Raw genomic sequence first — 63048 nt, forward strand, 5'->3', positions numbered from 1 at the left:
TGGCTGCACATGATTTGTAGTGGCGGTTGAGATGAGTGGTACCAATTCCTTTTTGCCATGCCAATCTTTGTTGGCAGTATTTACATACTGCTTTAGATTCTGCAAGGCCATCAACGACTTTTCCCGTTGAAATCAACTTAAAGTGATCCTAACATTTTGCTTTTTTTTGGCCTTCGCTTTCCCCTCGCATTTGGGATATTTAATTGCTGATCTTCATCTTCATGTTCCGCTTTGGGAACGTTAATATCATCCAAATCAATTGGAGTGTGGCTTCTCTGACCGTGAATGTGAACATCTTCAGGTATCGGTATGTCATTTAGATCGGCAAATTCATTTGGAAATTGACTTTGCAGCGTACTAGGCGATTCTCCATGATGTGGCAATGGCTCACATCCTGTATCAAACAAGCTCTCAACAAATGAACGTTGATCCATTCTATGATTGTTTATGATGAAATCTTGACTAGATGAATATAAATGTAGTGAGATTGTGAGAATTGAGAATTGGATGAATTGAAATTGTAACTAATAAACTGGAAAAATTGAATTGATATTGTATATTTTGCAGTACAAGAGAGTAAAAACTCAATAATTGATATAATAAAAGAGAGTTGTAATCTTGGAAGAGCAATTGATATGAAAAAAAATTTTGGGGGACGGGGGTATTTATAGTAAAAAAATGGGGGGAGGGGAGTTCAGTGACCAAACGGTCACTGAAAAGTGACCAAAACGGTCACAGGGGGGGGGGGGAGTTCAGTGACCAAACGGTCACTGATTGAGATCGTTTTGGTCACAGGCTCACGAGCCACGAGCCGGGCTCGTGGCTCGTCTACACGGCGAGGCCCGCTCGGCTCGGGCTCGAGCTCGTGATTTCACTAGCTCGAGCCGCTCACGAGCCTCTTTTCCACAAGCCGAGCCGGCTCAGCTCAATTGACATCCCTAGAGGAGACGATATGCGCCAAATTATTATAGGAGTAGTCGGCGTGAGCGAGAATTTAGGGAGAAGCCACGAGAAAATAAAAAGGAGATTGAGAGTAAAAATGAGGATGAAGAAGTGGTTAAATTGGAAGTTGAAAATGAAGTAGGGTCTTCGGAGGTGAAGGAAGTGAGCTTGGATGAAAATAAGCATGGAGTTGAGGAAGCATTGGAGAAAACTAATATTTCCCTCCCTACTTTTGATATTTCTCTTTTGTAGGTCAACGAAGACTTAATTCCAAAATTTAATTTTGTTGGAATACCACCTGACCCATGAATTGGATATCAAATTGTGGAAGAAATCAATCAACAACCGCACCTTGGTTTGGAAATCGCCATAATACCGGAAGTTGAATTTATTATTCCTAAAGAGGTAAAGAAGTTGTCGTGGAATAAATTTTTACATGTTGGATTGAACGGGAAGGAGCTGAAATACAAAAGTGATATGATGGGGAAAATGCATCCATTCGGAGTGTTATTGTTGCTACTGCCTAGGCGAAGGAGGACATCGAGGGTGCAAGGTGATCTATCAAGTGAAGTTCTTATTGGAGCATCTCAAACGGGGCAAAGTAAGCAATCATGGCGCGGTCGTTTTGATCATTGTGAGGGTGATTGGATTTTTTTATGCAAAAGGCGGATAAGGATTCAAAAGCGGTCCAAGTTTCATCCTAGAGGCGATGGACCATTTCATGTGCTTACCATGATCGAAAATAAAGGCTATAATTTGGACGTTGAAGACTTAGATTCGAGGTCGAATCCTTTTGAAGAGAGAGGGGATGATGTGATCCGGGCTATGCCAAGAGCTACCAAATATTTGATGTTTGTTGGCAAAAATTTAAGGACCCATTTGAGATTAATTGAAGTCGTCAAAGCCGACTGTTTATATGTTAAAGCCATGGAATTCAAGTTTAGTTCGAGCCGAGTCCGGGACTTCAACAAAATTAATAAAGCCAACCAATATGATAATTGAGCTATGGGTTTCATAAGGTTGACGTTCACAAGTCAATTGAATAGAATTATGTGTTGGCAATGAAGAACTAAGCAAGCTGGAGGAAATTTAAGGAAGCAAGCTGGAGCAATGCAGAATTTAATTATCCACACTTTTATGCATGCAAAATGATGGCTGAATTTATAAAATATATAAACATATGAGCGGCTGAAGTTAGATGATTAAGAGGCTGGAAATTGGAATAAATTCGCATGGACAAATTCTGAAGCCAAGGTTTCCAATTTCCGCACGTTACCTAAATTTGATTGAAATTCTATTCCAGCCGGTTCTTGATATCTTTTCATATTAGTTCCTTTTTAAAATAGGTTATTATTATTTTATTCCCTTTTTTTTAAATTATTCTTTAGGGTTTCACTATAAATAGGGATTTTATTTCATATTTTAATTTTTTTTTAAGTTTGATTATGAATTAATGAGAGATTTTCCTCTTCGAAACTTTGTTTCAAATTTATCTTGTTCATTAAATTGAATGGGGCGAACTTGTCAAGACTAATCATCTTGTGACGTTCAAAATATCGGATTGAATCATCTTGTGGCGTTCAAAATAACGGATTGAATCATTGAATTGTGTAATCAAGGAGTCTTTCGCGTCAACGTTACCGTTGGGTTTTTTGGTTCATCTTTTATTGGTTCAAATCCACAATCCGAATGTGATTTCTTCAATCGTGTGATCAAGGGGTCTTTCAAGCAATGTTCTTGTTGGGTTGCTTGGTTCACTATTTTGGGGTCAAATCCATAAACCTTGGTCCTATTGGCGTTCTTGGGATTCGATTCAATATCATGTGGGTTCAATTGCAACCTTGCTGATCGGGTTCGCATCATAACCTCTGAAAAATGAATGATTGATCTAATAGTAATGTCTTCTTGATGATGAAATGAAGAAGATGGACAAGAAGTTAGGGTTTGCGAATGGTAAAAAGTTGTTTTTTTTTCAAATTCTTTTTTTTTAACCAAAATTCATACTATCCAATATAATAATCATATCTCTAATATTTATAATATACAAAACAAATCATCATATCACAACATTAATGACTTTCAAATCAAGCATTAAATGCTCTTAAAAAGGTGTCACTAAGGGTAATATGGACCTTTCACACCCAAAAAGTGACATTTTTGACCATTTTTAGTACAAATCAAAATTTTTTGCACATTTTCAAATTTAATAACATTTATGAAAATTCCCCGAACAATTGCATAAAAAATAGGGATCGCATTAGAGCATAACCAATCGATTTTGATCCGATCCATTTCCTTTTTCTTGTAAAATTAATGATTCTATTTTCATAATTATCAATAAAAATTGGCTTGATACAGTTCTCAAGGTTCTGAACAAAATCACTCGATGCCCGCCCCTAGGAAATATAGACGAGAGTTGCCAACATGTGTCTGGTCCATCCGAGCAGCCAACATGTGTCTTACTTTGGTCGAACCCACCAATTTCAACAGCTCTAACTCTAAAAAATAACTTCCCATCTATAAAGTCCGTCATTCTAATCTTGACACTGACCAAAGATTGGTGAAAATTTAAAAAAAATGAAAAAATAATAATAACAACAAATTGGCATAAATGTGGACCACTGTAGACCCGTATTGGCTTAGCCACCTATGGCCGAAATAAAGTTGGCAGTTTGAACCCATCACAATACTTCCATAGTGGAAATTACGCAGCCACAGGTACTTAAAGATCACTTTTCATATTCCAGGGCTAAAGTTTATTTGTGCAATTTTCAGGTACGTGTATAATAACTCCAAGCCCTAATTCAATTTCAAACCCTTATTCCATTCCTCCCACCCTCACTCCCACTCTCACTCTTCGATCTCTACCTCCCCGTCTTATCTCTTCCTCTCTATCAGACATTGCCGTCACCGCCGGAGCACCCACCGTCGGACACCGATGCCTTCTCCACCACGCGGTTTTGCTGTAATGAAGAGATCGGAGATGGGGATGCTACTGCGATTTGTGGTGTTGCTAGGATCTGAAATCTGTTACGATCGGAGATGGTGTTGCTACTATGAAATCTGAGCGCGACGAGGTAAGCGTCGGTGCCGTGACAAGCTTCGGTGCCACGATTGTTGCGAAGTTGTCACGACGTCGATCCGAGGCTTTGATGGTGGTGGTGTTGTCGGTGTGGTAGTGGTGTCCAGTTTCAATGTTAATGTGGCCGACGATGTTGACTCGATCTGGCCGTTGAAGATAGACAACATACGGTAGTTTTGAGGCTATTTTTTGGTGGTTTGGAAATGGTATTTTTGAGGCAATTTTTTCAATGTTTCTCAATGGTTTTGTGGTGGTGCTGATAGGTTTTGTGGAGGTTTTGTCTGACTTTCGATCTGGAGCCTGGAGGTCGTGGTTGGAGGTGTGGCAATGTGATGTTGTGGTGTAGTATTGTTGGTGGTTGTGGTTTGGTAAAGGAGGTTATGATGTTGAATTTGTGTTGTTATTGTTAGTGGTGGTTGTGACATTGGCCTTGGCGACAACAGTGACGATGGTTGTGGTGGTGCAAGTTGGTGGTTTGGATTGCTTGCCGATATATTTTTTTTACTGGCAGTGGTCAATGACCTTAAAATTTGGCCTATAATCTTAAAATTTAATAATTTGTGACCTCAAAGATTTAGCCTGCAACCTTAATATTTAACAATCTATGACCTCAGAAATTTGGTCTGTGACCTTAAAATTTGATAATCCATTATTAAAAAATAATTCGTGACTTATAAAATTTTCGATTTGTGACCTCGAAATAATCTATGACCTACAAAATTTTTGATTTGTGATATCGAAATAATCTTTGATCAATTGATTTGATAATATGTGACCATTAAATAAATCTGTGATTTATAATTTTGTATCCATTAGGACCATGATCATTAATTGTGTAATTGTGATCTCATTATATTTAATTAATAAAAAATTTTAGTTAATTAACTAATAAACTTGATTTTTGTATTTTATAAATTTAAATCATGATTTTTGAAATCTCCATACTTAACCCCTGTTTGTTTCTCATTCTTTTCTCATTAAAATGAAAAATATGATTGTTATCCATCACATTAAACCACCAAATTTAAATTTCTATCTCTTGTGTGAAACTCATAACAGTTATATTTTTCATTCTCATTTTTACAAAAATGAAAAACAAACGCCCCCTTAATTGGATTTATGAATTTTTCCAATACCCATACCCATTAAGATCAGTAAATATGCCATCCTACATCTCTATGAAACAAGCCCAGCCCAACTAACAAAGTGTATGATGACCTCTTACAATCTTACTCTCTATTTTTCTCCATCAATTCGGTTTCTCTCTCTCTCTCTCTCTCTCTCTCTCTCTCTCTCTCTCTCTCTCTCTCTCTCTGCACTACATAACAAAATACTTACAATTTTCTGCAATTACCCAAAAAAACTTAATTCAACAACTAGGCATGCGATGTCTGAGTGCAGGACAACGATTAATGCATAAAATTTTCCACAACAATGGCTAGTCCAATCTCCTGCAGCATACACCTGCCAAACCAGAAACAATGGGTTTTCAAGATGGGGATGGGAGAATCTTTCCCGAGCAGGTTCCAAAGCCGACAAGGTAATTATCCCCCTACAATCAAATCATGCTATTTATACATGAATGTGTCGATAATCCTGAAACAAAAGTATATATTAATGAATAAGGTCAAATAACACTAGTAAGAGCGCTATAATCAGCAGTCTGACTACCACTTTTCCTATGCTTGGTGGATCAATTACAAATTATTGGACATTATTAGAAATGAAAAAGAAACTAAAATCTTGTTCATTATAATAATAAGCCCAATCCAACACTACGTACCAACATGCTCATTACAATGATTCCATATTCAATGATCCTAGAAAGGAAGAAGGCACTACAAAACATCGGCTACTTTTTTGCAACAATGAGCTAATCCTAAAAGGGAGAAAGGAAAAAATGATGAATCGATCTGATATGATCCAGGAGTCGAGCCCGACGAAGGCAAGTGCGAGACGAGACCCATTGATAGTCGATGGCGGACCAATGACGCGATCAAGGGCAAAACAAGTGAAACAAGCGATGGGATTACTCGTTCAAGAAACCATTGATGAAACCATGTTCGGGACTCAAAATGGAGCGACTTTCATGTTTGGATCGAAGGTTGAATCAACTTGGATCAATTTGTTATCAAGCGATGAAACGGGAGGCTGAAAACGGCCGCACAGGCAAAACACCATATGGCCGCACAGTGGCATACCGAAACTTAAATTGGGATTTTTTGTTGAACCATGCAGCCGCACAGGCCAAAAATTTGGCGAATTTTTCAGTTTTGGTAATTTTCCATAATTTGTTAGATTTTGATTCTTTTCCATATTTTGGAGATTATGCTCAATTTTTGCACGATTTTTACCTAGTTTTTAGGTTTAGTATAAATAGGAGTTTCCATTCAATTGTTAAAAACCTTTTGACATTATTGATATTGAATTAAAGTGAGGCGTATTGTCTTCTCTTCATCGTTCTTCATTGAACAACTTCGAACTTATCAAGTGTTAACTTGTGGTGTTCAAACAATCGAATTTAATTCTTGGATTGCGTGATCAAGGGGTCTTTCAAGCGTCGTTCTTGTTGAATTTTTTTGTTCGACTTTCTTTTAGGTTAATCCTAAACTTTGGATTAATTTGGCTTTCTTGGATTCATCAATCTCGTTGTGGGTTTCGTAGTCAACGTTGCTACGGGATTCGCATCAGTTGGTATCAAAGCTTTGACTCCAAATTAATTGAAGGTTATATCTTTTCTTTATTTGTTGAGTCGTTAATTTTGTTTTCTTAGTTTCTTCTTCTATTTTAATTGTTCTTTCTTAGTTCTTCTTCGACCTTGTTTTTCTTTTCGTCGTTTCGTTTAGTTGTTGGTAGTTTAATCATCTTCTTTCATCAAGGAGTTAAAAAAAGGTACAAAAACAAAAAAAGTTACTGTACATTCGAGGTACTGTTCATCTCGAAGTATTGTTCACAAAAACAATATATATATATATATATATATATAATTGGTATCATTGTTTGATTTTGTGTTTTTTTCCTACCAACAACAATTCCTACATTGTGTTTGATTTTTGGGATATTCAATTGGGTTCGAGTCTTTCATTCTTCTTTTGAGTCTATTCACATATTCGTGTCAAAACATTCGTCTATTCCACTTATTCAAGTCCTTTGAGTCTCGTAGTCTTTGATTAATATTCGGTTTGTTTGAATTGCCAGTAAAACAATTGATTTAGTTCATTTGGTTCTTTGAAGTGTTTGGAGGGAGACTTTGAGTGGTAAAAGGCCGAGTGGTGAGTTTAATAGAGAGAAAATGCCATAGTGAGTGTTTTCCGAGTGAAATCTTTGTGAAGTATAAAAAAATTGTGTGATATGATGTCGGAAAGAGAAGGTTCTAATTCGAGCCGAAACGGTAATGACAACAATGTATCGGAGGACATGATAAGGAGGTTTGAAAGGGTATTTGGTGATGTTAAGGAGAAGGTGGATAGACAAGGGGAATGGATGGTGCAAATGGGTACTACAATTGCTAATCTTAGCCGAGGACTAGTAGAGATATCTAATGCTAGGGGGCCGGGTAGGCGTGAATCTAGGAGAGGAAGGTGGGATGAGTATCGTAGTGATGAGGATGATTTTGATGAAAATGACATTGATGTGGGTCGAGCGAGGCATAGGGGCGATAGGATGGAAAGACGGGGTAGGAATAATTTGGGAGATGAAGTAGATGGAAATTTGGGGAGTATTAAAATGACTATTCCGCAATTTAAGGGGAGAAGCGATCCAGAAGCATATTTAGAGTGGGAAAGGAAGGTTGAGATAATTTTTGAGTGCTATAATTATTCGGAGGAGAAAAAGGTAAAATTGGCGGTGCTTGAATTCGTGGATTACGCGATATCTTGGTGGGATCAAGAAGATGGAAATTCTTATGATTCGGGCTAATGTGGAGGAAGATCGGGAAGCTACCATGACACTGTTCTTGAATGGGTTAAATCGGGATATTGCAAACGTTGTAGAGTTGCAACATTATGTGGAAATCGAGGACATGTTACATGTGGCAATGAAGGTCGAGAGGCAATTGAAGAGGAAGGGGACGTCTAGGCAACCGTTATGTACTTCGACTCCTAATCCAATATGGAAATCGAAGTGGGATGACAACAACAAAAATGGGATTGTACCTAGAGGTAAAAATGATTGGCAAAAGGACAAGGACGAAAATGCTAGCAAACCAATATCAAAATCGGAGGCACAACCGTGGCGCAATCGGGACATCAAATGTTTTAGGTGTTTGGGAATGGGGCATATTGCTTCTCAATGCCCAAACAAACGAGCGATGGTGTTGCGGGATAATGGAGAGATTGTGAGCAATAATGATGGCGAGTCTGATGACATGCCGACATTGGAGGGTGTTAGTGAAGAAGAAAAAGTTGAAGGGCCGGTTGGGGATCTATTAATCACAAGGCGAGCTCTCACTACTCACGTCAAAGCGGATGACTTGGAGTTGCAACGGGAGAACATTTTTCACACTCGATGCCACGTCAACAATACAGTATGTAGTGTTATAATTGATGGTGGTAGTTGCACTAATGTAGCTAGCGTATCTTTTGTAGAAAAATTGGGTTTAACATTGTTGAGACACCAGAGACCTTATAAATTGCAATGGTTGAATGAGAGTGGCGAGGTGAGGGTGAATCAAAAAGTGTTAATTAATTTGTCAATTAGGAGTTATAAGGATGAGTTAGTATGTGATGTGGTGCCAATGCAAGCGGGACATATTTTATTGGGGCGACCATGACAATACGATAGGAAGGCTATGCATGATGGGTACAAAAATCGATATAATTTCATTAAGAATGGAAGGACCATTACTCTTGTGCCATTAATGCCGGCTCAAGTCTATGAAGACCAATTAAAATTGAGAAGTGAGGAAAAAAGGAGAGTAAAAGAGTTAGAAAAAATGAGAGCAAATAGTGAGTTGGAGAAAAAGAGAGAAAATGTTGAGATAGCCATTAGAGAGAAAAGAAAAAGAGTGCCCCGAGAGAAGAGAGAAAACACAAGTGAATTTCTTTGCAAAAGAGAGTGATTTGAGGAGGGCGGTAGTTGAGAGAAGAGAGATGATCTTGTTCATTTATAAGGAATCACTCCTCAATTTTGAGGAAACTAACCCACCCCTCCCTAGTTTGGCTAAGTCTTTGTTGTAGGAATTCAACAATGTATTTCCGGAGGATGCACCAAGTGGATTGCTGCCTATTCGAGACATTGAACATCAAATTTACTTCATACCCGGAGCTGTCATTCCAAATTGACCGGCTTATCGAAGTAATCCTGAGGAGACTAAGGAGCTTCAAAGGCAAGTGGAGGAGTTAATGAGCAAAGGATACGTGAGGGAAAGCATGAGTCCTTGTGCGGTACCGATTTTGCTTGTACCAAAAAAGGATGGAACATGGCGAATTTGCTTGGATTGTAGGGCTATCAACAACATAACGGATCGGAGGCCTATTGCATACTTTAGCAAGAAATTGAGTGGAGCTGCTTTAAATTATCCTACAAAGAACTTTATGCACTTGTTCGAGCTTTGGAGACTTGGCAACATTATCTATGGCCGAAGGAGTTCGTAATACACGTCGATCATGAGTCACTAAAGCACTTGCGGGGACAAGGTAAATTAAACAAGAGGCATGCACGGTGGATGGAATTCTTTGAGACCTTTCCATACGTCATTCGGTATAAACAAGGTAAGGAAAATATGGTGGCGGATGCGTTGTCGCAAAGGTACGTATTGCTAACTACTCTTGATTCTAAGTTACTTGGGTTTGAACATATTAAGGAATTGTATGAAAAGTGATGTTGAGCGAATTTGTAGTTGATGCATAGGTTGTAAAAAGGCTAAATCTTAGATTTTACCACAAGGTCTGTACACACCTTTACCCTAGTGAGCCTTGGGTTGATATCTCGATGGACTTTGTTTTGGGTTTACCTAGGACTAAGAGAGGTCGGGATTCTATTTTTGTCGTTGTAGATAGGTTCAGCAAAATGGCACATTTTATACCATGTCACAAAACTGACAATGCCACGAACATTGCTGACTTATTTTTTAAAGAGATTGTGCGTTTACATGGGGTCCCTAGAAGCATAGTGTTGGATTGGGATGTCAAATTTTTGAGTCACTTTGGAGAGTTTTGTGAGGTAAGTTAGGCACTAAGTTACTATTTTTCACAACTTGTCACCCACAAACGGATGGGCGGATCGAGGTAGTGAATAGGACTATGACACAATTGTTACGCATAGTAATCAATAAAAACTTGAAGAGTTGGGAGGAGTGACTACCATTTGTTGAATTTGCATACAATCGAGTTGTTCACTCTACTACGTCATATTCTCCATTTGAAATTGTATATGGTTTTAATCCACTAACTCCTTTGGATTTAATTCCTTTACCTGTGAATGAACGTGGTAGTTTAGATGGCAAAAAGAAGGCGGAATTGATTAAGTCACTCCATAAAAAGATAAAAGAGCAAATTAAAAACAAAAGTAAGTTGGTTGCATCGCAGGCGAACAAAGGTAGGAAGCGCGTGACATTCAAGCCAGGAGATTGGGTTTGGGTGCACCTTAGGAAAGAGCGATTTTCGGAGCAAAGGAAGTCCAAGTTGCAACCGAAGGGTGATGGTCCATTTCAAGTGATTGAAAAGATAAACGACAATGCTTACAAGTTGGACCTTCCAGGTGAGTACAATGTTCAGCTACTTTTAATGTATCTAATCTCTTTCTGTTTGATGCAGGTTTGGATTCGAGGACGAATCCTTTTGAAGAGGGAGGGGATGATATGATCCAAGAGTTGAGCCCGACGAAGGCAAGTGCGAGACGAGACCCGTTGATAGTCGATGGCGGACCAATGACGCGATCAAGAGCAAAGCAAGTGAAACAAGCGATGGGATTGTTCGTTCAAGAAACCATTGATGGAACCATGCTCGGGACTCAAAATGGAGCAACTTTCATGTTTAGGTCGAAGGTCAAATCAACTTGGATCAATTTGTTATCAAGCGACGAAACCGAAGACTGAAAACAACCGCACAGGCAAAACACCATGCGGCCGCACAGTGGCATACCAAAACTTAAATTGGCATTTTTTGTTGAACTATGCAGTTGCATAGGCCAAAAATTTGGCGAATTTTCCAATTTTGGCAATTTTTCATATTTTGTTAGATTTTGATTCTTTCCATATTTTGGAGATTATGCTCGATTTTTGCACGATTTTTACATAGTTTTTAGGTTTAGTATAAATAGGAGTTTCCATTCAATTGTTAAAAACCTTTTGACATTATTGATATTGAATTAAAGTGAGTCGTATTGTCTTCTCTTCATCATTCTTCATTGAACAATTTCGAACTTATCAAGTATTAACTCGTGGCGTTCAAACAACCGGATTTAAATCTTGGATTGCGTGATCAAGGGGTCTTTCAAGCGTCGTTCTTGTTGGGTTTTTTGGTTCGACTTTCTTTTGGGTTAATCCTAAACTTTGGATTAATTTGGCGTTCTTGGGTTCGTCAATCTCGTTGTGGGTTTCGTAGTTAACGTTGCTACGGAGTTCGCATCACAATCTAAGTCTGTCTCAAACTAAACTATCTACTTCACTGGATTTCTGATGTAAATCCTAAAAACTATTAGCAAACTTCATGTAGAAGTAAACAAATCCGAAAAATGAACCTTGCAACAGCAAGTAAAAATAACTTCATCTCCATCTTCCAGAAATTTACGAGTTTGATCCACCTAAAGATAAAGGTTTTTGTCCATTCCAAGTTAACATTAGCAAGCATCCATAGGACTGTGGTTCCTGCAAAAGAAAAAGTTGGTAAACCAGTACAAAAATCTTTTCCAAAAACTACTAATATTAACTAAATTGTCTGTGCAAATAACTAGAGGAGATAAACACCTGCAAGGAGATGTCATAGTTTTTGGATATCTTTTCAGCAAGATAGGGCAAGGGTGACGGACTCTGCAATTAACACTTCAACTAAGGTATGATGTGTAAAAACCAGGTTTACTGCCCCTGTTATCCCATATGATTAAGAAAATAGAACCTTCTTTGGAGCATCAGAAGCAAAAGGTTCGACTGCATCAAAGTCACAATTCATGGGGATAGAGTTGTCCCTGGAAAGGACCCAGAAGTAAACAATAAGATTGTCCATCAATCCACCAAATGATAAGTAATATTTATATATATTATATTCAGAAACTTTGATTTTCTTTATAAACTCAAAGTCCAAAATTATCAGTGAAACTAGCATATCTTACCAAAACTCTTGCCAAGAAAAGGACCAAAAGGCACATATTCCCATGCCTGACAGCAGCTCATCATCAGTACAACGACATCCAAAATCGAACTGATGATGTTATAAGCAGATAATTTGGATGAATTTAAATGGAAGAGAGATTTTGTGCATACACTCCAGTCATTCATCAGAACAAGTCCAAAGATATGATCTGCGGCCTCATTAACATCTACAGGCTTCCCCAATTCATTTCCAGGGCCAATCTCAGTAAAATTTCCAGGAGAAAAATGGGATAATGTCGAATTTGAACATCAAAATTATTTTATTATCAAGAAAAGCAACTTATACAACTTCATGGGATGACATAAAGTCACCAAAACTCTATTTAATTACTCAAGCAAGAACTTTGCCTAAGTAAAACTCCATGCGCACACAGCACCTCAATTTTATCTCAATTATCTCCACTCACTATCTTTCACACACCTCTGCACTCTACTGTCTCTCTCTATCTGTCTCTCTTCTCACTTACACATAATCCATACAGCCAACACATGTATATAGGCAAAAGAATTGGTGGAATTACCAACTTTAATTTTCTAGAGAATTCTTCATATTGGCGGTGCAAGTTCTCTATGCTTGCTTCAGAAGAAATGGGAGGAAATATGGTCTCTCCAGAATTTTCTACAGAAGGTGGCGGACAACAAATAATATAACAAGAAAATTCTGGGGATTTTTCCTAGTTTCCTTCAGGCTTGCTGCAGTTTATAGTTTTCTCTAGCGTTCTCTTGAATGGCGGTGCTGCATCTACAATAAGTTCCACAAGGAGTAAATGATTACAGTAATAAATAAACAGGAAAAGCATAAAATGAATTTGAAATCAGTGATCGGCTATATGTTTAACTGAAAATGTGAACGTGGTAAGAGTGACATTTGGCGATAAGCTTGGGCTTGTTTGGAGAGATCATCATAAATGATTAAACTGTGTTGTTTACGGTACATAAAATATTCAGCCTTGGGTATTGAAGCTACATCAACCACAAGAAACTATCAAAATTTTAACAATGACATAAAAGCTCACCATTTCCATCTCAAATTCCAACTTACGAGAAGGTCCAAAATAGGGTGGAGAATTTCCAGTTGGGTGGCCTTCTCCTCTGGACACAGAAGTAGCAGAAATCATGATACGAAATCCCCCAAAGCATTTCTCGTCTAATACATGCAAATAAAGAGTAGACTACAACCAAGCCAAGAAAGCAATTCATAGCGACATAAATCCTTTGCAATTAACATTTAATTCTTTTAAGTGTATACGAATGGTTTACAGGAAAATTATGTCCATAATAAATACAGATAGACATTACATTGAAAATTAAATTGAAGAACAGAAGCCCTGCCCAGTGCGGCTGAGACAAGGGTTTATAAAACAGAAGAAAAAAACTATGGCCAGCACATGAATCAGAATCTTACCACAAACACTGGCCTTTTTAAACACAAGATACTGAAAACACTTCCAAAATTCATAACCAAGTTAAGGAGCTCATGAAGATTGATAACCATGCCAATCCTTAATTTACATTCACCAAAAAGGATGCTGGGTACTATAGTAAAATAGAAGATCAACTTAAGCTAGGGTTTGGAGTTGAAGGTAAATAATTCAATATTGATTGTTTTCTGCATATCTACGTTGTTACCCATGAGGCTATTTTGACAGCTTCTAGTTTGCTTAAAAGTATGCTTCGTGGAAAATTTAATGACAGCCACTACAGTCATGGTTCAAGCTCAAAAAGGCCTGAGATGTAATTGTGATAGTGATGAAGTGCGGATTAGAGTTCATGGTAAAATGGGACCATCACAAGGCAAAAGTTGGCAAAAAGGGCAAATGATTTCATGATGACTTTGGGTTTGCTCGTTTTTGGCAAATCGCTGGTCTAATTTGATTGGAGTCGAGCTAATGAATAAAACTCAGGGCTTTTGGCCCTGATGCAAGGCCAATTTCGGGCAAAATCCATCGTTTAGGCCCTCGTTTAATCGTTTTTGCTATTTATGGTAATTTTCATTTTTGCAATATCTCTTTCCATGAAATTCGGATTTAGATTCCGTTTGTTGGAGGATGATCCTGAAGATAAGTATTTTCCATCTTAGTAATTATTTCATATTTTCCATTTTTGGAAAAAAATATATTATTTTATTTTATTTTCCGGATTTTCCTAGGTTTTTTTCTTCTATTTAATCAGTTATAAGCCCTTAGAGGCAGTAGTTCTTGAATTCAATAAAATCTTCCTTGAGAATTTTCTCAATTTGTGATTGTTCATCTTCCCTATAATATTTCCGCTACGTCAGCTGGTATCAGAGTCGAAATCGTTCCTTCACCATGCCGCCAAGGAGACGTCCTGAAACCCGTCCTGAAACCCGCCAAGGAGACGTCCTGAAACCCGCCAAGGAGACGTCCTGAAACAAGTGGAATTGCTGACACGGCAGATCGCTGCGCTTATGCCACAGCAGCCTGCGCCTACAAGCCAACAGCTTGGGAATTTCGATGATGAGAATCCGTTTGCACTGCTTGAACAACCATTGGATCTGCCAGTTCACCGGAGAAGGGGTGGTCATGAGGACAACCGACGTTGGGAATCAGGATTTAAGGTGGATATTCCAGAATTTCATGGTAGGTTGAGTCCAGAGGAATTCTTGGATTGGGTGACTACAGTGGAGGAGGTCTTGGAGTTTAAAGACGTTCCTGCCGATAAATGTGTGCCTCTCATTGCAACGAGGCTTCGTGGGCGAGCAGCGGCGTGGTGGCAACAGACTAAGATGACAAGATCCAAGCTAGGGAAACCTAAGCTTGCATCGTGGGACAAATTGAAGAAATATATGAAGAAACAATTTCTGCCTTACAATTATGTGCGGACCATGTACCAACAACTGCAGAATCTGCGTCTAGGTGGGAAAACGGTTAGTGACTATACCACGGATCTTTATATGTTGATTACGAGGAACGAGATGATGGAGACGGAGGAGCAGTTGGTGTCACAGTACGTGGGTGGTCTTCGTCCCCAAATACAGGATACTCTCAATATGTTTGATCCTGTGACAGTTTCTGAAGCACATCAGAGGGCAATACAGATAGAGAAGCAACAGTCCAGGAAAACTACTAGTCCTTTCATTGTAAGGAGTTCTTCTAGTAACCCACAACAGCAAGTGGCATGTCCTAGTAATCTTGCTCAATCTGGTCCTCCTAGAACAAATCCTGCCCAACAACCAACACGTCCTGGGGTTGGTATTCGTTGTTTTGGATGCGGAGTTACAGGCCACGGGCAGTCTGAGTGCCCAAAGAATCCGCACAGGGGACTCTTTGTTGATGAGGAAAATGATGATTATGAAGGTTCGCCTATATTTGACGGTGAGGGCGGAGAAGACGCAACAGAAGAGGAAGAGTTTGTGGTTGGTGATGTGGGTCAGGCACTGGTGGTGAGGAGGAGTTTCCTGACTCCTTTGGAGAATAACACTGATTGGTTGCGTAATAATATCTTTCAATCAACATGTACTGTTGGAGGGAAGGTGTGCAAATTTGTTATTGATTCTAGTAGTTGCGAGAATATGGTGGCTGAGGAGGTCGTTAAGAAGCTGGGTTTGCAGACTGAGAAACATCCCAAACCTTATAAATTAGCCTGGCTGAAAAGAGGCCAACGTAGAAGTGTCTCAACGTGCTAGAATCAGCTTCTCCATCGGACCTACCTACAAGGATCAGGTCTTATGTGATGTAGTAGAGATGGATGCATGTCATTTACTATTAGGGAGGCCGTGGCAGTTTGACAGACACTCACTGCATGATGGGTATACCAACACGTACAGCTTTCTGTTTGGGGGAAAGAAAATTGTGTTACTACCAGATAAGTGTTCAGTACAGACAGTTGGGAACAATGCCAATTTACTGACCAGAATGAAGTTCGAGAGAGAGATGGAGGAGTCTGGGGTAGTGTATGTGCTGATTGGAAAGTCGGTTGACAGTGAGCATGAAGTCCCTCTCGCAGTTCAGCCATTGCTAAAGGAGTTTCATGAAGTTTTCCCAGAAGAGCTTCTTGATGGACTACCACCACTGCGGGATATTCAGCATCAGATTGACTTGGTGCCTGGAGCTGCCCTACCTAACCGAGCGCATTACAGAATGAGCCCCACTAAGCATGAAGAGTTGCGCAGGCAAGTTGAGGAGCATCTGGCAAAAGGACACATCAGGGAGAGTCTTAGTCCTTGTGCTGTTCCTGCTCTTCTCACACCGAAGAAGGATGGCACGTGGCGCATGTGCGTGGATAGTAGGGCAATCAATAAGATTACGGTGCGTTACCGCTTTCCTATTCCCCGCCTAGATGACTTGTTGGATCAGCTTACCGGTGCTTGTGTGTTTAGCAAGCTTGATTTGAAGAGTGGGTACCATCAGATTCGGATCAGACGTGGGGATGAGTGGAAGACCGCATTTAAGACTAGGAAAGGATTGTATGAGTGGTTAGTCATGCCCTTCGGCCTCTCACATGTGCCCAGTACATTTATGCGGGTTATGAATCAGGCTCTTCGCCCATTCATCGGTAAATTTGTTGTGGTCTACTTTGATAATATTTTAATTTATAGTGCTAACGATGATGAACATGTCCGGCACCTTCGGGAAGTTCTTTTAGTTCTTCGCAGGGATAAATTCTCTGCTGCAGTGAAAAAGTGTTCCTTTCTCACTGATAGTGTGGTGTTCCTGGGTTATGTGGTGTCGAAGGTGGGGTTAGCAGTTGATACATCTAAAGTAGAGGCGATAAGTCAGTGGCCACAGCCCAAAACTGTCACTGAGGTGCGGAGTTTTCATGGCCTTGCTTCCTTCTATCGCAGGTTCATACTGCATTTCAGTAGCATCATGGCACCAATTACAGATTGCATGAAGAATGGTAGGTTTCAGTGGACTCACGAGCCAGAGTCGTCTTTCCAATTGATTAAGCAGAAGTTGAATACTGCTCTAGTTTTGGTGTTGCCTGACTTTACCCAACCATTTGAGCTGCATTGTGATGCTTCGAAAGTGGGTATTGGTGGTATGCTGAGTCAGAACAACCGCCCTGTTGCATATTTCAGTGAGAAGCTTTCTAGCTCAAAGTCTCGGTATAGTACTTATGATGTGGAGTTCTATGCAATAGTCCAGGCCGTTCGACATTAGCGTCACTATTTGTTTCATAAGGAGTTCATTTTGTATACGGATTATGATGCCCTTAAACACCTTGGTACTCATGATAAGGTTTCTGCTCGACATGCCTCTTGGATTGCTTATCTACAGCAATTTACTTTTGTGATCAAGCACAAGGCAGGTGCCCTTAACAAAATTGCGGATGCGTTGAGTAGGCGCCAAATGCTCCTTACAGAAATGCGAGTGGAGGTTCCAGGTTTTGAGAGGGTGTGTGACTTATATGCTACTGACCCATACTTTTCCCATATTGTCCAAAAGTTGCAGGAGGATGTGCAGTCGGAGTTTACATGGGTTGATGGTTTTCTTTTTCATGGCAATCAGTTGTGTGTTCCAGAGGGCAGTTTGAGGTTGAAGATCATTCAAGAGTTGCATAATGAGGGCCATGTGGGTCGTGACCAAACATTGCAGCTTGTTGCTGCTTCTTACTTTTGGCCATCATTGCGCAAAGATGTCAGCAAGTTTGTGGAGCGTTGTCGGGTTTGTCACTTGGCCAAGGGCAAGGCGACCAATGCGGGCTTGTATATGCCCCTACCTATCCCAACCCAGCCTTGGACAGATGTGAGCATGGATTTCGTTGTGGGACTTCCCAGGACCCAGCGTGGTTTTGATTTAATCTTCGTAGTGGTTGATCGATTTTCAAAAATGATACATTTCATCCCCTGCAAGAAGACTACAGATGCTGTCAATGTAGCCTTACTGTATTTTCGTGAAGTTTATCGCCTTCATGGACTGCCTACATCTATTGTGTTCGATCGGGATACTCGTTTCCTCAGCCACTTTTGGCGCAGCTTATGGCGCTCTGTGAATACACGGCTGGACTTCAGCAGTGTATATCACCTTCAAACAGATGGTCAAACAGAGGTTGTTAACTGTTCCTTAGGTGACTTACTACGTTGTTTGGTTGGTGATCACATCAAGTCTTGGGATCAGAAGTTGTGTCAAGCAGAATTCGCTCACAATCATGCTGTTAATCGAAGTATAGGTTTTAGTCCGTTCCAGGTGGTGTATGGCCTTGTTCCTCGTGGTCCTCTTGATCTGGTTCCAGTTTCTACTTCTGTTAAAATGCATGGTAAGGCCGAAGACTTTATTCAACAACTGCAGCAGGTTCACTCACAGGCTCATGATCAGCTGCAGGCTGCTGTCGCTGAGTATAAGCGTGCTACGGATCTCAAGCGCCGACATGTTGAGTTTGAAGTAGGTGGCTTTGTTTGGGCGATGTTAACAAAGGATCGTGTTCCTGTTCATGAATATAACAAGCTTACTGCGAAGAAGATTGGTCCATTGGAGGTCATTGAGAAGATCAATCCAAATGCTTACCGTTTAAAGCTGCCCAGCCATATTCATACCTCCGACGTGTTCAATATCAAGCATTTGGTGCCATTTCATGGTGATAATTCTGCAGATGATGATGAAGCTCCTTTCCCGTCAAATTCGAGGGCGAATTTTTCCCACCCTGGGGAGAATGATGAAGTGCATAAGGAATTAGAGTTCAAGGCAAAATGGGACCATCACAAGGCAAAAGTTGGCAAAAAGGGCAAATGATTTCATGATGACTTTGGGTTTGCTTGTTTTTGGCAAATCGCTAGTCTAATTTGATTGGGGCCGAGCCAATGAATAAAACTCAGGGCCTTTGGCCCTGACGCAAGGCCAATTTCGGGCAAAATCCATCATTTAGGCCCTCGTTTAATCGTTTTTGCTATTTATGGTAATTTTCATTTTTGCAATATCTCTTTCCATGAAATTCGATTTAGATTCCGTTTGTTGGAGGATGATGCTGAAGATAAGTATTTTCCATCTTAGTAATTATCTCATATTTTCCATTTTTGGAAGAAAATATCTTTTTTTATTTTATTTTATTTTCTGGATTTTCCTAGGTTTTTTTCTTCTATTTAATCAGTTGTAAGCCCTTAGAGATAGTAGTTCTTGAATTCAATAAAATCTTCCTTGAAAATTTTCTCAATTTGTGATTGTTCATCTTCCCTATAATATTTCCGCTACGTCAGATAGACATTGAGAAATACACTAAAACATCCATGGTATGTAGTTAGGAATTCATCTTAACTCATTGGTCCACAGAAAGGAACAACATCGAATTGCTTTAATAAATTGGCATTCATTATAAGAGCATCTCCAAGAAATTGTTTAAACACAAAATACTCTCTATTTTAAAGAGTCAATACTTAAAAATGAGTTCCAAGAAATTCTCTATTTTAACTTTTAAAATAGAGAGTGTTTTTAGCTCTCCAAATTTAGAGAGCCAAACTCCATCTCTATTCTTATTGTCTAATGATTGCATTTAATACATTACAAATTTCAATACTCTAAAATTTAAAAAATTCAAATTACATTTGAATAAATTGATTATTAATATATAAAAAATTATACTTTGTTGTGCATGTGGCTCATATAGAGTGGAACACAGGTACTGGATTAAATGGGCTGATGCCAGCGTGGAGTGCATCGAACGGAATGGAGCGAAGTGACGGCATCGGCCCATTTGATCCACTGTCTGGTTGTTAGGGACGCTAAATGGGTTGGGGGTGCGGGGGCAATGCCCCTGCGGTACGGTACAGGGGTATTTTCTGTACGGGTTTTAAAGTCTTATATGGGTCCAGGCAAGGGTTAGTATAAATAATATGTTGTAACCCTATTTTTCACTACTGAATAAAGAAATCTCCGCTTCGCTCTCGTGGACGTAGGCACACCGCCGAACCACGTAAGTTCTTGTGTTGATTATCTTTTTAATCTCTTTAATATTGCGCATAAAATCTAACATACTTAAATAAGATATGTGGAAAAATTATTAAGCCCTCGTTTGAGCCCCAGTTTTTCACTAAAATACATTTTTCAACAGTGATTTGACACAATTTCAACCAAACATTTTTCAATAAAATAATATTATATGCAAATTCAAAACTTTTTCTTATTTTTTAACCACACATTTCCTATCAATACACTATTCAGAAATTCATTTTCTCCTCTAAAATGGGGCTCAAACAAGGGCTAAATGTTCATTGGAAAAAACAAAATAAAGAATCCAAATAGAGAGCTTGTTGAAGTGTATAAAAAAATTACTTTCTAAATTTAAAGATACTTTCTATTATGTATAAAATACTCTTTATAAATAAAGAGTTTTTTGGAGATGCTCTAAGTTTTTAAGACATATTAATTATGAAGTTGTTTAAATCCTTTCTATTAACATGTTGCGCTTTGTGTGATTAAAGGTTTTCAGTGATCTAGCAAACTGCAGGTATATGCCAGCAATAAAAATAAAAGTATAACTCCTGGCACAAGGGCATGTTCAGAAAATTGAGGCAGTAGTTGGTGTTTCAAAAATGTAGCAAAGAGGACCATAGAGAAATTCAGAGGCACAATATTCCCTTAAAAGATGAAAGATGTGTGCATGCCCTACCATAGGCACCAGCGCCTTTTGCCTTAAACACGGGTTATCACGTAGTGTTGGTTCTGTGGCTGCATTATTGAAAAGCAAAATAGACAAGCTTTCGATTATGTCTAATATGCAGGGAGCCAAGAACAAATTTGAAAACTTTTGAGCCCATATCTTTCATATTTTGTTGTGTTTGATACATAAAGCTAGAAATATAAAAATCTGTAACACAAAATACTGCCTAAGAAGGGGTGGTAAGAACTTACCTGACAATAGCTTTTGCAATTTCGCACGAGCTTCCTTCCATGCAGGGCATCCCAACCCCGCGAACTTGTTAAGATTTAGCTGTGCCATAGCTTAATTAATCACCCACCATTAACGATACACTACATACACATGGGTAACAGAATGTACACTTGTATGCATCCTTTCCTAAATATCTAGTCAAAGAAATGTACAACAATACGACTCAAGCACGGCATACAAATACAATTACATGTTCAGCTGGTAGAATATTATCAGTATTCTTATGTTTTTTCATATTTATGAAAACTTAAATGATACGGGTGAGGATATAAATAAAATACATATGTAGGCTTAGCTTAAAAGATGCTTGTCATACTCCAATTTGAGTTCTCTGGGAACTCGGGACTCTAAAATCATATAAATGCTAAATTCATTATTTAACTCTCGTGTCATTTCTTTTACAATTTTTAAACAAAGATATGAAGAACATGATTATTTCTATTAATTCCAGTAATATATACGCACTCAGGCCCGGTTCTGGGGCCAGGCGAATGAGGCCTACGCCTCAGGCCCAGATTCCAAGGGGGCCTCATTTTCAGCCCAGAATTTTATTTTTTATTATTATTTTTTTTTTCAGTTGAACCAAACTCAGTGATGAAGAAGAGTATCCCTCAACTTCAAGCCCAAATCCAATACCCTTAGTCTTAATCCATTTACCCAACTTATACATCCATAAATCATAATCCATTATCCATCATTTACCCAAACTTCCCAATTTCCTAATCCCCAATCAAAAACCCCTTTCTCCCAAATGCTCGTCTGAGTAGTCCGTCCCCTTCGCAGCATAGCCGTTCACCTCTGTCTCTCGTCTCGACTTCCTCATTCCGACTTCCAGATTTCCTCTTCCTTTGAGCCATCAGTCGCGGTCCACGGAATCGGACACCGTCGTAGTTCACACCGATTCCGTTCCTCTGCAAAGCACAGTTTGCTGTTCACCCCTGTTAGCAAGCAAGTGCTTGGCAGTTGGCTGTTAGTTCAGTATGTTAAGATTATTAATTCCTTTTGAGTTATATGATTACATTTATACTAAGTATTCAACTATTCATTCATGGCTTTAACCTTTTAATTATTATAATTTTGATTACTTGACTTTAATTGATAAATGCTCTTTTTCTATGTTACTGTTAAATACTTTAACATTAATGGGTTAACTGTTATCTAGTCTAGGATGGAGTCGAGACCTGAAAATGCTACAACTATGTTTAATGATTATTGATTAATATATAATTTGTTGTACAAGTTTGAGATGAAGAACTCTCAAATCTCAAGTAACGACTAATGTGTAAAATAGTTTATAGTTAATTTCAATAACTTAGTTTGATAGATCCTTGTGAGAATATATAGTTGAGAACTTAAGATATTATTATGTCAATGAACTCAAGAAAAGATATCTTCAGTTTTTGCAACCAATACACTAATTTGAATTAATTTATTTTGTTGATGAAACTGTTTTAACGGTGATTAGTTCTTATTAAATGTGTTATTTCCCTAAACTTGACTACATATGCGCCTATTTTTAAGTATTGGTATTTGATCTTAAATTTTTGTTTCAGGTTCGTAAGTTATGACGATGGAATTCTCGAGTGTGTGATTCCACAGTTTTCGCCGCAATTCTGCTTCTCAAGTAAGCATTGGTTTTTCCTAACTTGTTATTTAAGAGATTGAAAATATTTGGAGCCTTGTCAGCTTATATAATTGTAGCTTGGTTGGTTTATATGATTAATTATTGTACGATCAACTATGTCAGAAGAAAGATAGAATGGATTGGTTATGTTATCAATAGAGAAAGAAATAGTTGAACAGCTACACTATTCAGATTTTATTAATGTTTTTGCCTTTTAGACGAATAATATTTGACTAATTATTTGAAATATTTTGGTTTTGTTATTTGATAATATAAATTTTTTATATAATATATCTGTTTGTTGTTTTAACGTTAAATTTTAAGTTAGCAATAAATTGCATAATACACCATTGCATTTACGTTGATTTCGGGAGAGGGCCTAATTTATATGCTTTGCCTTGGGCCTCGACAATCACATGATCCAAGGGGCGGACCTAGGGGGGTTTATAGGGACAATTGACCCCCTAGATTTTGGGGCAAAAAAAAATTATTGCTTAGCTTTTTTTTTCCTTAGTTTTTTTATTAGAAGATACTCTATAAATTTTATTTTTATCCCCCTAGCCCAAGTCGTCTGGATCCGCCCCTGATAGGACCGGCCCTGTATGCACTCACCCAGTAATACATTCAATGCTCCATTACTTGTCAAACTAAAATAATAAATAATATAAATCATACTTAAATTTACTTTCCTAAAATTAAAGATAAACCCGTAAAATTTAAATACATGCAGATTTCCCTTCAAAGTTCGAATATAAAATAAACCAACTCTCCAATCATCGATCACTTAGTAAAGGAGAAATAAACGAACCTTATGTTATATATTTGTTCAACAATCAATAAGAACCGAGGTGGAATGAAAATGCAAAACGGAGGCCAAAGTTTGGCCCATGCGATCGCGTGGGCAAAATGGCCATGTGCAGGGACTAAGGTCCCGTGAGTAAAGTCCTCCATGCGGCCGCATGGAGTTGTGCCATGCGGTCGCATGGTAGTCCCGCCGTGACCGTTAGAGACGATTGTGATTTGATTTTGGCGGCTTTTCACTCTCATTTGGCACCATTTCGTGATACAATGTTTCATACCTATATATATGTGATTAATTGACATGAAAATCACTATGAAAAAATCTGGAAACATAATACTTCATTCCACAAAAGGATTAAACATCCTTTTTTTCTTCATATTCATAATTTCCTTCATTGTGTTTTTCAAGTTTTGGGAGATTACACTTGTGCTTTGGTATTTAATCTCTTACAAGGCTTGTTATAATCCTACAAACCATTTGTCGAAGATCCCTTGAAGCATCTCAATAAAAGGAGAGGGGGCAAATACCGTTTGAGAACAGCGATATCGTGTTCAAGCCTTCTTTGTTGCAAGATTCATGTTGCTAACTTTCTGATTTTGATTGATGTTGTTCCAAATTCGGTGATTGGTTAATGGTTCATATTTTGTGTTTCTTCTCCAACCCTTGGTATGATGAAATATTTTCCCAACACCTTATTAAAACAATCGGAGTTTTAAGAACCGGACCATCGAAAAGACCGGCCGAGGCAATTACAGAGAGGTCCAATACATATTCTCCAATTGCAACACCGAGCCTAGGCTCCGAATCGTGTTCGAGCTTGGACACACTGTACGGAAGGTTCTGAATAGCGACATGAGAATCCGATTGGACCTCGACGAATGAGGTCAGCGCCATAGCAGCGAGAAGTCGGAAGTAAGTTTTGAGCGACAGAGGTGAGAGAAATTGTACTGTAGAAGTAGTACGAAGTGATCAATTTATAGCAGTGGAGAAGATCGTGAGGAGTGGTAGATGAGATCAACGGCTGAGCGTGGCGCGATCGTTGTTGCCGATCCCAATGCAGCCAACTTTGGAGGAAAGCCGACGGGTATGCCGCACGCGGAATTAACATGTACCTAGCTTGCTAAACATTTTACCTAAACATGCTACATGTGCGTATCTCAGATGAAAAAAAAAAAAAAAGGACCTTTTTTTAATTATTTATTTAAAATTTACTCGTACATTTTAAAAAATTTTGAAAGTATAATTATAATTTATTCTTTATTTTTCCTTTCTTTATTTTTGTTTTATATAAATAAGATGGTATATTCGTCATTTTATAGTTTTTAATTAAAAAATTGATGAAATTAATGATTTTTGCAATAAAATATAAAAATAATGCTGAAAATGACAAAAAGTGAAATGTTTGGATGTTCTAATATTGAAAGATATTGATTTTTTGTACTAATTAACTTTTTAATAATTTATTTTTGTTCATTTGCATTTTTTTTAAAGTTTGAGCGTATAATTATAATCTGCATTCTGATTTTTATCTTCTATTTTTTTTTTTTTTGGTTTATTCAAATGGGAGAGCATATTTGTTATTTTACATTTTTTTTATTGATAAATTGGATAGGTAAAAATGTTGAAAAATGAAAAAGTAATGACATTTTGCACAATAACATTGGAAGATGTACTAATTACCCTAATTGAAATTATCCCCTATTTGGTGGAAATTAATTCAAATCAAAGAGAAAATTAATTTTAATCACATATTTTATGGCCACAATTTTTCAACCATAAATTTCATATATTTTTATTAAAATTTTCTAAAAATCTGATTTTAATTTTCATAGGAATTTATATATTCCCTAACAAACGCGACTCTAGTTAAAATTGGAAACCACTGGAGGGAGACAAACGGAGAGAAAGAGGACCATTAATTTCCTTTATAAAAACCCGGTCCAATCTCTTCAAATTCTCATAGAAAGGTTACCCTTTTCGTTGATCAAAACCACCAGAATTGGTAACGAGGAAAGTCAGATTAAAAATAAATTCAAATTTCTTGGACAAGAAAAACTGTAATTGAATCAATCAAGGCATATTACAACTTATGCTTCTATTTTCCCCAATTTAGAAAAATGATTATGGATTCATCAAAACCCTAATATTTCCGCTTCAATTTTCCATCTCAACTGATCCTTGATTATAACTGTTTAAATTCGTCTGCGAGTTTTTGAATTATAACAATATTGTTTGTCTGATGCAGGAAAATAGAATTAGCAAAGAAAATGTCTATAGATTTGATACTGAAGCCGTCGTGCAGTGGTTGTGGATCGACGGTGGATCTTTATGGCAGCACCTGCAAGCACTTGACGCTTTGCATGACGTGTGGCAAAACCATGGCTGAGAACCGCGCGGAGTGCTACGAATGTGGCACTCGCATCACTCGCTTGATTAGGGTTGGTGGTTCCTTCTCTCTGATTAAAAATGAAACAAAACCATGATTAATTATTAATTGAATATGTGAATACTCGTCTTACATCTTTGTCTTGAACATTTTATTGGCGTTTATACTCTCTGGAGAGCTGAAATTGTGAAGGTGTTTTTTTGAGGTTTAATTTAGTGAGAGCGGAGACTTCTGCAAGTTTTGAAGTTATCACTCTTACTGTGCAATTGTATACATTTGGGAGTTACTTATTAGCCTTATGTTTACAGTAAATTGTTTGTCTTGAAAACTCTGTAGAAAAACGAGAGAATCTAATTTTGAGTATTTTCTTTGATTATTGCTATGAAACACATATTTTTTTTACCTGATAAACAGAAGGATCAAAATTGAGACTCAGCTACCACTGTGTATAGAATGATATTCCTGAAAAAATAAAATAAATGCGAACACTCTACTGGAAAATGATAAAAGGAGTATCCCTGAATTTAGATTTTTGCCAACCGCTATACTGAATTGATTTGTCCACTTTTCAGAGTTTGCTTTCTTGCTTGCATGGCGAATTTCCTTTTCTTTTGCTGCTCATGGTCTGTAGAATGCATTTAAGTTCATTTTATTCAAGTGTACCACGTTATTAGTCATTACCTTTTTCCATGTCTTTTATCATGAATGCTTTCTGAAATTGGCTGTTAACTTTTGGCATATTTAGGAATACAATGTCAGATCATGCTCCAGTAATGACAAAAATTACTTCATTGGAAGATTTGCGACGGGTTTACCAACTTTTAAGAAGAAGAACGAGAATAAATGGTCTCTGCAGAAAGAGGGTCTTCAAGGTCGCCAAATTACTGATGCCTTGAAGGTACCTTTTTTTTCAAACAATTTTGCATTTGCTGCTAGAATCTCTCGATACATTATAAACTAAATAGATACATGCCTGTTGAATAAAATTTTCTTTTAATACATGAAGCCAGTTTGTTGATTTGTTGCTTGGGGTATCTGCTTTGCCTTGTAAACAATGCAATTTTTAGCACTTGTAAGCTAGAAGTTAAGCAACGCCAAAAATTTATCGCATTCCCCTGCAATTATGAGAGCTCTTTATTGGTTAGTAGTCAAAAATCAATATATGACTCCAATTTGGTAATATGCAAATTAGTGAAGATAGGCCATTTATTTTATTTTTAGTTCATCATCCAAGTATAGACATTTGATTAGTTCGTTTACTTTGTCTCATGATGATTGGATGTGTTGCTTTCCACACTCTCGTATATTTTTATTTATGAGCTTGTTGCATTGCTAGGATAAGTACAAGAATAAGCCTTGGCTGCTGGAGGATGAAACTGGCCAGTCTCAATACCACGGTCAGCTTGAGGGTTCACAATCAACTACATATTACCTTCTAATGCTTCAGGGAAAGGAATTTGTAGCCATTCCTGCTGGTTCCTGGTAAAAATTCTCCTATTTGTCTAGTATTTCGTATTTATATTAGTGTATCAAGTATTTGAAATTTCATTTCCTTTTGGCTGATCATATATTTTTATTGGGAACATGACATAGTTTGTTGTTGTCTCTTGTTTTTAGGTACAATTTTAACAAAGTGGCACAATATAAGCAACTTACTTTGGAGGAAGCGGAAGAGAAGATGAAAAATAGGAGGAAAACTGCCGATGGGTACCAAAGATGGATGATGAAAGCGGCAAACAATGGAGCTGCCGCCTTTGGTGAAGTAGAAAAGCTTGATGATCGGGAAAGTGGAGGTGGTAGTGCGAGGGGACGTAAAAAATCTGCTGAGGATGATGATGAAACCAATGTTTCAGATAGGGGAGAAGAAGATGAAGAAGAAGAGGCAGCTAGAAAAAGTAGGCTCGGACTCAATAAAAAGGGTGGGGATGATGATGAAGAAGGACCAAGAGGCGGTGATCTTGATTTTGATGATGATGATATTGAAAAGGGTCTGGTTTCTGTAATTACTTTGTTATTGCATTCTTAAAAGGTTTTGTGCCTCTAGCACTCGTTTGAGATTTTGTTGTGTCATAGGCTGTCAAAAAAGGGTGATAAATCAGCTGTTCCCATGCCCCCATGTGCCTATAGTTGGGACAGTAAGAATTTTGGTGAACTATCACCTGCAGTCATTGAGTGGGGTTCTCTCTGTCTGTGTGCCCATGTTTGTTTTGTGTGAAGAGTTGTCTGGCAATATATTTTCCTCAGAAATAATTAGTGATAGCATTTTATATGTTGGATCATTTTCGTGAGTGCTTGTTCATCATATTTTATTCCTACTAGTACAATCAAGTGAATATGCATGTTCTGCTACTTGTATCTTTGGATACTTTGATGAGGTAGATATGTCAATCTTATAAGTTGCTGCATCATATTCCTTGCTGAGGTGCTTTCATAAGGAGAGAGTTGATTTTTTATTCTCTAGGTGATGATTGGGAGCATGAAGAAATTTTCACTGATGACGATGAAGCTGTCGGCAATGATCCCGAGGAGAGAGAAGATTTGGCCCCTGAAATCCCAGCTCCTCCAGAAATTAAGCAGGTGATTAATCATATTGCTCCAGTCCATGTAAATATATGCAAAATAATTACTTAATTTGTTTCTTTCTTTCACATTCTATTGGTTGATCCCTACCTTTGTGCCTCTAGACTTAATGATCCTGACATGAAACAATGGCTAGAAAAATGCATTGCATGGTATAGGGTATGTTTAGCTCTGCAAATTGATAGAAAGTAATTGAGGATTGAGTGCAATCAAGTCCACATGGTAAATGCTCTTATTTAAGACGATAATGAGGTGTGCAATCCCTTCCAGATTGCAGAAAGTTACAAATTATAGAGAAATGGTAATCTTAGTTACTGAAAATGCTTCATTAAACCTTTCATCAGAGACAGAGGAGGGTGGAATTTTGTGCCTAGGGGTCAAATACAGAGATCTAGTAATAAAAGCTGAACCCCGCCGACACGGTTTACAACTTTTACTGGGTTTTTAGGTTACTCCTTTTGAGATGCATAACGTCGCTTGAAGGTGCTTAATGCCCCGAGATCATTTGCTCTAAGCCAATTAGTGGTAATTGACACATTGGCTGGATGGTACTTCGTGAGGTACTTACGTGTAATTTTTGTTGACAAGGTACCTTTACAGTAAGGCATATCCTGGAGGAGGAAAAATATTTACTAATTTTATTGGAATATTGGGGAAAATAAACATACTATATGTCACAAGAATCAGCATTCATTTTCAAATCTGGTGAAGTGCCTATAAATATTGAGATGTCTTCGTTCCTTTCTTTTTTACTTTTCATATTGAAAAGTAACTCTTATCCTCTTCCTAAAGTTCAGTTCCCTTTCTGGAATATGATTAGTTTGAAGTTGGATTATGATATCTTGTTGGAGGTTGACTCTATCCATTAAATGTTAACAAATGATTGTTCAGTCTTCATTTTCTCCAGTCCTGATGGTTCTGTTGTAACGAGATCCATGGTCTCATGTGTTATATTTCTGACTTTTTTGGTTTGTTTCAGGATGAAGAGGATGAGGATGAAGCTGATGAAGAGGAGGGCGGGCTGAGCAAATCTGGAAAGGAGTTGAAGAAACTGCTCGGAAGAGCTAATGGGTTGAGTGACTCGGATGGGGAAGATGACGATGACGACGATGACGATGTAGGTTTCTTGTTGCTATTCTCTAAATGTAATGAGGAACGAAATTATATATAATACTGCAAATCTCCATTTATCTTGACGGGGTTAAAATGAAATAACTCATCACTTGGAGAAGTTATATGCAGTTCTGTTACAATGGTTCCCAAAGAATGCTGTATTTTTAAGGAACACGTGTAGACAAACCGAACCCTGCTTCCTTCTGGGTGCTATGACTATTGATCCATCTCATCTAAAGCTTAGGCTTGATTTGTTTAAATTGTATACAACATGTCTCCTCATGTGGAGGCTGGATTCATCTTTTCGTCAAAACATATGTACAGTTCTCATAAATGGTTGATGAAGAGACTTGAACTCAGGTCTAAAGGCTTAAACTATTAAAAGGCAGGGACAAATATATTTATTTAAATTTAGTCTTCAGCACTGACTTTCCTCGTGCTATTTTGTCCCCTGATGGCTGCATTTGGTTGAGTGATAGCAACTTTTACCTGATAGCAACTTTTTATTTGCTATCTACTTTGGCAGTTTGGCAAAAGTTGTAAGGAGTTATAGTTCACCTCATTTTTCTTTTACTAGCTTGAAAACAAGAGTGCATTTTTTGTTTGTTTTATTAGATGGAAGATGACATTTCTCCTGTACTTGCCCCAAAGAAGGAAGCTCTTAAAGAAGAACCGGTTGAGAACAACAGTCCATTGAAAGCTGTTACTTCTGGATCTGGTCGAGGAACCCCGCCTACTTCTAAATCTTCAAAGGGGAAAAGAAAAGTTAGTGGTGAGGAGTCGAAAACAACTAATGCTACACCTATGAAGAAAACAAAAACAGAAAATGTAAGTAGTTGCCTTACAGTGTATTTCACATGGAACTTATTTACCATCTTTTATTTTCTAGAAAATTTCACCATAGCCTTCCCTCTTTATTTTTCTTATTCATGTATATTTTTTCCGGGGATGGTGATTAAGGAGCTGAAGTCCTTGAAAAATGAGAGTGCGTCTGCAGCAAAAAGTAGTACACCTCCTAAAAGTGTATTACCTTCGGCACATTCAAAAACTGGGGCTACGCCACCTACTGGACCAGTTACAGCAGATGAAATTAAGGCCGTTTTATTGCAGAAGACGCAAGTGACCACACAGGATCTTGTTGGCAAATTTAAATCTAGACTGAAGTCAAAAGAGGTAAGAGATGCGTCATTCAATGATTATTTAACTTGATGGTTTCTTTTCTTTTTGGGTTATTGAGGATTACTAGTTGAGAGAGAGTTTTTTTTTTTTATGCTTAATAGTTGAGTACGTTAACGTGTTAATGCAAGATATATGGCTTATGATACAATTATGTAAATTACTTAAATGTAGGACGATATATGGCTTATGATACAATTATGTAAATTACTTAAATGCAGGACAAGGATGCTTTTGCGGCTACGCTTAGAAGAATATCAAAAATACAGAAGACTCAAGAGGCAAACTACGTAGTTTTGAGAGAGAGGTAAACTATATCGATCACAAGAATGTTACATCCTCAAGCACCTTCGAAGTTTTATTTGGCAAATTCGTGGATGCATAAATGTTGAACTTGTTCTGAAGCTTTTATTTTTCTTTGTTATTATTGAATAAGAGAGGTGTGGAAGAATTTTGTAATCGTTTACATTTCTTGAAGAGTGTTTTAAACAATATTCTGTATCTTGTTAATATCTGGCAGCTTGGTTATATTTTCAAAGATGCTAATATTTTGAGTTCGAAGTCTTTCTTGTGGGTGGTAAAAGATATTCAAACTTAGGCGAGTGGTAAATTTTTATCGGGAATGAGTTACTCTCATTAATACTTTGTTTGATTCACATTTTTATTAAAATACATTTTATTCTCTTTTCTTTTCAATCACAAATTCTTTATTAAAATAATATTACACATAAATCAAAAAAATTTCTTTATTTTTTAAAAACACATTTTTCATTAATTTACTATTCTAAAATGCATTTTTTCGTAAAAATGGGTCTCAAAGCTTGCTTTTTGTTTGCACTGATATCGTTTGCTTGCTATTAAGGATCGTTGGTTTGCTGGACAAAAAGTTCTATAAATTTGCTTCTTTCTTCGTTGTTTGTCTCAAATGTATGTAGTTCATGATTCCAAACTTGTGATTGTAATAAGTTTTCTGCTGCGGTTTCATCGTTGATAACGTGATTATCAGATTTTTTTATTTTAGCCCTTGTTTGTCATTCATTTTCTTTTATTTTTTTTCATTATTTTTTTTACAGTACTCATTTTTAATCATACTTTCTTTATTAAAATGATATTATTCAGTAATATACAGTACGTTATTCACTAACATAACTATTGAACTTTAAAAAATTATCAAGTTCATAATGAATAAATAATGTACAACATTTTTAAAGTTCAATAAGTAATGTACAATATTTTTCAAAATTCAATATTTTAAATTTCAGCTTATAAAAAACATAAACCTAAATTAAGTGACCAAAATTTGACATTTCATACTTCAATGACCAATAAAAAATATGAACCTAAATTCAATAACCCTTGGAACAATTAACTCTACAATACAGTACGTTTCAGGGGGAGGGGTGCTCCTTTACCTGCTTACTGTGATTTGCAGTGAAAATAGATGAAGGCCTTTCTTTATTTTGCAAGATGAAAAGATCATGCCTTTAACCAATTCTCTTATATGGGCAAAATAGTCATTCCAAACTGGAAAATATCCCATTAGCAAAGACTGGAACAATCTCACATAGATGATAGAACCCAATAAAATTGGTTCAAATACAACCAAGCGATGTGGTTTTGTTTAATAGCACAAACAAAAGCAGATACTTATTTAAACAAGTTCAACTAAACTCCCAATTACTAAACAATCCAGACAGATCCTTCAGAAACGGGCAAACTACAGGCCCAACAAGCAAAGCAGAAGACCAACAAACAGCCCAAACGAAAGCCCACTCAATTGGGTCGAGGCAGAGGGGGGTGGAGTGGTCGGCTCAGGCTCAGGCTTTGGTGGAGGCTCCGGCTTAGGCTGCGGAGGAAATGGTGTCGGATTCGGCAGCGGCCATGGATTAGGGTTAGGTAGCTCCTGTAGATCGGAAGGCTTCACATCAACGTGTAGCTTCAGACCATTATTGCAACTTTCCTGGTTCCCAATCACAAAGTACCTGCTCCCTTCCCTTTCAAGTGGAATTTGATTTACACCGTCCGTGTACATCTTGATAGGGTTTGAGAGATCACACGATTGAAATTCCTCCAGGCTCTGCAACTCCACAACGCTTTCCTGTGGTGCTGAGTAGGTGAACCCTGCATAAACCATCGTTGGAGTGAGCTTAATTAAGTTGCTTATATGTGAACTTTCAACACTTACCGCTGAGCTTTTTTATTTTTTTTCCTAAAAAAGATAATATTTTTAAGTAAAAACCAAACATAAAGAAGATACGTGCTTACAAATTCTGTCACCAACCCTAAAGACTCGACCGGACAACCAAGAACCGATGTCGGAATCAGCGTTCCAACGGCGGTCGCTGCCTACTACATGGTGCACTGGGCCTTGAACCTCTTGAGCCCCAACTGTCACCGCCACAAGAACCGCCACTAGCAGAGACGTAAATACCCTATCGCCACCCATTTTATCTAGCTTGAAATAATGCCTTCCCTGTCAATTAATAAACCGGAAAGTATACTCTCAATCCCTCCTTTGATGGGCAGTTTCCTATAAATAAGACAAGGTGGGGAGATGTTGAACCTTTGAAAAAGTTACACGTGTTAGGATCTAACACGTGTGTGCTTATTTGAAATTTAAATCAAAATCTAACACGCATCTCTTTAAAGTAAATCATAAAATAATTCTATTCGTAGTTATTGCATTACTACGAAGTATAACTGCATTTTCAAGAGATTCTTTATTTTTAAATAGTCTTAATAAAAAGCATCTTTAAATTTATACGTTAATTTTTTTTATGCACTAGATTTTTTATTTTTTTAATCAAACGTTTATATTTTCATGCCATCGATAGAGAGCAATACCTAGATTTGATTTAATAAATTTAGATGCTAAGATACAATGTTAAATGCAAACCCCATCCGAAAAATCAATATTTGATTGAAAATTTGACGTAGCGCGAGATTTTATACATATTTGACTACCTCTTAGATCATAGTGTTTTAATTATTTTAAAAACTTAGAATAGTGGAGATGAATCACATGTGTTTATTGATATCTGTTTTTGAATAATTTTAAATATAATTTTCAATATTGTTTTCCACTGTAAGTGAGTTTATTTTTTTATCAAACATCTATATGCTCGGTCACTATGTTAAACGACAAATGATCTAAAACGTCAAACTTATTTTAAAATTTTGGTAAATTTTGATAAAAAATTGATCAGTGACGGCCCTAACTATAAGTGGGATAGACGATAGCCTAATGCCCCACTTTGATGAAGGCCTCAAATTATGTAAAGTTAATTAATTGAAAAAAGAATTATATTTATGGAATTCTTTAAAATAGAATGATTCATCATGTAAATAGCATAAAACTTATCACATCCAAACATTACACACTCTCTATCTCTCTATAGATAATTTGACCGTCCAAATATCCAATTTCTTTTCTTAACCAAACAACAATGATTTCTATGTCTCTTCAAATTTCATGTCCAACAATAACCCACCATAATTTTCGTTATTTTGTTATACACTATCTCGCAATAAATATTCTCCGATTGTTTATACATAAATCACTCAAATACAATTCAATTTTCTTTTAAATAGTTGCAATGATAAAATGATTAAAGAAACAAACAGATCCCTCTGTCATTTCATTATAGTTCTGTATGTCAAACTTCACTTCTAATTTGTATTGCATGTTGTATTTTTATATTTTGTTATTTTCCTCTTCAAATTTTGGCGTTTAGTTGTTTGTATTAGATTCTTCGAGATTATACTAAAACTCTATATAAGAAGACTCAAGTAAGAATACAATAATTTTTCTTCAATAGGGCTCATATCTAAAGTTGGCTTAAGGTCCCCAAAATATCAAGGTCAGCCCTGAAATTGATCAAATATGCGATACAAAAGTTGATAAAAGTTATAAATTCATAAGATATGTGATTAAAAATGAATTTCAAGAAAAAATAAATTTTAGAAAATGAAAATATAAGATAAACGGTGTATATTTATTTAAAAAATTGAAATGAAGATTCTATTAATTTAAACTTACATAAGAACGACACGTGTCTTTATTTTTTCAAAAATCTAATCTCGGATATGGGAGGTGCAGAGCTCTGTTTGGTAGTCAATTCGTCGGCCACTAGTTTCACCTACCAATTGGTAGGTGGAAGTTTATTTCTTCTTTGCAGAATATCTAGAATAGAATTGACCAATTTCAAATTTCCCGCATTAATATAGATATTTTTACTGTTTTCCAGAATTCACCTACCAACTCTCGAGACTCACGAGGAGGGTTATTCAATGTGTTTTATTAAAATGTGGACCGAAATGATAATATTTAAATAAATAAATAAATCAGTACTCTTTTTGATATTTGGGAAAGCAAACACAAGAGTCATCAATGACTATGCTGCTACGACAAAAGGATAAAGAACCTTGGAATATTTCCTTTAAGAGTATCTTTTCTTATTCAAAGGAGCATCTAAATTTTTACGCTTTTGCTATGGGTACAAAACCAGCAAAACCGTGTTCATAAGAGCATCTAAATTTTTACGAATTTACTATGAGTACAAACTCGTGTGTCCAACGGCACCTCGGCATTGGCCGACCACGCCTGGACCCACAGACGCCTCAGCCAATACCAAGGTGCCGAGTGTCCATTTGGGCACCCTTTTGGACACCGTTTTGTACCTCAAACATTTTTCAAATTTTTATACAAGTTCAACAATATTGTTTAGATTTAATCTTTATTTTGATAATTTTATAAATAATTATCATTCAATTTTTTTTACTTAGTTTCCCTCTTTTTTATTTTAATATTTTCTATCTATTTTGAAAGAGATACATGAGGAATTGTAAAATAACAAATAAAAGCACTGAAAGGTTTTTATTTTTAATCTTTATTTTTTTCCCATAAGCAAATAAGCAATTATCACTTAATTTTTTTCTTTTTCTTTTTTTCCCTAGTTTCCTCTTTTTGTTTTATTATTTTCTCTTTATTTTGAAAGACATGCATGAAGAATTTTAAGATAAATAATAGCACCACAAGTTTTATATACAAGGTGAGTTTGATTCACTACAGTTGAAAATTTAGACTCACTAGAATTTATAAAGAGTTAACTCCTAGAAAAAGATTATCTATCTAATATTGAGTGTGTTGAGCGAAGAATAATTCTCCTTTTACAAGAGAATTGTTCATAGGCAGTTTAGGCACCCTATAGATTTACGTTTAACATTTAGATTCTAACACAAAGTATCCTAAGAAATTTGACCTAAAAATACAACAATAAAAATTGATGTAACTTTTATGTTTAATGATTAATGTCTAATTCAATTGATAAAAGCAAGGTTAGTAACTTGAATTAGAGACTCGTTTGGAGGCGATGATGAAATTAAAAAAAACTTTCAATTTAATTGAGCGCATGTCGTAAATTTTAGAGAGTCAAACACACTCTATTTATATTTTATAATGATTATATTAATTCCTTTTAGTGAGGATTAAAATCAAACTTTTAATAAATCTCAATTTAAAAAATTGATGAAAAAGTGTTGTTCAAAAGTTGTGAATCGTATGAAATATGTACTTAAAATTAATTATTAATTTTGACTTAGATTAAGATCTAAATTTTAATCCTTATCAAATAGAGGCTTAATAAGTTGTAAATTTCAAGTGTCTTGAATTATTCAAATCATCTTTAATTTTATTTATTATAGACATTTCAAAATATGTATTGATTAAAAAGGAGGAAAAAACAATAACGTCATTTGAAATGTAAAATAAAGAGCTTGTTCATTTTTTTTACTTTTAAAATTTAAATATGCTCTCTACTGTTTACAATATACCTTTTAAAAATAAAGAGATTATTGGAGATGTCATTAGAAGTAACTTAGCCTATCAACATATTTGAACCTTTTTTGTTTATATATATATATGAGTTTGCTTGGTACAGATTTTAAATCAATTATAATAATTTTTTTAACAATTATTTTATTATTTCAGCTATCATTTTTGAATTTATCTCTCACAGATTGGACTCACTTTATTTCTAACGATCAAAAGATCAATTAACCAAATCCTCACCAAACAAGCACTATATATCTTAAAACTTACTCTTTTTTAAGCTTAGCCAAATTTGCACCTACATCGAGTTTGACTATGCTTAAAATTTTTACTCATAAATAAATGAAAACAAATTTAAAATAAATAGTTTCTTTTTAGTCCGAGTTAAAAGCAGTAAAAAATTGTTTATTTTTGACAAAAATGTAATAATTAATTACAAGAAAAGAATTTTCTGTACTTAAAATAAAATAGTTAATTATTCTAAAAGATAATTTTACTTTTTCTTAAAGTTTATCCAGACATACTTTATCCATTTTCTCGATAGATGTTCCTTTCAGTCTTGATTGACAAAAATGTCCCAGTACTGAAAATTACACCTCCAGCTCCTTCACGTTTACGTGTATTCAATTTAAATTTCAAATTTCAACTCATGCGCCAAATAGATAGAATTGAAATTTCAAATTAAAATATGTAGGTGAAAATGAAGTTTAAAGATTTATGAATAGTTTATAAATTTTATCAAACGCTTAAATTCCAAATTGATGGATAGTGACTGACACAACGAGAAAAGAAATTCAAACGAAAACTTTTAGATTACGAAATTTGAAATCTACCAAATTAAGGAGAAAACAAATTTCACGAATTTTATTGATGAATGATGATGAAAAAAACGAACTAACTCCTTATTTATAAGGATTTACATGGAAACATAGTTTAAAACAACTAAAAATAATGAAAAACAAAATAATAAAAACCCAAAATAAATGAATTGACAAAAATAGTATCAAAATTTTAAAAATCATTTTTTGGGTCCTAAGCGAACTCGAATGGTCGAAATTCATCGTACATCACTACGTAGCAGTGTTTATTGTTCCTCTCATCGTTCTCTTTCCAAAATGGTCTTTTGGGGCCCCTATCCGAAATTATGAATACTTTTTCTCCAATATCTCTAATATGTTATTAAAATTTTACTTGAAATTGGTACATGATATAAAATTTCAAAAGTAGATGAGAGAGACAATCTAGAAGAAGCGCATTTCCGTCGGTCTGTCCCCATCTTTTTTCCTTTTCTTAGATTATCATAAAAATCATTTCATTACTGGTTTGGTCCTTAATTCTGGATTTGTAGTAAGAAAAGGATTATTATACATCTAAAACCCATCATCATTACGTGGGAGCAATCCCTCCACTCCACTTAGAGATAACGATTTGAAAAGCCAATGAATTTTTACCGTGTTTTAAAATGCGTGTGCATGTTTTCATTGGGCACTTCATATTCCATTATCTACATTTCTCCTTTAACATAATTACAAGTGTCAACCAAGCAGTACCGATGACTTGGACCAATAGAAAAATCTCTTTTAAGAAATGCCTAAACAACAAGATGCTTTTAGTCACTGTTTGGTAATTATTTTTTTTCATACTCATTTTTAACCACACATTACCACAATAAAATATTCTTTAAGTCAACTTAAATTTTTTTCTATTTTTTAACCATTCATTCTCCAAAAATTTACTATTAAAAAACTCATTATTTACACAATTTACATCTCTCCATTAAAGAGATTTTCAATCACTCTGAAGATCTAAATCATAATTTACAAATATTTTACAGCACGACTGGGGATTCTTATCGACAGAACCATCCCAAATTTTAAAATTTACATATTTTTACCATCTTTTTTTCTTCCTTATAAATGACTATGTCCGTAATTAATGACATTAGATAAAATAAGATTCCAAATGATTTTCTTTTATTTTTTGACACAAGATTGGACAATTCAACAAAAGAAATTTAAACTTATTTTTCTTCTTCGATCCTGTTAAATACTATTCAATCTACTTTATCAAATGATCATCATGACATAACACAACTAGACATCAAAATCAGTAGATTTTCAAGTTATCATGGAGAAAAGGGAATAAGATGTATATCACAAAGGCACGGGCATGCTAGTATATTGACTCTCTTCCATATGTTAAAAAGGTAAAGTGGTGATGAACTGAAACAAACGTGAAAATTTGATTCTTGCTACAAGTATATCAAAATTTACATAATGAATTACATAATATTACATGGCACTCTACCATTTGTCAATTGAAAAATATTACATGTATATCATTGTCTACATAATGGTGTCCATAATTACACGTAGTATTGGATCCAACCTTTAATTTAAATTTCACACTTGTACATCAACAATCGGATGATTGTCACATCACGTTATGGACACCATTATGCGCAATAATTATATACAAGTAGAATTTTTCTTGTCAGTTTAACACATCATATTTTATGTACAAGTAGCAAAATTCATCGTAACCCCATCGCTGTATAAATAAAAATTAATCACCTGAACTTGTCCTCGACTCCAGCTAATGCAACACGGACGGTGCTGTGCTAGTGTTGTTTTGCTACCTATAGTCATTAGGATTCTCTCTGCTCTGGATGAGAGGGATGCCATCTTCCCGACAGATTTATCCGGTCTTCACATAATACAGCTACTAACTCAACATAGAGTTTGTGCTCCTGATCATGAAGAACAAAGGGGATCTGATGCAGGGCGAATAATTCAATAAAGATAACAAGAAGAGATGAGAGAGGGGGGAGAAGAAGAAGAACAGAGACAGAGGGAAGAAGAGAGGAAAACGACTATAGCCAACTTTATTATTTAATCAAATTCATCAACTCAAAAATAACAATGTAGAATAGATTTAAATACTGAAAATACTGCAAACCTAGGGCCAAGCCCAATACACAAGTCCATAAAAATGAAATAACCTAAATCCAACTAAGAAATAAAAGTCCAACTCTAGGATGTCCTCATCAATTCTCCCAGGGTGGGAGAGAAAACTCGACCTTGTCGAGTGGCTATATCACCATAGGCTGAGTGGCTGGGCAAGCTTCTTCTGGCGTCTGTAGAAATGTGTCAGTGGCGGTCTGAATCTGGTGTCCTCACCAACTCCTCTCGGGTGGACGGGAGGCGATCTGGGCCAATGAAGATCCTGCTGACTTCGATAAAACTCTAACAAATCTGGATCCAATTGCTGTAGTGTCTCCCTGGAGATCCATGCACAGTCACAATTTGGTCGACCAACCCTACGAATAAGGAAGTGCTGAACCTCTCCATCATTAGTGAACACAGTTTCTTCATCTAAAATAGCATCAATTTTTTCTTTGTGTGCTGTGAGAGGTGGTAGTGGGTTAGAAGGGGCCAAAGAATCAGGATCAAGGTCTACAAAAGGAGATGACAGAGGATCATCTGAGGGAATGAAATGGCCTTTATAAGCTACGAGGTCCTCAACATTGAAAGTAGAGTGGTAACCAAGGTGTGGTGGAATGTCAACAATATATGCATTTGGACCAACCTGTTTTAAAATTTTAAAAGGACCAGCACTACAAGCTTGCAATTTAGAGGCGGGTCCATGTAGACGCCGCTTTGGCCTAATGCGAACCATAACGTAATCCCCAATGTTACACTCAACATGTCGTTTGTGTAAATCAGCTTGAAGTTTATATTTTGCATTACTAGTTTCAAGTTATTTATTAATCTCAATATGCAAGTCACAAAGATGATGTGCAAATACTTTGGCTGATACTGACACTCTAGCATGTGGGGACATAGGGATGAGATCTAACGGTTTCCTAGGCTTGTACCCATGACCGGCTTCAAATAGACTCATACCTAATGAACGATTTATGGAGCTATTATACGCAATTTGAGCTACAGGAAGGATTAAATCCCAATTTCGAAGGTTTTCCTAGACCAGACAACGTAATAGGTTACCAAGATTTCAATTAACAACTTCAGTTTGACTGTCAGTCTGAAGGTGGTAGGCCGTAGAAAATTTCAATTTGGTACCCATCTTGTGCCACAAAGTTCTCCAAAAATGGCTAGTGAAACGAACGTCCTTATTCGACACGATGGTCTTGGGAAGCCCATACAATTTGACAATTTCATTAAAGAATAACAGGGCAACCTTGGACACATCCGACGTCTTGCTACAGGGGACAAAATGAGCCATCTTTGAGAAACGATCGACAAACACAAAAATAGAGTCATGCTTTTTTGGGGTACGTGGAAGTCCTAATACAAAATCCATACTAACATCTTGCCAAGGACAATTAGGGACAGTGAGAGGGATGTATAGACCTGTGTTCTGCTTTTTCTGCTTACTCAATTGACAAGTGTTACAAGTACTAACAATCTTAGCCACGTCTTTCTTCAAGCTAGGCCAATAGAATTGACGTTCAACTTCCTCTATGATCTTATCACGTCCAAAATGACCAGCTAACCCTCCCGCATGAATTTCCCACACAATGAAATCTCGCACTGAAATTCGAGGAATGCACAATTTATTGGCTCTAAAGAGATAACCCTCCTCAAGTCGAAAGCCATCTGTGGCGCTTGAATGTCCCCTTTGTAAATCAAGAAAGATATCTTTAAAATCGGGACACGCCTCGTAATCTTCCTTAAGTCTTTCAAAACCGATGACCTTGACACTCATGATCGACAAAAGGGAGACACGACGACTTAACGCATCAGCTGTTTGGTTCTCTACGCCTTTCTTGTGTTTTAAAACAAATGAATATGCCTGCAAATATTCGACCCAATAACCGTGCCTAGAACTTAATCTTTTCTGGGAGTTGAGGTAACGGAGGGCCTCGTGATCCGAATAAAGGACAAATTCCTGGGATAACAAATAGTGGCGCCAATAGCGCAAAGCCTGGACCACTGCATACAGTTTATTATCATAAGTTGAGTACCGCTGTTTGGCCTCGTTTAACTTCTCACTGAAATAGGCAACAGGGTGACGATCCTGACTTAAGACTCCGCCTATACCTACCCTGGAGGCGTCACATTCAACTTCAAAGACTTTGGAAAAATCGAGAAGACGCATGACAGGGGCCTCCATCATTCGCTTCTTAACTAACTTAAAGGCTTTAGCCGCCTCTCGTGTCCAATGAAACTCCCTTTTCTTCATGCACTCCGTAATAGGCGCCATAATAGTGCTAAACCCCTTAATAAAGCGACGGTAAAATGTAGCTAAGCCGTGAAAACTCCTGACATCATAAATAACTTTGGATTCAAGCCAGTCAATAATCGCCTAAACCTTAGCAGGGTCAGCGGATACCCTTGTCGAAGAGACAATGAACCCCAGAAAAATGACTGTGTCGGTGAAGAAAGAGCTCTTCTTGACATTCGCATGTAGATTAGTTGCACGAAGGGTAGAGCAAACTTGCGTGAGGTGGTCAACGTGTTGCTCCTTAGTCTTACTATAGATGAGGATATCATCAAAGTAGACAACAAGAAACTTGCCCATGAAAGGTCGGAGAGTTTGTGTCATTACTCGCATAAAGGTACTTGGCGCATTACTCAGCCCAAAAGGCATGACCAGCCATTCATAAAGATCATCTTTCATCTTAAACGCGGTCTTCCACTCATCACCTAGGCGAATTCGGATCTGATGGTATCCACTCTTCAGATCAATCTTCGAAAAGATTGTGGCACCAACCATCATATCTAACATATCGTCAAGGCTAGGAATGGGAAAACGATACTTCACCGTGATCCTATTGATCGCGCGACTATCCACACACATTCTCCAAAAACCATCCTTTTTGGGCATCAATAGGGCGTGGACAGCACACGGGCTTAAACTCTCACGAATGAATCCTTTGTGAAGGAGATCATCCACTTGCCTTTGAAGTTCAGCGTGCTCGGTAGGATTCATCCTATAATGAGATAAATTTGGGAGGCATGCCCCTGGGACGAAATCTATGGCATGTTGAATATCCCTTAGTGGAGGTAGATAGTCAGGCAGGTCCTCCGGAAAGACGTCTCGAAACTCTTGGAGGATCGACAGGACTTGAACAGGGCTCTCTATTGTGGAGTGGGATGGAACCTCCATGACCACCAAAGCGAACACAACTGAGTCACCGACAAGTGTACGCTCAAACTCCGTAGGACTAATGATGTGCAATCCCTTTCGTTCCACACTTTTTTTCGTTTCCAGTGGGCCAGCAGGCTTTGGGGGCAGTGGGTTAAGGTGAATTTTCTTTCCATTAAACACGAAAGAGCAGGAATTAGATCGACCATAGATGGTTACATCTAGCTCAAATAACCAAGGTCGTCCCAGGATAATGTGCCCAACGTCCATTGAAATAACGTCACACCATATATGATCCTTATACTCGAGAAATTGGATAGGGACTAAACAATACTCCTTGACAGCTATGGAAGAGGTATCAACCCAAGAGATGCTGTATGGCTGAGGGTGAGGAACAGACTTCAACCCTAGACGGGATACAGTAATCATCGAAACCACATTAATGCAGCTGCCACTATCCACGATAACTTTACAGCCCTTATTGTTAATCTTGATGTAAGTGTGGAAGATAGCATGACGGCGCCAATCATCGGCATCCCTAGGCTGGGTAAGAGTACAACGGACAACACCGACTCTAGGCGTATGTGGGATAAGGGGACTAGCCTGAATACAACCCAAGAAGGTATCTTCACTATCCTCCAAGTCATCAAACTCTTCTAACTTAGGCTCATAAACCTGATCCTCTAGTGGCTCGTCAATTATACCTTCACGCTCTTTCAAAACTAGGGCTCGGCTAGGACACTTAGAAGCAATGTGACCAAAACCCTTACAGTTGAAGCATTACAAACGAGAGGACGTTCTTGAAACCTCAGAACCTCTACCTTTACTATCCGATGTAGGGGTAGTATTAGAAGGAGGAGGTAGTGGATGCAGAAGAGGTTGCAATACTACAACTTTTGTACGGTGTCCTAGTCACTAACTCGTAATCCCGAACGAAAGAGTAGGCGTGGTCAAGAGTGGTGACGTCTCTAAGAACAAGCTCACGTCTAAGATCATCTCGTAGGCCTTGCCTAAATCTACTCAAGGTCATGATTTCATCCTCAACGACCTGACATCTCATTCGAAACTCGTCAAACTGAGCAACATATTCGGTCACAGGTCGACTGCCTTGCGTAAGTGTGTTCCATTGATCCAGCAAGTTGCCCCTGTAAGATTGAGGTAAATATTTTTCTTCAAGGCGACGCTTCATTTCATCCCAGTTCCCAACAGGGAGAGCATGGCGCCTCTCTAGGAGGTCCTCATCACTTTTCCAAAACAGTTGAGCTGTGCCAGTTAATTTCAAACTGGCAAATTGTACTCTCCGATTTTCAGGGACCCCATACCAGGCAAAGAAGCGATCCATATCTCTAATCCATTGATTGAATACACTAGGATCTAGACAATCATCAAATGTAGGGGCATCTAACTTAATATTTCGAAAGAGGCGCTCCTTGTGGCGAAGGAGAGATAGTGTACCATGACGGTGATACTCCCGCTCGCGTCCACGAGCTTGATTTCCGTCCCTACGATCATGTCTAGCATGGTGTCGACCACCTTGTGGATGACGATGTGGTCTATTAATGGAAGCGTCATAATTTTCAGCCTCAGTTGAGGATTGGGTTGGGTCAAGAGTGTTTACCCTAGCGGTTAGGGCTCTATTCTCCTCGCGAGTAGCGGCTAAATCAGTTTGGACAGTCGTTAATTGATTTTGTAATTGTGCCAACTGTCGGGTGATAGCTTCAATGTGGGAAGGGTCCATGGCAACGGTACTAGAGTTAGAGACAGTAACGCGACCACTACGTAATTGCATACACGGTAACACAAGTTAGGTGAAGTGCCTACTGAGATCAACAACCAACGAGTGCCAGCAGGGAAAATAGTGACTGAAATTTATCTATTGTTATTATTATTATTTTATTTTATTGTAGGGATTACGTGTGGTCCGATCGCAAGCTAATACTACTAATGCCAATAAAATAAAAAAGCAAAGGTACAAATGCTAGGACTAGTCACGTGGGGTAAAGGAGTGAATAATGGGGTCGGCTCGTGAATTTCAATCCAATAGATTTAAGGTTAAATTATCAAAATATTAGCAACATAAAGAATGAATTGATGCAATTCTAGAGTACAGTAACAGTGTCACTAAAAATGAATAGGAGTAGAGACTCCCTGAATTCAGTTGGCCTGAGTCGTCCCAGCGTCGAATGTCTCCACTTTCTGAATGGTTAAGCGTTGAGATGCCAAGACAGAAATTTCGTATTCGTCGAGGTGTGGTACTGATTAGTCAACTAAAATGTACCTGTAGAATCATGTCAGGAAATACCCAAAAATTCTCGATCTTTTTTTTTTAAACTCTTTTTTTTGACTTTTTTTTTAATGATACAAATTAGATAAACTTTACATAAATGAAACAATAAGGACTAATTGTGGTCCAAAATAAAATAAAAACAAAGACTATTGACTAAAACCCCAAACAAACCATACAACTAACCCAACCTCACGTGAAGTCGGTCTCAAGAGGGGGAGAGACGGGCATTGAGGCGCCGTCGACTGGATTGAGGGGCTGCGGTTTGGATTTATCAATGGTGGTGAAGTTTTCGATCGTCTCGGTGGCTACTACCGTTTGGGGATGTTGGCTGCTCCCAGGGTGAAGCTCGTGACTTTGCAGGTCGCGTTTTTTTTTTTGGTCTTTCGGAGGTTCCTTGGAAGTGTTTTTTGGCATTCAGCAGTGGTGGTGGCGTGAATTGCAGGTCGTAGGTGATAGTGGCTTATGTGAAATCAATGGTGGACGACACTGTGTTTTGGTTAATGGGCTATTACAATTGGAGGCGGCGATAGCGAGGTGGGCGTTTTGGGGCGCCGAGAATTGCTCGAATATTGCAGGAGATGTCAGAACTTGGGGTGGCAGGGTGGGTGTTGTTCGGCAACGGAGTGGCTGACGGTGTAGGTTTTCTGTGGTGATGGTTACTGTGTGAAAACGGGCTTTTGGTTTTTTTTGCAGTAGGGCACCAATTTGATGCAGGGTGGGCGTCGTCCGGCAACGGAGTGGCTGACGGTGTAGATTTTCTGTGGTGATGGTTACTGTGTGAAAACGGGCTTTTGGTTTTTTTTTTGCAGTGGGCAACCGGAAAATGAAAATTCTTAAGTTTCGCTCTGATATCAATTTGATGCAGGGTGAATAATTCAATAAAAATAACAAGTAGAGATGAGGGAGGAGGGAGAAGAAGAAGAACAGAGATGGAGGGGAAAAGAGAGGAAAACGGCTATAGCCAACTTTATTATTTAATCAAATTCATCAACTCAAAAATAACAATGTAGAATAGGTTTAAATACTAGAAATACTGCAAACCTAGGGCCAACCCCAATACACAAGTCCATAAAAATGAAATAATCTAAGTCCAACTAAAAAATAAAAGTTCAACTAAAATAATTAAAACTGAGATATCCTCATCAGGATCAACAGAAAGAGAATGAGGGAACGAGGTATCAGACATAGTGGAAGCAAATTTTTATAATTTTAAACGAAGCCAAGAAATGGATGGCGGTGGCTACTATTCCTCAAAACAGTTGAGGACTGCATTTCAGCAAAACTAGATTTGATAACCCCCCACCCACCACAGAAATAAAAAGCTGAGATATAAAAGTTCGATATAAATTTCAACACCTTATGAAGAACACTTGCAGCTAGCTCTTCAGCTGTGTCATTAGTAAGCACGGGAACTACCCTTTGAGCAAGGATACGACCTGTGTCATAATGCTCTTCAACATAATGTTTTGTAGGACCAGAGTATTAGTATAAACATCACAAGAGCAGAAAAATAAGATAGCTGGCTGAAGACTTTATTTTAGTGACAGCTGAAATCTTGAATCTATGTTCATGTCTGAAGAAACACAATATCGAAGGCAGACAAGCATGATGAACAAGCTAAGCATCCATTACAAAGTTTGAGTATGCAGGTTGCATCCCAACGATCATTAACTCTAAAAAAAGAAAAAAAAAATACGTGATGTGAAATTTGTGGAAGAGTAAAAATTTTAAGTAGCAATTTTAATTTTTTGCTCATATATAAAAAGTCTGCAACAGTAAGTTTGCTCTCTGTCAATTCTGATGGCAAGAGGAGAAAAAATTATGAACTGCATCATAAAATCTATATAAACAAATTCTATTTGTCACTGCAATGCACCTACCCCAATGGTAAAACAAACAAAATTCTTGGAGTAAAGAAGAAAAAGGAAGTATTTTGAACAATATTATATTGCAAATGATTGCTTTTATGGCCCAATTATCAAAGTTTTACCGTGCCTGTACGCCTGTCACCTATAATTAGGAAACTTGTGCACTCTCTATGGCAAATGCAGCCACATTTACAACAAATAAGTTTGCAGAAATTTGAAAGAACACAAGACAAATGATATGTTTTTGTCCCAGAATAGGGCTAGATGTTCAGTCTTTCGGCTTAATCACGTGTTGAGCATTTACCACGAGATTACGTTATAGATCCACGAATATCAACAAAAAATTAGTACAAATGTATGAAGAATTCAATTTCTTCAAGTTCTTTATAGCCTCTGTATTTTACAAAATTGTAATCAAAAAGCACTTTGCAATCTCAATGATTGCGCAAAGCACTCAGTAACTCACAGAAAAAGATTGCACTCACATAAAAATGGTTACAAATTTACTCAAGAAAAACCTATCACTCAAATGAAGGAAGAGACGAAAGAACCAAGAAAACTCAAAAGTCTCACACCAAGTGAATAAGAAAAGGCGAGAACAAGTATATAAATGTCCAGCCGAAAAGTCACAGTCCAAGGGTCATAAAGCAGCCACATTGACAGCAGATTTCACCCCTTAAAGTAGAGGCAAAAGTGTAAAACTCAGAAAAAACGATTTTATAAGGCTTCAATTTTAACCTAACTTAAACATCAGGCCCAACTTCATATGGCCCATCCGGCCAAGAATAATAGTGAGGCAGCCCAAAGTTTAAACGAAAGGTAAAGGAAAATCCATATATAAGAAGTACAGAACAGGGAGAATTTTGAAAGGAGTGAAGGATGAAATTTTGGATTTTGGATAAGCTCGGACCAACTCGGTAGGGATAAGCTTGCGATAACCAGCTAAAAGAATGATGTCAACTTTGTATGACCTGTGTAAATTAAGAAAGCACAATCAGAAAGTTTTAAGGATGCGGCACATCAAGGAATGCCAGAGACACTGGGCTATATGAGTTGGTGGAAATGTGTGGTTATGATGTCGGATGTTGAAAATAGTTCACGCAGATAAGCCTAGACAGGCAGGTAGATTAAAAGGCTGCAAATATTACACAATAGGTAAAATGTAGCAAAAACTAGCTGAAATACAAGGAATTAAAGCATCAGGTTACTTTCGAATTCGGTGAAAAGTCAAAATCATATTACTTTTGAATTCGGTGAAAAGTCAAACTTCTAATATATTATTGAGAACAAAATTCATCAGTTTTTTTATCAGTGTTTTGTTCTTTTGATACTGATTGCTGAAATTCTATGAAATCAAAAGCATATGATTCGAGGTAATCTCATTTACACTTTTGCTAATAATTCAAATATCACTTGCTATAACCTTTATGCTTTCTTGTCTCCTATATTTTCAGTCACGGGTCCCAAGAAAGTAAGAGAAGACAACCAAAGCACTAAATACTCATGAAAGAGATGATACTTCAAATATATTAATTACTTGCTTCTTTTATTCTCATCCAAAAAAACATTAAACATTAATGCATGAACCGAAATAATGCACAATATAATATCGGTGTGAGGACGTGACAGGCTGACCTAAGTGCAGCTATAAGAACTTCTGTGGATAAACCCTCAATTGCATCTTTATTTTTAGGGAAAGAATAACAGGGATGCCCTTAACTCTTGCATATACAGCACCTCCACAATCTACGATTCCAAAAGATTGAAGGATGAATACATGTAGAAATTAAACATCAGTCTGTGCAAAAGATAAATTCATTATGCAAATATTTCAACGGTAGTCGTGAAGATTTTCTCAGGATGCTCTTATCTTAGAATATTTAGCACCTTCGCAATGTGCCATTACATAGGATCACATAATAAATACAAGTTGAGGACACAGAGGAGAACAAAAGTGTGTACCAAATATAAATGCTTTCCATAAATTCTTCAATGGTAGCAATGTATAAGAATAAGCAATTTCACAGAATTTAGAAAAGATGCTATGCAGAAATTCAAATTAGAAGCTTAAACACTTTAAAACTCGAAGCTTAAAAATTAGGGCTGGACATGATCCAGTTCAATTCGGTTCTCATTAGAACTGAACCGACCCGAAATTTTTGAGTATTTAGTAAGTGGAATCGTCGGGTCCAAATTTAATTATGGAACCGGTTGGGTCCGGTTCCATTAGGTTCGATTCTGTTCGGTCCGGTTCGATTCGGTTCGGTTCCGAGATTTCGTATTATAATTAAATTTTTTAATATATACAAAGTTACATTAACTTAATTAATAATATGTTCAATCTTAACTCTTACAAAATAATATAGTCCAATCGTATGTGTCATTTATGTCTCTCTAGTTTGAGTTCTTCATAAATTTGATTATTAAAATTACAGGAAGAGAAAGATAGCGAGCTCAAAATAATTAAGAGAGACGTTGTAGAATTTTAATTTGATTTTCTCCAATAGAAACAACACTACAGTAGAATAACAGATTTGGATAACATTGAGGTCAATTTGATTAGCCCCGTTTGAGCCCCATTATTCCTAGATTATAATGAGATGAATAGTATTTTTTTGAAAAATGAGTGGTTGAAAAGTTTTTGATTTACGTGTAATATTATTTTATTGAAGATTGTGTGGTTAAAAGTAGGAGAGAGAAAAATTTAATTTAATATAATGAGGAATAATGGGGGCCAAACACATGCTAAATTGACTTTGAATTGAAAATTAGAAATAGGAAAATCATATTGTTTGAACTAAATTAACTAGTTAACAAATTTATTTAGAAAAAATAAAATAATTTTGCTTATTTAAAATAAATTAATTAAAAAAATTAGGGAGAATCAGTTCTTCGGATTTTGGCCTAGAACCGAGAATCGAACCATACTCGTCGATTTTCGATTCAAATACCCGTTAGGGTATTTATCTTGAAAAGAACCGTCGGGTTCGGTTCGATCAGTTTGGTTCGAGAGTTTTGTCCAACCCTACTAAAAATTCATAACAGAAAACCATCTATTTTCCAGAATCTCCAAAAGAATACGATACATCAAAATTGATTGAGTACACATATAATTTCAACTTAGACATTTAACAATTTAGTAAATAAAGTAATTCAAACAGAAAAGAAACGAAGAAAAGAATCTTCAACAATGTAGTCCATTTGACAATTCACATTAGCACCCAGACCAGAATAAAATAATAAAAAATCACATAGTAATATGAATGAATTAATCTATTTGTACAATGAATTTTCACAATGAGTTTGACAAAGTGTAAAGATCCTAGCCATTGAATTCAAAAACAGTTTTTCAAATCAATGTCAACTCTCACATTGTCAAAGTTGTTGTCAAATTCATTCTACAAGTAGCATGATTGAGTATGAATAGCATACCGTATTTATTGGAGACCAAAACAACAATATCTCCATGCTCGGATCCATTTAGAGCAGCCTCCACCCGATAAAAATACTGCAAGATTTTCCTTATAACTTTCGATTTTTCACTATCTTCTTCTATATCAGAAACCACTTTATGTTTTGTTTTCAATTTTAGAATTCCTGCGCCGTAAATTTGTCGAGGCGGGCAAAATGCTATACGGAGAAAAGGGAGAGTTTGTTAATTGGTTTTCAACCAAACCCGCTTTGCGTAACAGATTTTGGATGAGATATAGGTGGATGATGTCAAAAAGGACGGGGGATGGATAGAACTGGTGATCTTGAAAAAGGTCCAAAAGAAACCAGATGCGCGACCCAATTTTCCAATTGGTTTTTGAGATGAAAAAACAAGGTTTTGGGAGTGATTTTTCAACCCCCGCCCCCTATTTTTTGACAGTTATTTCATTATTTCAGCCATAATTTTTGACTTTTTCTCTTATAAGTGGCCTCCACTTTTTTTCTAACGGTAAAAAAAATTAATTCTCAAAATTACTACCAAACAGGTTCTAAATGAATCTGACACTAGCTTTTCTTGACAACTTGGATGAAGTGAATAGAAAATATGGTTTTTGTAATTAAAAGTGTAAATAAAAGTGAAAATGTAAATAAAAAACTAAATAAATGTATGAACGTTTTCATAATAACAATGAAACGGAGGAATATTGTGTGTTAACTTTACTAATTTATTTGAGACTCATTTGCACTTTTTCAACATATTTGTAATCATGGCTGCAATTAATTTTTTTTTCTTTATTTAAATAAAATTATATATTTGTCATTTCACAACTTTCAATTAAGAAGATGAAAATGACTCTTTGGGCAATGAAATGTCAAAATAATGATGAAAATGTTAAAAAACAAAAGATGTGTACGTTTTACACAATAATAGTGAAAAAGAAAAACGTTATGTGTTATGTGCTAATTATCCTTTAAATAATGAATATTAAAAATATTTTTTTGATATAAATTTTAATAGGATATATATCAATATATAATTTTTTTATTAATTATATTTATTATTGGTTCGGCCCGATTCAATTCTTTAACCTTTAATCCTTTCACGTTTTCAGATTATTATTCAGTTCAATTTTTAAAACATTGAAAAAATTCAAAAATTTCCAGTGTAAGTCGTAGTTGCAGTTTGGGCGGGTTTAAGGTTTGAATGAAGGAGAAGAATATTCAATTTCTGGATTTGGTGCAAATGGTCGTTAACTTTTACCTTCGGTGCGTGAATGGTCCCTAACATTAGTTTAATGTCATCTACATCCTTAACCTGTGTCTTTTATGCGAAACTGGTTCATTTGAGGGAATTAAAAAAATGTCTTCCCTTAATTTTAATTATGGAAATTACCTCTATATCATCAACCTTTAATTTTAATTATGGAAATTACCTCTATATCATCAACCTTTGAAAAAAGTGCAAATGAATTTCGCATCTATGGTCAGGTTGATTTCAAAGTCTCGTAATGAATTGAAGATAAGAAGTAGGGTTTAGTCTAGTATATCACCTCTTTATCCTAGGCGAACTGCTTAGCAAAGCAAACAATAGGTCATATTCGACACTCCTATATTAATTGGTCAACGAAGAAAAACTTTCGATACGCTTTAATAGTGTATATACATTTGGATCATTTTAAAACACTACATTCACAGTGCTCAAATGCTAAATAGATGGCAACCTAGCATTTGAGAACACCATGATACTTCAATGAAACAAATTTTAATTGTTTGGAATGAAGTTGAACATAGTGTTGAATAAGTATCATAAATTTTCATATATCAATGTCGTGTACGTGTCTTCAAGCCCCCAATCTTCCGCATATCTTGCTCATCCGACATGGCATGAATTACCAACACCTATGAATAGAATTTTTTTGAAAATCGAGTGATTCATTTAGTGAAAGACATTAACGGAATAGTTAGAGATACGGCAAGCAAAGATCACATAGCCTAATTAAATGCAAGTTGAATAAGCTATGACCAATTGTTCTATAACATTCAATATTTGCATGAGTCGAGGTGAATATAGAGTATGTGATGGAGGCACTGGCTTGGCAATACTCATGAAGCAACTTCCTAAAGCTGTAATCATTAATCATCACTGGAATAATTTATTTTTCTTAAACACTCTAATGCACCACATTAAAATCTCTGGACTCATGTCGTGGTAAGAAAAGGAGGGCAAAGTAACTGTTTGATTTTTAGATGACTAAGTAGTTCGAGGTTGATGTTTAATACGATGCCGATAAACCCTGATGCTTGCATTGTACTCAGGTCAAAAATGTCCAAGTGCATATATGATAAAGTTTATGATTGCTTTTAAATTGGTCAAAATTTATTTTAATCTATAAGTTTTATAGATGTGGACAAAGGAAGAATCCTAGTTATTGGACTCGATCCAAACATTGATCTCCCTAAGGCGCTGCTAGATCGTCGATCATCGATTGAATCGATGGATCAATGGTCAGATTGATGGATCCCTGTTTAGAAATTATTTACAAATTCTCGAAATATAAAATTTTGAGGAAAAAAATAAAGATATTCAGTTATTGTTATTCCTGCCAAAATACTCAAGAAGATGAGGGATATTTAGTGTTTTATTTTGCCCCCTTCCTGTATAGTTAAAAATAAGATTTTTAATGGATTAGAAGCTAATGAAGAATTGTGGATCACATGAAGCGTATGTTTAAAATTAATTATTGACTTTGACTTAAATTTTAGAAAGATATTAAGCCGCACCAATCAAGGGTTTAAATCTTACTTGATCAATCATTCAACAACTACAATTTTCTTACTAATTCCATGCTATTCAAAAACGTGAAAAATGAGGAGGTTTGTAAATATCAATCAAATGAAATGAATCGGGGCTTTTGAGTCACCAATCAAATAGGTTCGTGACTATCAAATGATGGAATTGAACTTCAGTGTCGAGAAAATTTCTTCATTGATCTAATACTTGTTTGTTTCCCATTTTTATAGTAAGAATGTATTTTGAAATAATTTATTGATAAATAATGTGTGGTTAAGAAATAAGGCAAATTTTTAGTTTTGCGTGTAATATTATTTTATTAAAGAATATGTGGTTGAAAAGAAAAGAGAGAAAAATGGGTATCAAACAGTGGCTAAATAACAATAGGTCTTGTAAAAGGCTTCTTATTTTAACACTTTTCGATTACAGTTGTAAATTGACTATGCGAAAATGTAGGGAGACAATGGGGCTAGCTAGGACTGGATAGCTATCCCGATCCCTCGTCCTGTAGAGAAATTTTGCCACATTGCCTCGCCTCCATACCTGATCGGGGTAGGGCAGGTCTCCCATCCGTTTATCGCATAGTTTTTTGTTTTTTCATGTTTCTAGTTGGTGAAAATCATTTATTATTATTATTATTATTATTATTATTATTATTATTATTATTATTATTATTATTATTATTATTATTATTTATCTAATTTGTATAGCAACACATGTTAACTTTCTAAGGATGATGATTATTTAGTTTTTGTATGATAAAAAATTTATATTTTGAAATTGACTTTAAATAAGACGACGATTATGTTTTCGACATGTTTCCCATCATTGTTTGGGGAAACAACCGTACAATCAATTAGGTAGGGAATCTCCTCTTTTTGGGATGGAATTCTGTGTGATTTAACGAGTTATTCTATCACCTTGTGAAAATGGAGTGGATTTTTTTTCCATAAATCTATTGAAACACAATATAAAATAGAGAGAAAATCCTCAGTAAAATATTATCGTATAAGAGAATATCTAAGAAACTCTTTAAATATGAGATGCTATCTATTCTAAAGAGTTAACCTTTAAAATCATACTCCAAGAGACTTTTTAAATTAACATTTAAATTTATTCGAAAAGCTAAACTCACTCTCCATAAAGTGTTCTAATTTTCAATGTGGAAAAATAATAAAATAATTTAGAGAATAACTATTTAAAATAAAAGAAAAAGAAAAACAATAAATATTTTTGAGAGTCGTAAAATTAAGTGTTAAATATAAAGAGGTTCATGCTTATATATTTATGATGATGAATGAATTTCATGGCTTGGTGATCAGTGAACAACATAAACTCATTCTATACAAGGTAGTGTTCACATTGCTTCAAAGCTCTTACAGCTGTATAGAATTCTTGCACATAGATACTTCACTTCTGCCTGGCATTACTTAACTTTTCTAAAAAGAAAACCATAGGTCTCTTCTCTCGAGAAAGGATAGCCTCGATATCTATACCACTAGAATCACACTCCACCTCAAAAATCTTCTCAAAGCTTGGCAATGTTAATATTGGAGTTGTGCACAACTTTTCTTTGATGAATGCGAAGCTCTTATCTTGTTCCTCTCTCCAATTGAATCTTCCCCTTCTTCAAACATTCTGGAAGAGGTGCAACAATAGTGCTAAAATACCTGATAAATCGTCTATAGAAAGTTGTTAAACCATGAAAACTTCTTACTTCAGAAAATTGACTTTGGTGTTGGCCAATCTCAAATTACTTTTGTCTTTTTTTCATCGACATGCAGATCATCTTCACCAACTACAAAACTTAGAAACAACAGCTTATGTGTATATAAAGTGCAGTTCTTCAAATTTATGTACAACTGATTTTGCTTCAAAACCTCTAAGACTTGCCTCGAGTGAACTGGATGATCCTCCTTAGACTTACTGTAAATAAGTATATCATCGAAATAAACCACAACAAAGACCAAATGACAGAGAATTTGGTTCATCATCCTCATAAAAGGTACTTGGAGTATTTGAAAGTCTGAATGGCATCACCAACCATTCATCAAGTCTATCTTTACTCTTGAAGGCATCTTCCATTTATCCGTAGGTTTAACACGGATTTGGTGATAACTACCGCAAAGATTTATTTTTGTTAAGACCTTGAAACCTCCAAGTGTATCTAACATATCCTCCAACCGTGGAATGAGAAACCTGTACTTATTATTATCTTGTTGATGGCATAACTGTCAACACACATACGCCACTTTCCATTCTTCTTTGGCACTAGAAGAACGGGCATTGCACACAGATTCATACTCTCCTTTATGAATCTTTTCCTCAACGGCTCATCAATTTACTCGCTCAGAATCTCATTCTCCTTTGGACTCATTCGATAATGAGGCAAATTTAGAAAGCTAGCCCCAAGTACCAAAATCAATCTGTTGCTAAATATTCCTCATTTGAGGAACCTCATTCCAAAATTCTTCAAAAGCCAAGTCTTCAAATTTTGTCAATATTTATTGCACTTCATACAGAACACCCTCATCTTCTTTATTTGCAGTAAAAAGCCCCCTAATTACAACTGGATAAAAGCAATCAGATCCTTTCACGGACTCTGTAATTTCCTCATTATTTGTGAGGGTAAGGAAACTCTCAGTTTATTGATTAGTAGACTTCTTCGCCTATTCGAAAAAGAGCCATAGCGATCTTATGACTGTCCCATGAAAAGAGTACCACATTATCATGCCCTTTGAGAGTTGAATCTATATCAAATTACCATGAACGACCAATAGGATATGACAAACATCCATGTCTATGACATCGCACATAATTTCATCATTATAATGTTTATCATTGGAAACAGGTACTTTCTAAGTTTCAGCAACTTTCACATAACTCTTTTCACACAACCAAGTGAATAAAGTTTATGATGGTTTTCAACTAATAGTTTCAACAAATTTACCAGCCTCTTCAACCCAAAGTTCTCACAACTTTCATTGTCCACAATCACTTTACACACTTTATTCTTGATAGAACAAAGTGAACGAAAGATGCAATGACATTGTCCCTTCTCTTTAGGCGACAAAATGATTCGTTGCAGTACCAAAGTGAGTCTTTCTACTCATTCCTTCATAGCAAACTCTACTCTCGCATACTTATCTTCCACTTCAGTATCTTCCTTTTCATCCACCACCTTCGATTCCACCAAATTAACTTGCTTCCTCTCATGACAGTTATTGGAACAATGCCTAGGTTTTTGGCATCTATAACAAAATTTTCTCGTGGGCTTAGCATATGGATTTGCATTCTGAGGTGTGCTTCAAGTTTGACTTCTTTCCCAAATCGACCATCGTTGTCAACCTTACTCCTGTTAGGATTGACTAGGACTTGTTGTGGGGCCTTTTCTTTATCTGAAGGAGTGGATGATGATGTTTCGACAGGTAAGGGCCTCCTATCAGATCATCTCCGCTTTCATCGACATGTTAATGAATTCTTGCAATGTCCAAATATTCTAAAATCTAATTCTATTTTGAATGGCCACCTTCAAACTACTGATATACTAGATTACCCTTTGATTTTCAAATTTTCACAGATTATTCCGATCCTTCAATCGCATAAATTCATTGGTGTAGTCTAACACTGTACGATTGCTCTGTGTGCATCCCAGGTACACACAATATAAAACTTGTTCATAATCTGAAGGTAAAAATCGATCCATCAAAGATTGTTTCATCTTTCTTCAAGTTCGAATCCGACTCTTTCTCTGTCTCATTCGAGCATTCTGTAATTGATTCTATCATACTGCTACCACAGATTTTAAATAGAATTCCACTATTTTAATCATCTTGTCTTCTAAATCATCCGAATCTTTTAACATCTACCAACCATGTAACGCCCCAAATTTTATAAACGTTGAAGTGTTACGAAAAACTCAATTTCCTTTATAATAATTGTGGAACAATTTTTCAATAAAGAAAATTCTTTATTTCCAACCATAAATATCAAGTTAAAATAAACAAACGAGTTTTTGAATAAATAAAACTAACAAATAATTTGGAAACATAAAAAAAAAACAAATTAAATGTTAAATTTCTTTTTTCCTTTCTTCGATTCACTTGGCAGTCCGTATCATCACCCTGCCACAATTACAATCGACCCGAACTAATCTGTAAAAATTTGTAAGAGTGAGTATTAGAAAAAACCCAGTAAAATATGTGCAGTTTCCATACACAGATATATAACAATAAAATCTACATTTCATACCGCTCTGCTCTTATGGAGTATATCGAAGACTAAACGACACACCCATCTTAGGTCCTCTTATATCTCGTAGTATCTCATTTCTCTTTTTATAGAATACGAAGGTCCACTAGCAATCCATACATATTTAATTGCATATTAAAGCATATAGAAATGAAAACAATTTGCGCATATATATCTTACCTCGTTTATTTAAGAGTTGCAAAATTGTTTCTTATCTTTTAGTTCCCAAAAGTACCCATCTCTCTCTCTCTCTCTCTTGGTGTGTAAGTTATGGAATCCATGTATAGTATTTATAGCAATAAAAAATGGTTAAGTTATACTAAAAAACATGTACCCTATTGGATAAAACCTAGTTTAGATATTTGAATTATATTTTAATAATAAATTCATAATTATCCAAATAGGATACTAGCTATCACATTAAATTCAAAATAGGTTAATATTAAACTAAAAATAATATTAAAATTCAATATCCACCCACACGTTTTTGGAGAGAGAAAATGAATTGAATTATAACTTAAATAAAGTTTTATATATCCTCTTTTCTTTCAGTTGAGTCTAACTTAATGTGTTCTTATCCAAAATATCTTTTTCTCGAGTCAAAGACTTTTAATTAATTACAACCTATAAAATGAGTTCAATATCGATATACTAAATCTCGCTCTAACAATATCTAATTATTTGGATCAAATAAAATAGGAATTTAAAACATTTTTCATTTTAGTCCTCAACTTAAAAAAATGTAAATATATAATATATAAAATAAATAAATTTTATTCTAAAATTTTTGAGGCATTACAAACCGATTCAAGAAGTCCTCGATCTTCATGTTTCCAAAAAACAGAGGAATGTCTGCTTTAATCCGATAATCATCAAAGGTTTTTTTTTTTTTTTTTTAATTTTGATGATTAGGATTATGCGACGGTACTTCAAACTCCTCATCTGCCTCTGATTCACTTTCTTTTTATTCACGCCTCCTATTACTTTCTCTTTAAACTACAGGCTCACTATCTGTTTATTGTTGATTGCCCACTATTCATTCTGCCCATTGTTTTCAGCACCCCATAGAATCAATTGATGAATCTCTTCGATCTGAGTAGTAAGATCATCAATCCATCGATTTGTTGCTTCCAAACCTACCATAGTAACCGGTACGTCACCCATGTTTATGAATCCAATATATAGAGATGGGAAAGTCAACTCTGATACCACTTGACGCAGTGCAAAAAAAGAAATTTAAGCGAAAACCTTAAAAACACAAAATTTGGAATCCACCAAAGTATAAAGAAAATAAACTCACAAATTTATTAATGAATGATAATCAAAGCAATGAAATAACCCCTTATTTATAAGGGTTTACATGAAAACGTAATTTAAAATAACTAAAATTAATAAAAACAAAGTTTAAACAAACTAAAATTAAAAAGAATCCAAAATGAACTAAATAACAGAAATAGCACAAAAAGTTACAAAATTAATTTTCGAGTCATAAACAAACTCGAATGACCAAAATCCATCGTATATCATAACGTAGCTATGAGTATTGCTCGTCTTGTCGTCTTCTTTTTAGAATAGTTTTATGAGCCCAATTCAAAACTCGGATGTTTTCTCTCTACTATTACCTTCTCCCCATTTTTATTCAATTATTTTTCTACAGGAAAATTGCAGTAGGGGTACCAAACCTTTCGTTTATTAGCAGATTTTATCCAAACCTTTAGTTTGTGCCACCATGAGTATCAAACCTTTGAAAAACTCGCACCTAGAGTCCAAATAGATGATTTATGTTAATTTAACTATTAGTTGACGTTAATTTAACTATTCGTTGACTCAAGAAATTGATTTTCACCAATTTTTAAGGGGGTAGAATGGTAACTTTGAAATAAAAATAAAACAAAACATAAACTCTAGGGGAATGGGCGTTTTAGGGCGGGATCTAAAAGCTCTCCAACGTGTTGCGGAGCCTTCGGCCGTGAGAGGGTCTTTTGGCTTCCTCAGGGCCGTGTGAAGCTTAACTTGCTTTAGCAGCCATGTGATGATTCAAGTTCGTGGTAGCCATAGTAGCTGGGCGAAGCGGTAGTGAAGCTCAGGTGGTAATGCAAGTGCGCGGTGAGCGTAGTAGCCCCCTCGGGCATGCTCTTTGTCCGAGACAACTACTCTTTAAAGGCAGTGTTCTGCATCAACAAGAGCAGGCACATGGGCAGAGACTAAACCTCTTTCCTTTGGCTCGAATCCTAGCTTTCCCCCTTTCGACTAAAAAACCTTTGGCCTGACTCATCCCCCCTCCTGTCCCCCTCGGGGGGAGGAGCTAAGGAACTGCCCCTTATTCAATTCAATAGGATTGAATTGAGGGGCAGGAGAGCTACAGCGAAGGGCTTCCCCGTACTCCATTCCATCGGATGGAATGCGGGGAAGGATGAAGCGGTACTGGCCCTTACTCAATTCATACTGAATTGCGGGCCAGAGAGGAAAGGAACCGAGCCTGTCTCCATTCCTTCCTTTGGTCGGAATGGTCGGCTCAGGAGGAGCAGCTAAGGAACTGCCCCTTATTCAATTCAAGGGGGATCCTCCGTATCTCCTTCTTCTTTCCGTGTCCGCCCTCGCGGGACAACAAAGAAAAAATCCAGCTCTTCTCCTTCTGAAGGGCCGAACCCCCGGAGTCTGAAAAAAAAATCCCTTGTCCTAAGAACCAAATTCCCCCGTATGGAGCCACCTTCTTCACCCCGGCATCCCTACTTCCTTATTTCTAGATCTACGGCACTGGGACAGCTAGTTGAAGACACATCTTATAGCTGGGCGNNNNTAAGAAAAAAAAACTTTTTGGGGGGGGGGGGGGGGGGGAGATATATATGAGGGATATATCTCCTGAGGAAAATCACTACTAAAATATCATGGGCTTACGAATTCAAGTGTAACTACGTTTTCAGGAAGTAGCTTTCCAACTCTTGTCCAGTAACCATTCTGAGTGGGGATCAATAAAAAGAGAAAAGTCAGTCCACCCCTACCCCAAAAAATAAAAAGTACCTTTCATCACCCCTATCCCTCCACCCTAAATTAACGCACCCCATATTCATCATCCCTTCCAAATCAAAGAGATATACTAAGTAGTATTTTAGCTCTCACAAACCAAGTAAGGAAAGGCCCACTTCGACCACCGGTGAATCACAATGGATGGAAGAACAATATTTTGGTTGCCAATTGCAATTGACGGAACAGTCAACTCACTTCTTCAAGGATCGAATTACGAGGTAATTGAGCAGCAACTGGATCAATTAATTGTGTACCCACAGTCGTTTGAGTATGAATATGAGTTCTCGTAGGTGAATTTGTGGATTGAACAATGAGAAAACCATCAGTTGGATTGGATATAAGTGCCCTTATTCGCACGCATTGGATGTAAAATCCCAAAAAATACATTGATGTTTTGGCCCTATTTTGTTGAATCATCACTATCATATTGAGTGTCTGTGGTGTACATGTCTACTGGTGGTGGTCTAAAATGGTGGGTGTGGCCGTAAGGTGTGTTTCCGCCACCATATATTACATTGACTTGGAAATTCTTGATGGGAATGAAATGGTTTCTTAATTGGTTTGATAATGGTTTGTGATTTGGGATGATGAAATTGATGATAAGATGAGTTTTGTAGTGGAAGCGGCTGGCGACGGGACGTGACGACGATAATGACGGCGATTGTGGTGTTGGATTAAGTTGGGATCGGGTATCAAGGAGATGGTGAACAATGGGGGTGGGAAAGAGAAGATGAACATTTATATGCTTTTGTTTTTTGTTTTTCTTGTTTTTTGTTTTTAAGTTTAATTCAAAGTTACAATTTTACCCTTTTTAAAATTGGTCAAAGTCAATTTATTGGGTCATCTAACGGTCAAACAGACGAAAACCGTCATTTTAGTCTTGAGCTGCATATTTTTTAAACGTTTGGTACTCACGGTGATACAAACTAAAAGTTTGGACAAAGTTTGCTAATAAACGAAATATTTGGTACCGCTGCTGCAATTTTCCCTTTTTCTATCTATTAGGTTGTTGGAATATATTCTTTAAAAATGGAAAAGTCTCTTGGTCCACGGCCAGGATCCAGGCTAATTTCATACCGTAGGTGGACCGCGTAACAGCTAATCATTGCCAAAAACGCTTACCGAATCACGCATGCGGCATGGCGAGACACGGGGCACAATATTTCCATACCACCAATCGCCATAACCGCCGCCGTGTTCCGCCACCTTCTCGGCAAATCCACCACCGCAGAATTTCTCGAAAATATGGATGGAGTGGGAGCTAGGCTCGGGCGGTCCTCGGCTCGATACGCTCCTGCCACGATTTTCACCGGGCCCGTTCGGAAATGGAAGAAGAAGTGGATCCATGTAGCCCCTTCCAATTCCAATCAAACGGAAGCTAATGGAAAAGTTAACGGCGTCAATGTCTCTTCACGTCTCTTGCTTTACAAATGGACTCCGATCACTCCCAGCCAAAACAAAGAGAATAACGGAAATGACGGGAACCCTGACATTAGAGACGATGACGTTACAGTGGAAGAGCCACCCAAGCGTAAATTTAAGTACATTCCGGTACTTATCTCTATTTTTATTTCTTCTTGATTTAAGTTCAATTTCCTTCGCGATTAGATTATAGATAAAATGTATGTATTTGTATGCGGTGGTGGGTTGGGTATGGATGTGGCGCCTGGAGTGTTGAATTTAAGTGAGGATTGAATTGTTTGTATATAAAATTATTGGTAATATTTATTTTTAAACGGTGCACTGTGGTTTTGGGTTCTTGAACTGGATTAAAAGTGAATGGCGGTGCACGGTTTTATTTTCAAATTAGAATCTGGGAATTCTGGAATTGAAAGATCATGACAGTTGCCCGGGATGGAAGGTTTAATATCTGTTCTTCGCATACGCCATTTGGTAATCTCTGAGGGTAATTTTTGGAAACTTTCTGGAGTGGGCTTGGGGAAGCAAAACCTGATTTTCTTCAGGTCTAATTAAAAATTTGAACTTCTAGAAGGGATTGATAGTTTTTGGATACTGATGGGGGAATGTAAAATTAGCCCTTTTTTCTTCCAGTTAGTGTTAATCTTGACGGTGAAGTCGCAAATAAAATTAAACTTAAAGAGAACATAATAGTAAAGTTAGAAGGCTTTGATTGTAGCACAACATTCTTGTAATTGGTTTTTGGGATATTCGACTCTGGGACGTATATATCAAGGAATCCAGTGTTTGAAATTTGAGATAATTTTTTGTGTTAGAAGATATTGGTTCAAAATGGCAAAGGAATCAAATTTTATTGTTTTAAATAATAATGAATGGGATACACCTAGAGGCTATAAACAATATGAATTATGAAATACACATTTTGGTGTGTGCATCTGTGTCTTCAAATGTGTGTGTACCATGCTTCATGCATGTATGGAAAGCCTCAGTTTTACTGATTTTTTTTTTTTATTATTATTATTATTTTCACTCCAATTCAAGGACACCTAATTCTATATCTTCTTGTATTTTTTCTTTGAATAGAATTCTTAGTCCGTAAAGGAAACTACAGATTGTAAAAATGGAATGCAACACCCCCCCCCCCCCCCCCCCCCCCCCCCCCCCCCCCCCCCCCC

General features: G+C 36.6%; 3 protein-coding genes and 1 pseudogene across 6 annotated transcripts in view; 2 read left to right on the plus strand and 2 right to left on the minus strand.

Moving 5' to 3' along the window:
- The first annotated feature begins 25536 nt into the window (after positions 1-25536).
- Positions 25537-31418, plus strand: LOC111402409 (transcription initiation factor IIF subunit alpha-like). 4 transcript variants are annotated; one of them, XM_023030695.1, is made up of 10 exons: positions 25537-25604; positions 25848-26040; positions 26734-26886; positions 27325-27470; positions 27606-27976; positions 28450-28565; positions 29548-29685; positions 30297-30509; positions 30642-30854; positions 31079-31418. In XM_023030695.1, exons 2-10 carry the CDS (start codon positions 25870-25872, stop codon positions 31166-31168), a joined length of 1611 nt encoding a protein of 536 aa, XP_022886463.1. In that variant the 5' UTR covers positions 25537-25604; positions 25848-25869; the 3' UTR covers positions 31169-31418. The 4 variants fall into 4 exon arrangements, with proteins under 4 accessions (XP_022886463.1, XP_022886462.1, XP_022886464.1 ...); XM_023030694.1 differs by having other exon boundaries at positions 25547-25677; XM_023030696.1 differs by having other exon boundaries at positions 25563-25659.
- A 918-nt stretch (positions 31419-32336) lies between these two features.
- On the minus strand, positions 32337-33396 carry LOC111402410 (mavicyanin-like). The gene is made up of 2 exons (XM_023030698.1): positions 33123-33396; positions 32337-32978 (listed from the first exon to the last, which is right to left on the minus strand). Exons 1-2 carry the CDS (start codon positions 33301-33303, stop codon positions 32575-32577), a joined length of 585 nt encoding a protein of 194 aa, XP_022886466.1. The 5' UTR covers positions 33304-33396; the 3' UTR covers positions 32337-32574.
- Positions 33397-39102: 5706 nt separating this feature from the next.
- On the minus strand, positions 39103-52266 carry LOC111400714 (annotated as a pseudogene).
- Positions 52267-61513: 9247 nt separating this feature from the next.
- Positions 61514-63048, plus strand: part of LOC111402411 — a 4744-nt gene continuing 3209 nt past the window's right edge. The window contains exon 1 of the mRNA XM_023030699.1: positions 61514-62005. Within this exon, the coding sequence (XP_022886467.1) occupies positions 61700-62005 (306 nt within the window). The 5' untranslated portion in view covers positions 61514-61699. The remainder of the gene's footprint in view (positions 62006-63048) is intronic.

The sequence above is a fragment of the Olea europaea genome, chromosome 10 (assembly GCF_002742605.1).
Source record: "Olea europaea var. sylvestris chromosome 10, O_europaea_v1, whole genome shotgun sequence".
Classification (NCBI taxonomy): domain Eukaryota; kingdom Viridiplantae; phylum Streptophyta; class Magnoliopsida; order Lamiales; family Oleaceae; genus Olea; species Olea europaea.

Coding starts and splice junctions, on each gene's coding strand:
- LOC111402409 (XM_023030695.1), top strand. CDS start 25,870: ATGTCTATAGATTTGATACTGAAGCCGTCGTGCAGTGGTTGTGGATCG. Junction 26,887..27,324: donor AAATTACTGATGCCTTGAAG/GTACCTTTTTTT, acceptor TTGCATTGCTAG/GATAAGTACAAGAATAAGCC. Junction 28,566..29,547: donor CTCCTCCAGAAATTAAGCAG/GTGATTAATCAT, acceptor GGTTTGTTTCAG/GATGAAGAGGATGAGGATGA.
- LOC111402410 (XM_023030698.1), bottom strand. CDS start 33,303: ATGGGTGGCGATAGGGTATTTACGTCTCTGCTAGTGGCGGTTCTTGTG. Junction 32,979..33,122: donor TAGGGTTGGTGACAGAATTT/GTAAGCACGTAT, acceptor TGGTTTATGCAG/GGTTCACCTACTCAGCACCA.